The sequence below is a fragment of the Drosophila kikkawai genome, chromosome 4 (genome assembly GCF_030179895.1).
Source record: "Drosophila kikkawai strain 14028-0561.14 chromosome 4, DkikHiC1v2, whole genome shotgun sequence".
NCBI lineage: Eukaryota > Metazoa > Arthropoda > Insecta > Diptera > Drosophilidae > Drosophila > Drosophila kikkawai.
Window position 1 is genome coordinate 899,593 of NC_091732.1, and position 53,385 is coordinate 952,977.

Genomic DNA, 53,385 nt, shown 5'->3' on the forward strand with positions numbered 1-53,385 from the left:
TATACGTGAAAAGCTCGCTGAAAGTGTTAGAAATTTTCCCGAAGAAAATTGTTCTGTTGCTTTAAATAATAATATGAGTTAATTGTATTTATTTTTAATAAAGTAACAAAAAATCGTACAGTGGCTAAATTAATTTGATTGGATTTAGTTTAAAAATTAATTTCAATGAACAATTTTTTATTTAAAACTGCCTTATCGTATTTATCTATATTTATATATGTATTTATTTTACATCCTAGTTTATTGTTCAAAAATCAAGTGAAGTAATATTGGATTTGCAATGTGTTTGAAGTTAGTACGTAAATTCTCTAAAAATAATTATAGCGGTGCTCCAAAAATAGATTTCACTTACTTACCTATTTCATACACAATTAGATAGGCACTTATCTATATATTTTATATTTATATCTACATATATAAAACCATAATATTATTGAATATATTATTATAAATACCTAGTATCATATAATCATATGAAGATTAGCAGCTTATTTTTCAATGAACTAGTGAGAGTGTATTCAATCAAATATAATATTCGTTATTTTTTTAAATTAGTGGATGTGAATAGAAAAATGAGAAAAAAATAATACTTTTACTGTGATTTTGTTGTACATTAAAAACACGAAATTTGCTTAAAAACGTTTAAAAATCAGCAGACATGCATTTACAAGAGAATATCAGGTACGTAAATTCTGGGGATGGTTTATTCAAATAAACCTATATAACCCAAAAATAAGTGTTAAGTCTATCGGTTAAATAAAGTCACTACTTTACGAGCCGGAGCTGGAGAATCGATACTTAGATGCCATCGAATAGGTCCTGCCTTTTGAAGGGCGCATGCGCAGTACTCTGATTGGAAAATTGGAAAAGTAGAAGTTATATTCTATGTCAGCTGCTGGCTTTTCAGTTTAATTGAGAAAAAAATAGCGAAATCAATAATAAGTATTTTAATTTTCGAAAAAACATAATGTATTTGAAATAAATAGTATCCCAGTTTGTGTGTAGTCAACATAACAAGCTGACAGAAGCGGACTCCAGGTTATAGTAAAAATTCTGTCCATTAAAAGGGGTTTATTCTAAATGTTCGACAAAATCGCTAAAAAAAAAGGTAGAGCTGCTGGTATGTAACTGTAAAATTTATAAGAAATTACTTTATTCACATCAATTTCTCTAAAAATGTATCCTTTTGTCTCTATATATTCAACTTTTAAGATCTAAATATGTTAAAGCTATTGACGCTTGTCAGCAATTTCTTATTAGTAAGGTTCAAAGGAGAATAATAACTATGTATGTGGGGTTGTTTTTTTTCTTACCATTAAGGGTAAATAACAAAGATACTTCGTTACTATGGCTAGTGCTGACAGAATCTACGAAACAAGATTTCCGACTCAGATAGACAAAGTTGCTATATATTAGTAAGAATTGTATAAAGAATAAAAAATAAATAAAAAATTAAGTGTAACAAAATAAACAAATAAAACAATGACTAAAAATTTATGATAAATCTTTTTTCCTTATTAATGTTCACAGTTGTCTTTGTGAAACATTCAAAAGTGCAATCAAATGAAAAAATTTTAATTTCTACAAAATATAAAAAAACGAATAGAATTAAAAAAATTAATTTAACATTTTTTCAGTGCCAAAAAAAAAAGTGTTTAACAGCAGTGAATTTTGCAGCGAAATAAATTTATTTTATTATATATTATATTATATTATAATATTTTTATATATTTAGTTGTATAAAATGTTAGAATTACTTAAACACATCGGCGATACATTTAAGCGTATAGGAACGACTCAACCAAAGCAAGACATGCATAAACCTCTGCTATTCTCCTAATATTATATCCTTGAAGGGTATTATTAATTTAGCGGCAAATATAAAAAACACGAAAATATATTAAACACACGCATAAAGATAAATGTTACAAGCGAAAAATTTAAAGCGCTGTAGGATCAAAAAAGTATACAAACTGAACTAAACTGTATTTGCTTTAGTTGAATAGAATTATTTTTAAATGCATTATGAAGGGAAAATTTAAAGGACAAAATATTTTTAGAGAACAAAAAAAATGTCTCCCGCGATTTATAGATTTTGCAATCCTCTACCAGCATGGCGCATTTGCTCTTGGTTAGGGAAAAATCATTAAACAAACTAAAATTCATCGTCATCTAATTTATTTAAATTTAGTGCGGCTAAAATCTGACTTAATCTGTGGTTTTGCTGTTGTTCAATGGGGATGGGGATGTAGGTCTGTGGGAATCGGGGTTTCACATCTGCGAAATATCCTAACTGTTTTACACGAATTTACTGTGTGGGAAGACAGTCAGGTCTGCTCCGGTAATCGAAATCGAACATTTTTTCGTTTTCGTTTTTAAAAACGAGAATTCGGCGCTCCGGTTTTCGAAAACGAGCGATTTTTTCGATTTAAAAAACGGGCACCTTTGTCTGGCCGCAATGAAAAGTAAATGGCTTTTTATACCCTTGCAAGGTATTATAATATCAGTCAGAAGTTTGCAACGCACTGAAAGAGACGTTTCCGACCCTATAAAGTATACAATTATTGATCAGCATCAACAGCCGAGTCGATCTAGCCATGCCCGTCTCTCCGTCTGTCCACCTGTCCGTTTCTACGCAAACTAGTCCCTCAGTTTTAAAGCTATCTAAATGAAACTTTGCATATAGCCTTCTATATACTCTCACTGCTATATATGTCGGAATGGGCCGGATCGGTCGACTATATCATATAGCTGCAATACAAATGTTCGATAAATTTTTGGAAAAAAAATTATAACTTGGCTGTTTATCAACATTTATGCACCATTTTTTAGATAAAATTTTTTCGTAAAAATTTCATGAAAATCGGACGACTATATCTTATAGCTGCCATAAGAACGATCGGGCAATTAATAGGAAAAAAAACTATAACTTCGTTGTTTTTCAACGTTTTTTCATCTACTCCGGGATGTAAGCTTATTTTATTATTCTAAAATTTTGGTATAAATTTCATAAAAATCAGACAACTATATTATATAGCTGCCATATAAACGATCAGTAGATGTAGAGAAAATGTAAAGCTGGGAATGCAAAACTGTAACTGTCAAACTGTAAACATAATAAGTATAGGTAAAATGTAATGAAATAATATCTGCAAGGGTATACAAACTTCGACGTGCCGAAGTTAGCTTCCTTTCTTGTTTTATATGAAATCAGATCTTATTTACAAAAGGAAAAAAATTGTTTACTCAGTGGTCTATTGATGTTTATTCCACACCACCATAAGATCATTCTGGCAGGTAGTTATTTTATAAAAAATGTATTTCTGACCCCACCTCAGATTTGACAACAAAGTTTTTGCCGTGTTCAAAAAAAAAATTTAGAGGGGTCGATAAGTTCATCGCAAAAAGTTATCGCCAAGGCTGCCAAATTGTAAAAATACTTATAAAATATAAAAGAATACATTAAAAACTTTAAAGGAGTGTCAAAAAAGTTATATATAAATAATGTTATTTAATTTGATTTTTTAAATGGTCAAAATTGACCAAATAATAATTAATTGAGACCACCGGAATAAAAATTGTGAAGAATGTGCCAGCATCTTAGATGCCTAGATTTGCTTAACTACAGCATTTATTGCCTTTTCCTGGCTTGGAAATAAGCAATTCTAAATATTTGCATTTGTGAGGAACGGTTGGGATTTTTCACAAATGCGAAACTCGTGTTCCCACAGAGCTGCGTTAAAGTGCATCCGCATCCAATAACAGCTGATCGATCAGCTGTGACTCATAAAAACATAAACAAAGATGGGTGATGCGGCCGATGCGGGAGTAGAATGAATAGTTTAGCAACTATTTCGGCTGTTTAACAACAGCAAAACCACAGATTGCCACAAAGTTGCACCGAAAAACTATTGCCTAATTATCGCCAACAAACGGTGGTTAAATTAAGATACACTAACCGCGGTCCAACATGAGAAAATTCAGAACGGCAAAACCTTATGGACCGTTTGTTCAACGGACGGTGGATGTGCTTTGACGGTGTGTGGGAAGACCCTATAACACCTCCTTTTCTTTTTTATCTGACCCTATTTAAATTTTAAAGTAAACAAAATACTAAACACCAAAAGAGTTTGGCGTTGGACATCGATACTGTGTAGTGCTGGCAAAAAATCGATTTTTTCCATTATCGATTTTTCGATGTTTTTACGGACGAAACATCGATAGTATAGATTTTTTTTTTAAATATATATATATATATATAATCATTTTAATAGTTTATCTCTTTATTTTATGACAACAAATCAACTGTAATATTTAATTATTTTAATATTAACAAGCTCCAGTATCCCGATTTTCCTACTTTTTGCCTTTTTGTCCGAATTTGGGCACACATATAAATTAAATTTGCAGGTTCTAGACAAAAGTAGTTAAATATGATTACCCTTTTGCCATCTCTACAACCGAGTGCCAATCACAAAATAAGAATTTCGCTAATTTATACAAAAAAAATTATTTAGTTTTTCGCTTTAATTTAAACACTTTTACTTACTTTAAACCAGGCAAAAAACATCGATAGTCCAAAAAAAATCGATGTTCTGAGAAAAAAAGTCAAACATCGATAGTATCGATAGTGCTCCGATGTTTTGCCAGCACTAATACTGTGCTTATTATCTGGGGAAGTGGCCAAACTGCAAAAAATAAATAATAAAAAAATTAAAAATATTCGAAATGCTTTTCTTTACGATACTGTGCCGAGAATGGCTTTGGCATCCTATAAAATCAGAAGACATATATATTTATTTGAAAATAAGACCGCCCAGTAATGAAATATCTACATATGTATGTACATACTTCAGTATGTACATATTGTATATACTTTTGATAACTGAAAATCTTACATTTATTTTTCAGAAACGATAAAAATGAATCTGCGCCCGATAATGGTGCATCTCCCTCATTCAACCAGGAGCACCAAATAGACTCTAGGCGGGACTTTCAAAATAATCTATTAAGATTTCACCCACCGCCGTCATCGAAACCACCGCCACCCGCGGCTGTGGGCGCTGCCATCTTGCAGTCTCGTCTCCTAAGGCATATACAACACGCGGGGCCAATTCCAGTGGAGGCAAAGGATATTAATATATATAGAGGAGAGGCAACAATCGAAGAGCATCGGTATCCAAATGCTTTGCAACGATCGGCCACCTTGCCATCGAAGCACAATCGGTTAGGTTTGCGCAGTCGCGTCACCTTTAAAGTGCCATCATCACCGATACCTCCGGTACCTCAAACCCCAATTCCTGATCCCAATCTTAACACTGAAAAGTTCGCCAAGATCGTAGTTGGAGCCAAGGAAAGGGAATCCAGCAAGATGACTTCCGAAGATCTGTTGCAACCGGGCCACGTGGTGAAGGAGCGTTGGAAGGTGAGGATTGTTTATATATATATGTACATATAACTTTCTTAACAGTCGAAACTTTTATATATTTACTACTATTATCATTCTATTCTAAGGCCTCATTTACACTAGGTTGTGTTATTGCATTATGAATAAATATGAATACATAATAAACATTAGTGTAATTGGTCATAAAATTGTGAAAGAAATTCAAAAATTATAAGAAAGGAAGAAAATTTTGGCCAACCGAAGTATATATTCAATTGTAGTTATAATGATAAGCAACAGAATTAATCTAGCTGTACATACTACGTCATATATCTGCCGAGATTTAATAGAACAAGTTATACCTTCGCTGGTTTTCAAAAAATTTTATAATTTCGGTTTTAATTTTATAAAAGTCCAAGGACTGTTACATATTACACGTTCCATGTTTTCATTAAAAAAAAAAACAAGTAAAAATGCCAACTTTGGCACGCCTAAGTTTGTATATCATTAAAAATCGGTTAAATTGGTCAAATGAAGAGAAAAATAGGTTAGGTTAGGTTAAACCGGACGGTCCTCATGGGGCCACGCATGGCCCTTAGTTGTCCGGGAAATTTCTGGATTGACCTAAAGACTATTTATGCGAGTTTCAAGGTCCTTAAAGATTACAGTGTTTTTTCGCAAAGGCAAGGAGATCGCCTGGCTTCCCCTGAATGCATATTCTAGCGATGCCAGAACCGGAGAGCCTAGGTATCTCTTCCTTGCCCTCGTTATGGTCGGACATTTGCAAATGAGATGCTCCAAGGTTTCGGTTGCCTCGGATTCATCACATTTCCGTCATTTAGCGTTTTCGGTAATACCCAGCTTGACTGCATGTGCAGCAGACACGCAGTTACTTGCTAGAATTTCCACTAACATCCTGCAATCCTTCCGTGAAAGATGCAGCACGTATTGAGTGAGTTTGTAGTTGCGCTGTTTGCACGTGGTCTCGTTACCGTCTTGGTGGCTGGGAACCCAGTAGATCCTCACTGACTTAGTCGTGCTCAGGCTATCTAGTGACTCCCTGCTTGCTAGGACATTTTTGGGACTGATCGCTGATGATTGCATGGATCTTATCGCCGCTTGACTGTCTACGAACAAATTGACCGCCTCATGTGGACGGTTTATGCTCTGCTGCTTTCCTAATGGCGTGTTAATCGCTTTTAATGCCACGGATATGTCCACGAACACTCCGAGTGCATATTCCTTATTGTGTAGGGCTCTCTCAATGGTGGCTACTAACGAATGTAGTGCAGTCTAAACTGATTTCCCCTTTGTGTAGGCTTGCTGGTTGGTCGACAGTAGTCTCCCTACATCGTTCCTGTTGTAAAAGTCCAGCAGCTTTTCCAGCGTCCTGGGAAATGCGAATGCATTAGTGCTGTAAGGGCCTCTTCGCTGCCTGTCCGTCGTCGCATTTGAGCTGACTTTGGCTGCTTTGATAACAGCTTCCGGAGTCTATCCGTTTCTGGGGTATATTGGTAGGACTTGGTAGGACTTTGTATTCCTCATTGATGATATCATTTTTCCCCTGCTTGGCGATTTTGAAGAATTTTTTTGTGTTTGTTTCTTCGGAGTGAAGGGTCCTTATTCCACCAGGATGGCCTGGTCCTCTTTTTCGTGTCCGATATTGGTCATGATACGTGGAACGCATTAAGCAGTTCTTTGGAGAGGGTCTCTAGGGACTTTTCTATGTCTTCCGTGGATCCTACTATGCCCGGAGAGGTCGGGAACCGTGTTGCGATAGTCTCCTTAAACTTTTGGAACCGTATGTACTTATGATCTGAGAAGGATGGTCTCTCAAGGACTCTCCATTCTGATACCAAAGTACCTTGTCCCCTTACACGAGTAAGATCTAGCACGTTTGAGGAGGTGGGTCCTACAAAGGTGTCTTCCTCCACCACGTTTGCTATACTTAGGTTGGTTGAAAATATAAAGTCTAAGAGTGACTCACCGAAGTGGTGCGCGTTGGCGTCTGCACCCACGAGCAGTTGCTAGTCCTTTGGGCTAGATTCTACCAGGCTCCTGAGTTATTCTTAGTTCTGAGTTCTTCCGCGCTCTAGCATCACCACGGTCAGGAGGAGTTCCGCCGACGCAACCTTGCTCTTATGGGGGTTGAGCTGCTCCCTGAGTGTCATGGGTACTGGGCTTACCTCCATACGACGGGTTGACTACTACGGTCAGGTTACCGTCCTCTCCTTCGTCGGACATATCCAGCGTCATTCCCTGGGCGGCATCCACGATGTTTTCCAGACCTAGGTCCTTCGGCGGTTTTTGAGGCGCAGATATAAGCCACCCATGCCCCACACCATCTTCTCGTATCTGGGATACATGATGTCTTCTGCTTCCTTGCTTGGAGGACTGCATTTTGGCCCCCCTCCTTCGGTAATGAGGTTGCAACGTGCAGAACATTCCAGTCCGAGTTTGGTATGTCCGGATTCCGGACAGCAGAAGGTCGTGCACAAGAATCTCAAGAACATCGTGACGAACGTCTGCGACAGAATATTACGAGAAGAAGAGCGGCACGAGAACGAAACATAGATACAGCACGAGTACAAGAATGACAAAGGCAGCGGACCAGTCGCTTATTGACACGTATATCATTCGTTCGTCTTGATTTTGAATATGCACCAGATATTACTACTCTGCGCATTCAAAAATTTGCTATCGGTGGAATGGATAAAGTATATCAATACTGTCAGACATTAAAATTTCGGAATGAACCACCCGGCATGTGCTGTGCATCAGGAAAAGTTGTGCTGTCACCTCTATCCACTTCGTCGGAACCTTTATTATACCTTCTTGCTGGCAATTCCAACTTTGCGATCTTGCATCCAATGGACGTAATTTTGAAACTACATTTAAAATACAAGCCAGGTTGTATCATAAAATAAGGTCATTGATGCCAATGCCTGACGATAATCTGAAATTTCTTCAAATTTATTTTATGTGGACGACTCGGTGCCATTATAATTCCATTAAAGAAGCAGTACAGGAAATCAACTAATTCGATTAAAAGAGTTTCGCCACGATTGCGAAAGGACAACTATTAAATCGTCTTAATAGCCGACAAAGTACTATTAGGGGAACATGGTGGTAGATTCAACGTAATGCATTAAACTGCCAGACTATTTTTGCACTGTTCTTCAGGATAAAAATAATTTGATTCAGAGTATTTTTCCGGAGATTCAGAATAATTATTTGAATAATAACTTAGTCATCGGGCGATTTTGGCAGCCAAAAATGTTGATGTTGACGAAATTACTTCCAGATACAACAGTTGGTAACAGGCAATCTTTTTCCTTTTAAATCAATAGATACTACTGTTGATGAAAATGAAATTGTAAAATTTCTAACTAAATTTTTAAGTCACTAGATATACCTGGAATGCCACCACATAATCTTCGAATAAAGATTGGTTCCCCTATTATTATCCTACGTAATTTGAATCCACCTCAATCCAACCTCAAAATTCAATCATCAATCAATTCATCAGTGTATAAGCAGAATAAATTGAGTTGTATATATTTCTAACGGCAAGCATTTTCTTTAATTTCTTGGTTCCCAAACGAAAATATTGTAATTTCGCTCAAAAAAAATTGTAAGCGATTAAGTTAGTACTAGGCAATAGACAACTGTGACCACTCAATTTTAGTACTTTGAAAAATTCGTAAAAGTTCGGCGTTTTAACACTTAAATCTACTGAATACGAAATGGATGGGTAGTCCAATTGAAATCTGCATTTTTATGGCATTTTTTCGCTTATGCTACGTTTTTTTGGCGTGCTATTTTGAGCGCAGTGATAACAGAATTTCAAAAACTATTTAATATTATTATTATGATTTATTATTATTATTATTATTAACTATTTTAACTTTACCTTTGCAGGTCGTTCGGAAAATTGGCGGCGGCGGATTCGGTGAAATATACGAGGGTCAAGACCTTATTACTCGCGAGCAGGTTGCTCTGAAAGTAGAGTCTGCGCGCCAGCCCAAGCAGGTTCTCAAAATGGAAGTGGCCGTTCTTAAGAAACTGCAGGGGAAAGAGCACGTTTGCCGTTTTATCGGCTGCGGCCGCAACGATCGATTTAATTACGTAGTAATGCAGTTGCAAGGCAAGAATCTAGCCGAGCTTCGACGCGCTCAGCCGCGGGGTGCATTTTCCCTTAGTACAACACTTAGGTTAGGCTTACAAATCCTAAAGGCCATTGAATCGATACATTCGGTTGGATTTCTTCATCGTGATATAAAGCCGGTAAGCCCCTTCCCACTCAAAAAAAGTCAACCAGAGCTTAGAGCTGTAAAAACATTGATAGTGGCGCCATCGATTTTTTGACCCATCTCCGTGACTGCAAACTTCTGACTACAATTATAATACCCTTATAAAAGTATACTAAATTTAAATTTTGAAGGTATTTCTTCAAAATTTTATAATATTTTGTTTAAGTATAATTTTATTATATTAATAAATTTTAAATTTAATTTCAATAAACTCATTTATCCTCTTCATTTTTTCTAAGCCGGCTCTATTTTTATTTTCTGTTTTTATTACATGATAAGGCTGAAAGAAGGATTGAAAATAAAATATCAATAGCTTTAATCAATAGCACCAACGATTTATTCTCTCATCAAAATTTTCTCGGTTGTCTTTTTTTGTACCTACTACTTTAAATGTACAATGCATAAAATGAGTTGAATAAATTTGAATGAGAAGTTTTTCGGTCATGAGTGAGTGCGCTCAACGACGTCTGAGTGCAATATGATCAAACCGCCCAAAATTCCCTAATTAAAACACATCAACTTGAAGCTTTACCAATCCTAATTTTATAGTTATAGAAAGATACTGGACAAAAATTATTCGGGTCAGGCAAATATATCCTATAGATTTCATAGAAACGATTGAGCAAATTTAAAGATAAATCCATAAATCTTTTGTTACATAAAGATTACGTAATTTTAAATAAATTTGAATAATTTAATAATAAGAACTATCTGAAAATAGTGCATCTTCGGATACAATTGCATAAAAAGTGGATGTTAAATCACACTTTCACCCTTTACAATTTTTGTATTTCAATTGTTTTTATCTAGATGACATATTCCATTGATTAAATTTGATATTTATTAGTCTGCATGAGTTTAAAGACATTATTAAAGCTATTTAATTGAAAATTGCATACAAGTTGTGCACTTTTATTGTAAATTTAAACATATGTGGTCAAATATGGAATTTATTTTTGTATTACATTCCCTTAAAATCCCAATAGGTCCCAAGGTGGCACTAGATGGGACTTTTATACCTTTGCTGTGTATTATAATTTTGGTCAGAAAAATGCAACGAAGTGAAGGAGTTCATTCCGACTCCATAAAGTATATATCTATATTCTTGATCAGCATCAACAGCTGAGTCAATCTAGCCATGTCCGTCTGTCCTTTTCTACTCAAACTAGTCCCTCAGTTTTGAGAACTGTCTGAATAAAACTTTGCAGATAATGCTTTCACTATTTTAACTACTATATATGCCGGAACGGTCCAGATCGGCGGATCATATCATATAGCTGTCATCTCAAAATTTGTTGAAAACAAAATTATAACCGTTTTTCTTCTATGTCTTCCGCGAATTCTGTGCCCGGAGAGGTCGCGAGCCTTACCGCTATAGTCTCCTTGAACTTTCCCCAGTTAGTATTCCGGGGGTTCCTGAAGCCTGATTGTTTTGGAGAGTGTTCGAATAATAATCTGAGATGGATAGTCTCTCAAGGTCTCTCCAGTCTGATACCAAAGTACCATGTCGCTATACAAGAGTTAGATCTATCACGTTAGAGGAGGTGGGACTTACAAAGGTGTCTTCCTCCACCACGTTTGCTATACTTAGGTTAGTTGAAAATATAAAATCTAAGAGTGACTCACCTCTGTCGGTTATGTCGGGGCTTCGCAGTGGTGCGCGTTGGAGTCTGCACCCACGAGCAGTTGCTGGTCCTTTGGGCTGGATTGTTCAGTATTCCGTCGTGTGCCAAGTAGCAGGAAGCTACCAAAAGGCGCCCTTTTCCGCTCTCTAGCATCACCACAGTTAGTTCAACAGAGCTGTAAGAAGATATTAGATTAGCGTGTAGATCTTCCGTACAAGTACGCCGGTTCTGTTCCTGCTCACCAATGGTCGATGGAGCAAATTGTAGTTTGCGGTCTTCAGTCCGGCGATGGCTCCTGGACCAAAGCTATGTCGGCGGATCCTTTGCTCCATGGCTATGGGGAGTTCCACCGACGCGACCTTATTCTTATGAAGGTTGAGCTGCAGCACCCTGAGTATCATAGGTAGTAGGCTCACCTCCATGCGACGGGTTGACTACTGCGGTCAGGTCACCTTTCCCTCGTCTGAATCGTCCAGCGTCATTCACTGGGCCACATCCACGATGGTTTTCAGTCCTAGGTCCTTGTCCAACTCGGCTGCCTTCAGGGTGTGCCCCTGCCATCTTCTCGTATCTGGGATAGAGGATGCCCTCTGCCTCCTTGGAGGGCTGCATTTTGGCCGCCCTCATTGGGAAATGGAGTCGCAACGTGCAGAACCTTCTGCAGTAGGTCCAGCGAACGGTCCCCTTGGATTGCGATGGGGAAGAGTACCTTCGCCTTAGGAATGGCTGGGATTAGCACCCGGTCCACGACCTCCAGCTTGGCTCCCTCCCACAGCGCCTCCAACTGGCAGACCGCTTACGTCAGCCACTTTCTCGTCAGGTCATCCATGCACTTTAGGATTTTGACCCAATTTAGCCACCCAGCAACATCAAATGTGGGGATTGGAAGCTTCCGAATCTCCTCCGTGCAAATAATGACTCAACGAGCCGGGCATTCACCATCTTCCACCGCGCCTCGGTCATCTTGCCGGCTTCATTGCTTCTGTCAATGAGTGCCATGATCAATTGTCGTTTGGTCACCTCACTGCCTTTTGTGGTATTGTTGGTCTTTTTGGGGAAGGCCTGCTGCCTTAGGCCCACGTTGGCGCTTACTCCCCGGTGCGTAGTTACAGGCGCTCTCGGCTGATCGTTGCCTTTTGTTGACAAGCGTGTCCTCCACCTTGTTGGCAAATCGGCCCGTCGAGTTCATGTGGGGGAGTTTGGCGAAATGAAGCCTGCCCTCAGCGATCCCCTCCTTGTCCCTTCTCCTCTGGGAATAGGGCGGCTTTTTTCTGGAGCCGACTCTGTGCCTTAGGCTTCACCCCCTCGCTTTGACATTTTGGCCCGTCCCTACGCGGGGATCTGGCGAGCGGAGAAGGCTTTCCTCCTCCTCTTTGGATAGCTGCACGCCAAGGTCCGAGTCTGTATCGGCTATGGCACCTGGGCGGCTTAGCTTCCCCTGGGTCGTTTTTGTGCCAGCAGCGTTGTGAGAGACATGACCTGCTCACGTCACATCAGAGATGTAACCGCTGGCCACACGCAGAGAGAATTGTTCTTCCCGTGCCCGGCGGTGGTAGCTGTCACGCCTTTCACAGACGGTTGGGCTGACATCGCCCCGATTTCTTCCGTCATGCCTTCCCGAATGGTGTTTTTTTCGGGGGAACCACCCACGGGCGTTTTATGCCTGCCGTCAGGCACCTGCAGCAATGGTTTATTTCCACCGGCTTTTTGGCCAAAAGGAATTAAACCGTAGCCTTTGCTAGACACTGTATTATCGCGGACGGAGCAAGCAGCGATGCCGGGTTAATACTGTGCCCATTGCCCAGCCAGCGCCCTCGGGAGGGTACCTTTAAAAAAAAAAAATCTTATAATAATGATCAAATTGAAAACTGCAACAGTATGTATACTTTCTTCTTAAAAATTCGTTTTCCATAAGCTATGTTTTTTCTAATTTTCGTATGCTAGGGGTTATTTTTTTTTTTTAAATAAATATCCTTAAGGAACTCTTTGACAAAATATGCTATGCTTTAACCAATTTTGGCCAAAGTATGTTGGTGTCAAGTAGTATGAAGGAGTCTGAAACTAGAAAAAAGAAAAGGTGGCCTGAGGGAATGGAAAATTTTCTGAGGCCAAATTCAAATTCAGCGCATCGGAAAACCTTCGGAAAGTATATTCTGCTTTTGGTTCTTCGATTTTCCCATATTTTTTGTCTACCTGTGTTATTTATTTAAATTGAATTGGTCCCACCTATACATGTGCAATGACATGGCTGATGTTGCTTGTAAAAGAGGCTTTAATGCCTTGCAGATAGCACTTGATTGACTAGGTGGAGTGAGTGAGTTGCTTTGTGACAGCAAATAAGTAATGATTCGGATTGGCGTAAAAACATTTACTGATTTTATCACTGTCACATAACGGTATTTATAGTTAAACATGGTTTAATCAATATGCTTATATTAATAGAAATAGTGTGCAAAAGTAAAGCATAATATGCATATGCTCTTTACCTGGAACTTTATTGTTGTGACATAAATATTGCTGCGACTGAAGAGTTATTATATAACATACGCAATCTGTGTTTTTTTTGTTGTTCAACAGTCTTAATAGCTGTTCACAACAGCTCCACAACAGCCGCTTCAGCCATCTTTGTTTATGTTTTAGATGTGGCACAGCTGATCGATTAGCTATAATCGTGTGCAGATGTAGCTATGTGGAAACATGAGTTTTACATTAGGGAAAAATCTCAACTCTTTGACCTAGAGTGGGAAGACAGTATTAACATTCCCACGGTGCTCTTTCTTTAAGTCGTAATATACTATTATAGTTCATTCTGAGATTGCCACAGCTCTGAGCCTATTCCTGGCTGATTTTCGAAATGGGTCTCAATTATTAGTTGTCTCATTTCTAGTGGAAGAATGAGTTGAACAGATCGGAAACGAAATTTTTTTATTTGTGTTCAATTTCTTCTAAAGGCATTGTTTAATCATTGAAACTGCGTGGACATTTTGTGGCTACCTCTTCCTTTAAATGCGGCGCAAGACAAGTGACTGGTTTTTTTGTATTTTTTTTTTATTTATTTCCAAAAAATTGCAAATTGTTGGCACTTAAAGCCATTTCCTCACCTCTGACTGGGTAGGGAGTATTTTTTAACGATATCCTCCGACTCACATCAGGTGGGTTAGTAAAATTTCTGTATTAACATCTAAGGATAATTCAAGATGCAACAAAAAGCATAATTCATTATAAAACGAACATAAAACGCGGAAAGGGCCATGCATCTTGAAATTTGATTAACACAAATCAAAAAGGTCTGTCAACCATTTACTTCTGCTTAGGAAACTTAATTTAGTGGGGTTTCTGGTTGATCTTCTTAGATGGATCTCAAGTTCTCTAAATGGCATAACGCAAAGGGTAATTTTTTAAAATAATTAGTCTAACGTTCTCCGGGTTATTTTTGGCATCCCATATGGAATTCATTTGGTCCATTTATTGTTTATATTATTTATGAACGATCTGCCCAAAGTTCTGGCTAACTCCAGATCATTTCCAAACGTGCCACGTAAACTTAAACGATTTTCAATTAAAGCTAATGACATTCTCTCGTGTCATTCTTTAGCTTACGACTTATAAACTGAAGTGCTGCTTTTTGGAAAGAATTGCTATAGTTGATGACTTAGGCCTTATTTATTTATTTTTCTTTGTTTTGAATTTTCAAACGGTGGTCAAATGAATTCTATGACCCGTACGTTACAAAATCCTTATATACTTCAATGGTTCGTCATATCTTAGAATATGGATCTTGCGTTTGGAGCCCTCAGTATGACGTCCACAGTAAACGCATCAAATCGGTTCAAACGAATTTATTTTCGCTTTGCAATGCAAACAAGTAGGTTACCTTCTAGTAGACTCCTACTAATTATCTTACCTTCTATATCAAACCGTAAAACCATGCTAGGTAACCTTATCCGCGGTGAAGTGGACTGCTGACTTGTTGGTTCAGCTTAATTTTGACGTCCTGAGTAGAAGTACTAGAACCTTTATAACTTTAGTGTTGTTCTACAGGTCCGATGTGCAGATTATAATAATCTGTACTCAATAACATATATAGCCTTTTTAAACTAAAATCTTGAATCTTAACCCATCTTGCATGCAAGCTAACAATCAGGCATTATTTTCTAAATTCCAAGCACGTGCTTGGTGTGACAAGGCCCACGACAATGTCCTAAACATAGTGCATCAACGTCTAAAAAAAATATAAATCCATATTTATTATTTTCACAAATTAATAATTGTAGAGCAATTTCTCTGTGGGGCGATTGCCTTATAATTGTCGACGCGTCTACATGTTGGACTTTGGGTTGGCGCGTCAATATACCACAGGAACGGGTGAAGTTCGATGTCCCAGAGCTGCAGCTGGTTTTCGTGGCACTGTTCGATATGCTTCCATCAATGCCCATCGCAATAGGGAAATGGGACGACATGATGATCTATGGTCCCTTTTCTATATGCTCGTTGAGTTCGTAAACGGTCAATTGCCTTGGCGTAAAATAAAAGACAAGGAACAAGTGGGATTAACGAAAGAGAAATATGATCACAGAATATTGCTTAAGCATCTGCCGTCAGATCTAAAGCAATTCCTAGAGCATATACAGTCGCTAACCTATGCCGACCGCCCAGACTATGCGGTAAGTTTAATAAGTTTAATAAGTTTAATATTTAACAAAAATTATATATTAATTATTTTAGATGCTCATAGGACTGTTTGAGCGGTGTATGAAACGGCGAGGCGTCAAAGAGTCAGATCCTTATGACTGGGAAAAAGTTGATTCAACTGCTATCCTCGGCAATATCAGTGCAACAACAGCAGGAGGCAACCCCCTGGTTCCCCTTAAAAACGATTATGTCCACGGAAATATAACACAAATGACTGTGGCTGCATCCAATGCAAGTGGAACGGAATATGTGAGTTTATCGCCAAGCCATTTTTTTACCCTTGCAGGGTATTATAATTTTAGTCAGAAGTTTGCAACGTAGTGAAGGAGACATTCCCGACCCTATAAAGTATATATATTCTTGGTCAGCACCAACAGCGGAGTCGATCTAGCCACGTCCGTCAGTCCTTTTCTATGCAAACTAGTATCTCAGTTTTTAAGCTATCTAAATAATACATTGCAAATAGTCTTCTGACTATTCTCACTACTATATACATATGTCGGAAGCGCCGGATAAGACGACAATATCATAGAGCTGTAATAGGAATGAAGGAAAACGTATAGACAATAAATTATAACTTCTTTGTTTTTGACATATTTTCATATTCTTTGAGATATGACATTTTATTATTTTAGAAATTCGGCTATAATTTTATGAAAATCGGACAACTATATCGAATCGCTGCCATAGAAACGATCGGCACATCTAGAGAAAAATGTAAAGCTGCGAATGTAAAACTGTGGATGTGAGACTGCAAATATAAAACTATAAATATAATTACTATAGGCAAATGTAATGAAACTTGATAGTTCTTTGTTTTTTTTCTGCGTATGGATTTATTAATTTTTATTATATTATATATTTCACATCTAAAGTATTGCCAGAATGGATCGATTCTTAATGATCAAATTGCAATTTGCAAGGATATATAACTTCGGCGTGCCGAAGTTAGCTTTCTTTCTTGTTTTATTTCATTTCAATATTGATAGGGAACTCACGTTAATTAATTAATTAGCTTTCTTTCTTGTTTTATTTCATTTCAATATTGATAGGGAACTCACGTTAATTAATTAATTTTAGTTGCCGACGCGACACGTTTTCTTACTTATTTTGCTTTCAATCTCTTGACCAAATATTCTCATTTCGTTACCAGGTCCGGAAGCGATGCGACATCGAAACAGCTCACATTACAGCCACCGAGCCCTTGCATATTAAAGATAGAGTAAGTACGAAAAAAAAATCCCAATATAATACATTTTTGTGACATTTTTTTAAAGGTGGACAGAAACTGCAATGCAACGTCACTAAACCCACAGCCAAAAATTTCCGGTGAAGCTAACCTGCAGCAGCATAGTGCCAATAATCAAAATGTTGTACAAAAGAATTTGCTTGCCACAAACACGACCGTATCCATAAATCCCAACATTCAAAGTATAGCCCTTAAAACACCAGTAATTGGCATGGGAGAAAGTGACAATGTATCACAAGCAGTTTTCCAAACGAAAGGCAACCAGCAACACGGCGCCGGTGTCGGCACTGGATCGTTTTCCATGGCAAATCAAAATAACTCAGCGCCGGTGTATGGAAATTCTGTAAGTCTTTCAAATTAAAGTTTAATAAAATTAGAGGAACTCAAAGCTGTTTATGAGATACTTTTTTTAAATCCAAATAAACAGTCTAATATTTTTTATTGGTTCTGTTTTTTCTTTTGACTCGTGTGTATAACACAACTAGAAAAGTTAGGCATGCTCCAGTAATCGAAAAGGACAAATTTTTTTCGGTTTTGATTTTGAAATCGAAAATTCGTGCGCCGGTTTTCAAATTCGTTCGACTTTTTCGATTTGTAAAACGGGCACCTTTGTCTGGCCGGAATGAAAAGTAAATGGCATTTTTATATGAAATCAGATCTTATTTACTAAAGGAAAAAATAGGTTAGTCAGTGATCTATTCATATTTATTCCAGACCACCACAAGATCATTCTGGCACGCAGTTCTTTTGAAAACAATTTATTTCTGACACCACCTCAGATTTTACAATACAATTTTTTGCGTGTTCAAGAAATTTCCATCGCAAAAAGTTATCGCCAAGGCTGCCATATTGTTGTTATAACAAAACAACCAGGTAGAAATATTTCTAAAATATAAAATAATACACTAATAACTTTAATAGAGGGCCAAATATGTTGGTTATAATTTAATTTTATTTAATTTAATTACTTAAATGGTAAACAAATTACCAAGATAGTAATTGAGACCACTGGAATCGAAAACTGTGAACAATTTTGCAGCATCTTAAATCGCTAGATTTTCTCAACTCCAGCGATTCCTCCCCCCTCCTGGCTTCGAAACAAGCGATTGCAAATATAAAAGGGAGTTCTTCAGGTTTACTTTTTACCAAAAAAAAAAAAAGCAAGTCAGCTGTTTGAGCAGTAAGAAACGATGAGAAAATGAAACATTCCGATAGCAAAAATTTGACGAGAATCGAAATCGAAAAAAAAAATAACGATACCGGAGCCGGCTTGAGTATCACCAGGAGTGCAAGTTAAATAAGAAAGAAAGTCAACTTCGGGAGGCCAAACGTCGTATACGATTAAAGTTTGCAATTGGATATTGAATCAATCTCTGGGAAAATCTATTATCCCGTATTACTAAGTAAAATACATATTTCTGTCCCGTACATATTTTGAACCCTTCTACATACCAGTTTGCAGAATACTGTGCTTTAATCGAACCCATTGCAAGGGCCTTAACTCATTTTAATAATTTGCCTCGAAGCATGCAATTTAACTTAACCTCCCCAAACGGTTTAATAAGAAAAGCATTTTTAATTATTTTGATGCTGTTAACGTTAATTAAATTAGTTAAGTATAGTTAAGTAGCCAAGCAAGAATTTTATCCATTGGCAAAATAAACATATGCAAATGTGTGAATAAAAGTTAAAATACCAAATTCAAATTAGCTATTATGGCACCTACATATGTATATGAGTATCATTCAGATACCTAAGTAACTCAAAGACTAGTTCTAGACAGACATGCTGGCCAAAAATATTTATACTTCACTTTTTCAAACTTTATATTTTTGTTTAGTAATATGTTAAATAATACCAAATAAAGATTGACTACAATGAGAGAAAAAGCTGTGAGGAATGGATAATTATTATTATTATTATTATTAATTATTATTCACTAATATTATTACAGTATCCACAATCCGAGGAAAAAGCGCTATTAAATCTTCTGCCAAAGAATGCAACGAAATGCGACAAAAGCACAGTGGACACCGAAGACAACGGTATTACGAATGAACAGAAAAATATGGAAACAATCGAAGTTCATCAGCAGATTCAGAAATCACAATCACTAAATAAATCGGGAAATGCAGAAAAGAAAGAATCAAATACTAAATCAACCGAAATTCAAAAACGATCAACAGATGAACCAATAAAGTCTGCCACATTTGGTCGGCTTCGTGTCCTTACAGCCCCGCCAATGAGTGTCCACGAACTGACGGTGAATCAACAAGCATCTGGCGATTTGTCATCAATGAAACAGGAGCAGATAGCCCCGTTTACAGCTGGCAACCTTGCTGGCAGTGGAAATAGTTCATCCTCGAAATTCGCCCTCAATTTACACGGTCAAATGTTTAATATAGCCAACATGCCACCAGTCAATCGCCGTTCCGTAACATCCACCAACCTGAGACCATCATCTTCGGGGGGTGGCGGAGCAACCACAGCCACGAACTCAATGCAAAGGATAAACAGTGGATCAACGACAACAGGAGGTGGCATCACCGCCAGAAGCAGCTTAACTGGCGACCGTGATCATTCAGTTACACAGTTCGCATTAATCGATGATGAAAATGTGTCGGCATTGCAACAGGTTACCAAAGGCGGTGCCGTTACACTGGCCTCCCAATGGAAGAGTCAATTTGATGATTCAGAGGATACGACCGATAATGAATGGAATAGAGAGCCGCAGGTATGTACATATACAGTGCTATGGAGTTATAAATGGTTATAAAATGTTCCATTCAGACTAATATTATAAAATGCATAAAATGTCTTCTTTCTTAACTGTTAACCACGATTTGTGTTTTGAATTTTTAACTAATTTAAACAACCATAACAGTTTAAATGAATTAACTTAACTCTTTGAAAATAAACGTTTGCTAAGTATTGCACATTTTGCCTCTCAGTCTCAACCCAATATCGAGCCAGTGAACAAAGCGGATATATCATTACAAATTCAAAATAAGGCCGTGAAAACAGCCGCCGCTGCTGGAACAGTGAAATTAAACAAGACCCAAAACAATGGAAAAGACAGGGCGAAAAGGTAAGCTTAAATAGATAAAAACTTAAAAAACCTAGTACTTAGTATAATTACAATTTTAGCTGTTTCAGGTTTAGTACTAACATAAGATAAATTCGCTTTATAAATTTGGGGAGCAAAATTCCTGTATATTTAATTTAGGAATACGAGTGGCCAAAGAAGAATAAGATGCATGAAAATGGCCACACTAAACTAATTTCCAGCTGTTTTTCGTACACAAATTATATGAATTGGAACGGATTGGATATTGGAATATTATTGATGTATTCCGTCGCCATCCCATAACCAATTAGAAATATCATTAACGTAAGATTTGCCAGGCTTGTTAAGAAAAATTTTTTTTGCGGGCTGAATCACATATTAGGAACCTCGTCATAACTGCACACATAAATTATAATATCAAGACGTGGTTGTTATCAGCGTATAAACCCCTAAAGGGATTCAAAATTTCGCCTGTAGTGATTTATTCCTAAATGGATAAGGGTTCTAGATGTTAGTCGAGGAATGTGGGAATTGAGCTGCTTTATCACAAAAGGGATCTCAACTTCATCGTTTATTATGTTTTTAAGAAAAACATTACCAAACATCGTTCTACGGTTAGCTAGGGAGGGTAAGTTAATTAAGAGAAACCTTTAAGAATAATACAGTAATCTCAAGTCAGCATCCCAGGATAGGCCACGGAGAGCGAAAAGTAAAAAGTTTTTTTGTACAGATTTAATACGGTTAATATGGACTTCAAATTGAGGACCCCAGGGGCAAGAACCATACTCCAACATAGGGCTAACTAACGAAGCAAAAAGAGTCTTCGTTACATAAGGGGAATAGAATTCCTTCCCCCTTTTATTAAAATCGAGCATGCCTCTGGCTTTATTAACCACGCATGAAATATGTTCAGAAATCGAAAGTTTAGGGTCTAGGCGAACACCCAAATCTTCAACAAGAGTTATTCCTTCCAGAGATCAGTCATTAAGTGTATAAGTAGCAAGCTGGTCAATGACACGTGAAATTATCATCAGTTACCATTTGGAGGTGTTAAGATGTAAAAAGTTAGCATGCCACTAAAATCAAATATGTTGAATCTCTTTTGTGGAACTAAAATAAATAGTTTGCCAACAGTTTTGGTTGTTTAACAACAGGAAAACTGCAGATTGCAGCAGATTTAGTGGCATTCAATAAAAATGAATTAGATTACTATGAATTGGAGATTCTCTAATACCTTTTCTCTAACAAAGAGCCTCGAAGAGTGTGCATGGTGGTAGAGACAAAAACAAACAAACAAAAAAGAATCAAATTAAATCGGCTGTCATTTTCAAATCGTCTATCACTTTCATAGTGAACGTTAATTTTTTTATTTTGGACTTCGTATTTTGATTTTTTTTTTTCTTTATATAGATCCGGGGTTTAACTTATCAATAAACTATCAAGAAACTTATACCATTACTGTGCCTTTGTGTGAATTAATTTTGTTCGCTCCAAGAGGACGCTTGTTTTTAAGAGGCAGTGTGATCCTGCTTGTAGCCTCCAAATATCCCGTAAGCTCTCTCTCTATCCCTCTCCCTTCGGACTTCCAGTCCCTTGAGCTTCCAATTCGCTCTGCCTAGATATAGTTAAATTACTTGTAACCAGTTACCTTTTACATACGGTTAAATAAAGACATCCGACACACATCAAGTAAAAATTCGAAAAGTTACCGTGTTCTTATTTCGACTGCAATTTCAGCTTAAAGCTGCACTTCTAAAGACAAATTCTTTTAATTAACACTTTTAATTTTTGTGAACAATATTTGCTTATCGGCTTGCTCCTAGCATAGCAAGATGTACTTGCCTATATACAAGGCAAAACCGAAGCTGTAAAAGAAAGGTGGAACAATTTTTAAAACCTCACCGTGTCACCCAAAAATCTTACCACCTCACTCCAACTTTTCTATAAGAAACTAAGGATTACGTGCAACAAGCTCTCGAAATTATGTTTACTGAAACTGGTAAAAACCGGAGATCCTTATCTCGGAAATTTCTTCCGGGTAAGTACACAATTTATAGATTTTCAAGCGAGGAGGTGGATTTTTAATTGCCTTTGACTCCAGTCTTATCTTTGAACTGATTACACAGGTACACAGCCAAAAATTTCCACGAACCATTTCAAGTTTTCCATGATATTTGGGTGCTCCTGAGTAAAAGTCCCATACAAACTTATTTTCCATCACCTACAGGTTCCGCGGTATACCTAAGAATACAAAAAACCGATGTTTGCCGACATTTTGAATTACGTGGCCTATATAATTGGACTTACCTTTATTATTTTCGGTAGGACCTACTCTCAATACATCACGGCACTATTAAAAAATAATCCCAATCGTGAACCATTGCCCATGTCTTTGGAATTCGACGCCAAAGTTGAAACTCCCAAAATTTTCAACATTTCTGTGATGAAAAAACATTTCTGAGAATTAAATCTTATATGGAACTAATTTTAAATATTCATTGAATCTATTGTTCATTGTATTCTTTAATTTCGGTTTAAAGCGTTTTCATGAGGACATTTTATTGGATTTATTAAACGAATAAAACAGCTTTTTTGATTTTATTATCTACCCCTATTTGCTGTCAAATTTCAAATAAGTAAAGGCAACCTATAGAATGCGAGTAAAAAATCTAAATTTATATCTATATATATAAAAATGGAGACAAAAAATGTTACTAATGGCATCAAAAGAGAACGGCTGGGCCGTTTTGGCTCATATTTTTTTCAGTTGTTTGTAATTGCCAGAAGAAGGTTATTAAATAAGAAAATTTTGGGAAGTCCTTCCGGAAAGGTCGCTAGCGGCTCAACAGGTGGACACACTGTTGTATGTAAAATTCTGAAACACCCTACAAAGATCATAGCTGCGTTGAAATTGTGTATCAATGAACTCGGTAAAAAAATATTTAAACAAAAAAATCGAGCTAACGAAGCATTACCAATTGGAAGTAATGACTGCTGTTAGACGATCAAGACTTGGACGGCGTTCACGCAATGCAATAAGTATTCAGAATTCCCGTAATAGTCGGACGCAAGAGGAACGTACAGAAATAAATGCATCGATACGTGCCCAGATGGCAAAGCTTCGCGCTGCACAAAGACCACCTACAAAGATCATAGCTGCGTTGTTATTGGTTCATTGTCTGTTGTATGTCAGCATTGCAATGAACTGAAGTTTCGGTTGGAAACCCCCGGATTATGCTGTGCAGGCAAAATTAAATTGCCCGTTTTGGCTCATCCACCAGGGCCATTGTATTCGCTACTAAATGGAAATTTAGCCCAATCAAACAGTTTCCTAAAGCTTGCACAAAAATATAACGGATGCTTTCGAATTACGTCATTTGGAGTCGAGGTTTTTCATCAATCAGGCTACAATCCAAGTTATAAGGTAATGGCGTCTCTTTATTATCAAAATGAACAACTCACATTTTTTCGAAATTGCATTCCAACATTCAGATTCAAGGGCAAATTCACCACCGAGCGGGCGCTTTGTTACCACCACAAAACAAAGATAATAAATTCCTTCAGTTCTATTTCAGTGGTGATTCGGCAGTTGAACTAAATCACCGCTGTGCAATTTTTACTGCAACTAAACGTGAAATTATCGAACAATTGCAAAATCTTCTCCATGAGCATGAACTGCATTGAATATAATGCATTATGACGAACACAAAATCATTATCAGCGCTGACAAAAAAGACCCACTGGTAGCCATGCAAGACAATTTAATGCTCCCACCATCAATGAAGTCGCAGTGGTGATTTTTGGCGAGAATGTGGAAGGACGCGATATTGTTTTGAAGCGTCGGGATAATGGCCAATTGCAGCGAGTTTATGAGACTCATCGGTCATATAATGCTCTTCAATACCCGTTGATGTTCTGTCGTGGAGAAGATGGGTATCACTTCAACATAAAGATGGTCAATCCAACATCAGGTTTGTTTACAAGTCATCACTTCTCTTTGATTCTACAACTAAGTTTGAATTCAAATTCTAGGAGAAGAAACGAATAAGAAGGTCAACTCTATGAATTTTTATGCGTATCGATTGATGATTTGACTAGATGTTGACAATCATCTGTTAAGATACCGCCGTTTGTTTCAACAGTACTGCGTCGACATGTACGTCAAAGTAAAAACGGAGCGTCTCAATTTCATTCGTTTTAATTAGTCGAAGTTGCGGTCGGACGAGTACATTCACTTGCGTGACGCCATCGCTACTGAAGGACACGCGGCCAACATAGGTTGTTTGACCAATCTCCCAGCTACTTATGTTGGAAGTCCGTGCCATATGCAAGGGCAAATTTAAAGGAGAGGAAGTTCTTATCCCACGAATTCCGATTATTCCAACAGATCTTCCATTCCAATTCAAGAGGGTTCAGTTCCCAGTTCGATTGGCGATTGCGATGACAATCAATAAACCGCAAGGCCAATTGTTGGAAGTCTGTGGGATAAATCTGGAATATCCATGTTTCTCACATGGCCAGCTATACGTAGCCTGTTCGCGTGTGGGAAAGCCGTCATCATTATTTATTTTTGCACCGGATAACAAAGCAAAAAATATTATTTATCAGATCGCCCTCCACTGATTTCAAGTCAAAACAAGAAAGGAAGCTAACTTCGGCACGCCGAAGTTTGTATACCCTTGCAGATTGGTTTTCATATTTATATTATAAATTATAATGCCGAAAACAGACACTAAACGGAGTTTCATAACATTTTACCTATACTTATTATGTTTACAGTTTGACAGTTACAGTTTACATTCCCAGCTTTTCATTTTCTCTACATCTACGGATCACTTCTATGGCAGCTATATCATATAGTTCTCCGATTTTCATAATATCGTTACCAAAATTCTGAAATAATACTAAATGCTCATGTCTCAAAGTAGATGAAAATACGTTGAAAAACAACGAAGTTATAATTTTTTCTATCGTTTTCCCTATCGTTCCTATGGCAGCTATAAGATATAGTAGTCCGATTTTCATTAAATTTATACCAAAATTTTGAAATAATACCAGAAGCTCATGTTTCAAATAAGATGAAAATACGTTGAAAAACAACGAAGTTATAATTTTTTCTTTTACTTTCCCTATCGTTCCTATGGCAGCTATAAGATATAGTAGTCCGATTTTTATAAAATTTTTACCAAAATTCAGAAATAATATATAATGGCCAAATCTAAAAAATTGTGCAAAAATGTTGAAAATGAGCCAAGTTATAATTTTTTTTCTAAAAATTTATCGAACATTTGTATGGCAGCTATATGATATAGTCGTCCGATCCGGCCCGTTCCGACATATATAGCAGTGAGAGTATATAGAAGACTATATGTAAAGTTTCATTCAGATAGCTTTAAAACTGAGGGACTAGTTTGCGTAGAAACGGACAGACGGACAGACGGACGGACAGACGGACAGACGGACAGACGGACATGGCTAGATCGACTCGGCTGTTGATGCTGATCAAGAATATATATACTTTAGAGGGTCGGAAACGTCTCCTTCACTGCGTTGCAAACTTCTGACTGAAATTATAATACCCTGCAAGGGTATAAAAATTTGTCAATCCAACGACAGGTTTGTTTAAAAGTCATCACTTCTTTTTGGTTCTCAACCAATTTTGAATTCAAATTTTAGCCTAAAAATTTTAGGAAGAATGATAAGCTCTATGAATTTTTATGCGTATCGATTGATGATGTTTCAACAGTACTGTTTCGACATGTACGTCAAAGTAGAAACGGAACGTCTCAATTTAATTTGTTTTAATCAGTCGAAGTTGGGGCGAGATAAAGTTCGCCGGGTCCGCTAGTTATATATAAAAAAATACATATTTACTACCATTTTATAGGTTGCCTTGCTTATTTGAAATTTGACAGCAAATAGGAGTGGATAATAAAACCAAAAAAGCGGTTTTATTCGTTTAATAAATCCAATAAAATGTCCTCATGAAAACGCTTTAAACCGAAATTAAAGAATACAATGAACAATAGATTCAATGAATATTTAAAATTATTTCCATATAAGATTTAATTCTCAGAATTGTTTTTTCATCACAGAAATGTTGAAAATTTTGGGAGTTTCAACTTTGGCGTCGAATTCCAAAGACATGGGCAATGGTTCACGGTTGGGACTATTTTTTAGTAGTGCCGTGATGTATTGAGAGTAAGTCCTACCGAAAATAATAATTATATAGGCCACGTAATTCAAAATGTCGGCAAACATCGGTTTTTTGTATTCTTAGGTATATCGCGGAACCTGTAGGTGATGGAAAATAAGTTTGTATGGGACTTTTACTCAGGAGCACCCAAATATCATGGAAAACTTGAAATGGTTCGTGGAAATTTCACAAAGTTTAATTTTGTGTTCCTGTGTTATTGATGGTTTTACTGATATTGCATTTATTGCATTGCGTATCTGAATCTATCAGCTGAACAGCCAATTTATGGGAAGCACCTTTCGGCAATTCAGATCGTTTTCATTAAGCTTTCATATCGAGACAAACTTGTGACTCCATCCAACATACCTGGATCTCGTTTGTCATCAAATGACTGAGGCACAGCTTGACCCTATTGATGGCTTTCTTGACATATCTTTGTTAGTTAAGTGTCTATAATTGTTTGAACCGCTTGCTGGTTCTCTGCCTCCGATCTTGTAGGTGGAAGCTAACCTAAAGTTTATCCATTGACGCACCTGAACATCCTTAACATCCTTCTTTGAAGGGACTATCGATACGGGGTTTTTGTAAAGTTGAATGTGATCGATTAGTCGATAAAGCTTGTAGTTTTCGTTAAGCTGAATTTCCAAGGCTAAATTAATTAATATCTGTATTTAAATAACGAGCTGATACGCCTAAAAAATTAAAATCAAGGCTTTGTAATAAATACAAACTCACCGGTTCTCAAATTGTTTTCTCCCTCGATTTTAAGGTTCGATTGTTTTTCAAAGATTCATTAGTTTATTATTGTAATTGTTACTGTAGTGTAGTAACTTGAACAACAGCGTAGTGCATCAAGAGAGTTTAGGATAAGCAGTCGGTTTAGTGTAAATAGGTATTAGATCTTCCTTATAGGAAGAAATGTCCCGAAAATGGACCTTGGTTGGATTTAGCATCCATCCCATAGACATGAATATCTCTCATATCTTCCATATCCATATCTCTAAGTAGGGGCCAGGACCGTGGGACACGCACGAATAAAACATTAAATAGTAGAAAGTTTGGATAATTAGGGAAAAGGATATTTCGCCTTTGTCGCCTTCCATATATTATTTGTTCCATGTCACCTTTGCTTACATTATCGTGGTGAGCACTTAAATTTGAATGACACTGCCTTTATGAAGCAATACACAGATTCATTCTATTCTTCCTTCCAAGTCTCTTATCCGGACGAACCTCATGGGGCCACGCATAGGCCAATAAGGCCCTTAGTTATCCGGGGAAATTCCTGGATGGACCTAGAGACTATTTATTTGTGTTATATACTTTGTTAAGAACCATTCCGGGTTTTCTTTAATTTTCTAATTCTGACTAGTAATGTTCCCGTTCACTTGGGCATGCATGCAGCTTTTTGTTTTAAGTGTGTTTTAATAACATTTAAATATCAATTTAGTTGTGCTGCCCTGTTTGTTTGCATATCTTGCATTCCTTTTTGTGCCTCCTTCGTTTAGCCGTTGTTCGCACCGTCGCGAGAGCTAAACGTTTCTAAGCTTGCAATCCAACGCTTTCCCGTGCTATCATTCATTCTGTGCAGCTGCACTTTTAATTTCAGTGTTAAGTTACTAAAATGTCCCCCTGAATCAGCAAAAAGGCTTTTTTTTTAGGCGATTTTACTAATCTGCAATAAAATAAACGTAAAATGAGAATAGGCGCTACTGTCCGACGCCGAAAAGGAGATGTCACTAATGCGGCGCTTGATAGTCAAATAGTAGCCTTAAGCTTTTGAAGCTATTAAAGCTACTACGAAACAGTTTGTTGTTTTGCTGCTCTCCCCTGCACAAACCTTGGGAAGATGTTATAGCCTTTAAAGAGGGCAAAACAACAGTCGATAAAATAAATATAAAGGGGAAAAAATGTTAATTTTCTTATGTCTGGGATGTTAGGATATCGGCTTTGCCGATCTTCTGCTAATTATGTTCATATGTAAATTCGGCATTTTAATAATAGCTATTATGAATTTCTCCGCTTCTCTTAGATACATGCTCAATATAACCGGAATCGAGAATTATGAGTCGTTACGGATTTCGATACCAAACTGTTGGTCAGAGCCAGCCATGGGTAATGTATTGCGAAAAGATTTGGAGCCACCAGCTGTACAGCAAGCAGCGTTCGATGATACAGTAAGCACAGCTTTTAACATTTAAAAAAATTAATACAAATTCAAGTTTCTTTTTTTTTTTTACCATTTTCGAAGACATTTTATGCATCATAAGAACTTAGTTTAAACTACGTCTAACTTTCTTGTATTACTTATATAGGTTTATCGAATGGATATAGCCAGAAATGTTTGCGTTAGAGAAGCCTATTCGGAAATCGCAGTGCAGAGCAATAAAGCAAAACCCTCACATTCTGTTGTGTCAAGGAATACTATTCAACCTTTATCTTACAAAGAGGATTCGGCGTTTCAGTCAAATTTATCGAAGGAGAGTCAGAAAATTAAGTCGAAACACCGAAACAGCCTACCAAATGTTTCGGTAGTCGCCGATATTTTTGACGACCAAAGCTCGAATGCAGCGGAAGAAGAAGCGGCAAAACCGTGGTTTGCACAGGCCACCGCATCGTGCCAGCGAAAAAATTTGAGCACTGCAGCAATTCAGGACAACAATGGATGTATCAGTGGTCGCTTGGAGATTCGTGTCATTCCGAAAGGTAAATAACATTTAGGGAATAAATTGATTGAAATGAAATACACAAATGTGAGGTATATATATCAAGCGAAAATATATGGCTTTCAATAAAAATGTCTGGCATTTTGATAACTTTAATATATCGAAAATTTAAATTTTACAAGTATTGTACACTTTAATATTGAAAACATGCTAAATTAATACAGGTTTTTTTTTTATGTAAACATTGAATAACTTTGTCATTAGTGAACCGTGTGTTGAAAACCTTAGCTCAGTACAATTTTAATCATGAATCGCTTCACCTCGAAAGAACGCGCTGAAATAGTGACGCTTTACATTTAAAATAGTCGTTCAGTTGTGTTGACTTAAGGGGGGGGTAAGGTTAATTCGGTGCAAAAAAGGCCACTTTTCAAAAAGTTATTGTGGCGGAATGGCTAACGTTAGCTTAATGAATTAAATACCATATAATAACACAACATTTGAATAATTTTTAATAAATTTTGTATTGAAAAATATTTAGAGGTAGAGAAGTTATAGGGAATCTCCCGAGTCGCCTCCAAAAAAAGTTGTTTTGCGGTGTACATCCTAACAGTCCACAGGATCATCCGATATAAAAAAATTATACCTCATTCGTTAAAGGATAAGTGTCCCGAGGTATTCACGAAGAGTTTTTATTTTTAAAATTTTTCCCCTATTTTTTATCAAAATTTGAAGTCAAAATCCCGATTTTTGACAAAAAAATTAAGTTAATTTGTTAAATAAAAAATATAAGAAAATTAAAAATTAAAAAAACTCCACGTGAATACCTGTAGAATTATCCAAAGAAGTTATGTTCCAAATTTCAAACCGATTGGTTCAGTAGATTTTGAGTTATCGTGTACACCGATTTTCAAAATGGCATTTTTCAGGAGAGCGCTTTAAACTTTGCGATTCTCATGCATTGAACACCAACCGACCTTCGTTCAACTCCGCATAACTTTGTCAATATTCCTATGATCGATGTAAAACTTGGACATAATATTCTTAAGATGTTGAACTTTCAAAATAAAAAATAAAAAAAAATTTACGAAAAAAAAAATTAAATACCTTACCCCCCCCCTTAAAAAAGGCTAAATTGATCGGCCACCCAGATCTCCAGATTTCACACCTCGGGACTTTACGCCACCAAGCTTGAAACCATTGACGAGCTCATGGCAAATATTCGTGCAATAATCATTGCTATACCACCTAGAATGCTAGAAAAAGTTATGAAAATGCAGCAAAAAGGGCGGCCACTTGATGGAAGTTGTTTTCAAAAATTAGTCTGAAGAAATTGTGCAGAAAAATCTGTTGCTTATTTGAAAGATATTCAATGTTTACATACCGACATAAAGGATGACGCATCCTGTATCACTGAAAAAACTAAAATTTCCTTAATTCTCTTTTTTCTGGTTGTTATGGTCTGGTATATATAGTAGGAGAATATACAATATTGATACGATATCAATACATCTATTATTTCTGTATTCGTACAATAAATACTGATTCGGCTTTACTTTTCAGAAAGATCACATTTAGATGATTCAATTTATTATGATGCCTTGGCGGCGGCCGTTAAAAATAATCCTGCAAACGAAAATCATGGAAGTGAAGACCAACTCTTCGAGAGGCCACCTATTTACTGTGATGAAACAACAAAAACTACAGCTGCTGCAGTTATTATAGCTTCACCCGCGAGTATAGTTCATAATTATGTCACGACAAATCCAATTCATTACAAAGATACAGCCGTTACAAAGGCTCTTACCGAAACTCATTCTGTGAATGGCAACAGTATCGAGATCAATGATCAGACAATGATCAAACAAAATTTGGTTACCGATTCAAACATAGCGCCACTAATGATAGCCCCCAGCAAAATTCCAGTACGTCAATCAAAGTGTGCTTCGTGGGCAGGTGGTGAGTCTGCGGGAGGAGCTGCTACTACACTGGAAACAAACACACCTCATAATACCAATGCAATGGATACTATTATACCTTTTCGCAAAATTATACAATCGAAGTCTATAGAAAATAATCCTAATATGACGGATCTAACTCCAGGTTTGTTGTACTTTAAAGAGTTTTTATAACTGTGTGTGTGTTTTATTTTTGTTTTTTTGTTTATTTGCATTACGGTTATTAAATTAAAGTGGCCTTTGTGAACCAAGCACGTGCTTGTTCGCGTTAAAGTATAGAAAAGGAATACGAGGAAGGTTTACTGGCGTGCTGTCTGATTCTTTGCTTGGATGAGTACATAACAATTATCTAGAATGAGGAAACCGTGCACTGACATTACGGGACAAGGGTACGGTACGGTCGCAAATCCATACTTTGGCCGCTTAGCCTGCCCGGTCTTGCCTCACTCTCTCCAGGGATCTCCAGGGAAAGGCAGATCCAGCGAAGGAACTTGGATGCAGTAGACGTAGAGATCTTTCGAAATTATTTAATTTATGTTTATGTTTTTATGTTGTTAAGTGTAACGGTTTTGTTGTGTTAGTGTATCGGTTTCGGTGTATTAGTTTAGTAGTAAATTAATCAGTGTGTGTGGCAAAGCGAACTTTTAAAAATTTGACATTTTTAAGTTGACCTAATATGTTGGGTTAGGTTAGGTTAATCCGGACGGCCCTCGAGGGGCCACACATGGGCCAATATGGCCCATAGCTATCCAGGAAAACTCCTGGATGGACCAAGAGACTATTTATGCGGGTTTCGAGATCCTTGAATATCAAGGCGTTTTTCGCAAAGTCAAGGAGTTCGCCTGGCTTCCTCTTGGAGAGCCTAGGTATCTCATTCTTGCCCTCGTTAGGGCCGGACATTTGCAAATGAGATGCTCCAAGGTTTCGGTTGCCTCGGATTCATCACATTTCCGGCATTTGGCGTTGGCGGTAATACCCAGCTTGACTGCATGTGCAGCAGACAGGCAGTTGTCTGTTAGAATACCCACTAACATTCTGCAGTCCTTCCGCGGAAGATGCAGCACGTACTGATTGAGTTTCTCATTGTGCTCTTTACACATGATTTTTGATATTTTGCAGGTTGCGGAAATACTCCTCCACCTGCTTTTTGCGCTTGCGTCAGCCCGTCTCTCTAGCTCGCTTTGGAGCGTTCTTAGGGAGATAGGGAGGTTTTCTGCTCTTTCACTCGCCAGTCCAACGCCTTCCTTTTCAAGTTCGTCCGCGGTTTCGTTACCGTCTATGCCTTGGTGGCTGGGAACCCAAAGATCCTCACTGACTTAATCGTGCTCAGGCTAATGACTTCCTGCTTGCTAGTACATTTTGGAACTGACCGCTGATGATTGCATGGATCTTATCGCCGCTAGACTGTCTACGAACAAATTGACCGCCTCATGTGGACGGTTTATGCTCTGCGCAAGCTCTGCTGCTTTCCGGGTACAACCGGGTACGTCATATCTCGACCAATTGAACTGTGCCCGAAACCTTGTAGTGACCAGTTTCCTGATGCAACCAGACGTTGTGCCGCCTTTCCTGCTGTCAGTTGCGCTTGGATATCTAGGGGATATATACCGATTATGGTTTCGAGTGCTTTGGTGGGGGTTGACCTCAGCGCCCCTGATATGCAGAGCAGTGCCTGCCGCTGGGTTCTCTCTATAAGCTTATTATACGTTTTCTTCTCCATGACTTGCCACCACACTAAGACCCCATACAGCAGAGTCGGACGCACCACCGATATGTAGACCCAATGCATTAGAGCGGGTGAGAGGCCCCATGTGCTGCTAAGAATCTTCTTGCATGCATATAGCGCTATGGTGGCCTTTTTTACCCTCTCTACTACATTGGCCTTCATTTCAGCTTGCTGTCAAGTACAATGCCGAGGTATTTGACTTGTGTTTTCGGGGTCAGCCTGGTTTTGTTAATTTTCGGGGGGATCCATTGCGGCACCTTGTATCTCTTGGTGAAGAGAATAAGGTTCGTCTTATCTGCATTGATATTGAGTCCTACCTTCTCCGCCCACTCACATATCTCCCTGAGCGTTGTTTCCATGATCGAGCTGAGGGTCGATGGACAGACTTCCGTGATTATGTCATCCGCATAAGCTGTTATCTTTGGTGCTTTCCTCTCGAATCTCTTGATTAGGTCGTCTACCACCAGATTCCATAGGAAGGGCGACAGAACCCCACCTTGCGGCGTGCCTCTGTGCGCTCCTCTCACCATGGAAGCGGTGCCCCAATCTGATTGTACCCGCCAGCAACTTAGAAGATTTTTTATCCACAAGTTGATAGCCGGGGACGAGTTGGTCACTTCTAGGCGATCCATTATTGTGTCCGTGCTAACGTTGTCAAATGCCCCGGATATGTCCACGAACACTCCAAGTGCATACTCCTTATTGTTTAGGGCTCTCTCAATGGTGGCAACCAACGAATGCAGTGCCGTCTCCACTGATTTCCCCTTCGTGTAGGCGTGCTGGTTGGTCGACAGTTGTCTCCCTACATCGTTCCTGATGTATAGGTCCAGCAGCTTTTCCAGAGTTTTAAGAAGGAATGAGGTGAGGCTTATCGGTCTGTAATTTTTGGGGCTCACGTGGCTGCACTTTCCTGCTTTGGGCAGGAAGACAATCCGAGAGGTCCTCCATTGGATAGGGATATACCCCGTGCTTAAACCAGCTGTATATATTGCGTATAGCCATGGGCGACCACTTCCTTGGTCACCTGCAGCATGGCTGGGAATATTCCATCTAGTCCTGATGCTTTTATCCTCGCAAAGGAGTCTATAGCCCAGTGGATTCTACTAGAGGATATTTGATCTTTTGGGAGATGCTCTTCTCCAGTTGCTAGGTCCTGGTGCTTATTCACATCGGGTACCTCAGTGCATCCTGGGAAATGCGTATGAATTAGTGATGTTAGGGCCTCTTCGCTGCCCTCAGTCCACTGTCCGTTTGAGCTGACTCTGTATGGTTGGCTGCTTCGATAGAAGCTTCCGTAGTCTACCCGTTTCTGGGGCAGTCTCTATATTGGAGCAGAAGTTTCTCCATGAGTTTCTCTGCGCCTTGCGTATTTCCTTCTTGTAGTCCCTTGGTAGAACTTTGTATTCCTCATTGATGATATCATCTTTCGCCTGCTTGGCGATTTTGAAGAATTCTTTGAGTTTGTTGCGTCGGAGTGAAAGGTCCTTATTCAACTAGGGTGGCCTGGTCCTCTTTCTTGTGTCCGATATAGGTCATGATGCGTGGTTCGCATCTAGCAGCTCTTTGGAGAGGGTCTCTAGGGACTACTATGCCCGGAGAAATCGCAAGCCGTGTCGCGATAGTCTCCTTGAACATTCCCCATTCCCCAACTGATTGTTTTGGAGAGTGTTCGAATGCGTATGGGAACCGTATGTACTTATGATCTGAGAAGGATGGTCTCTCAAGGACTCTCCATTCTGATACCAAAGTACCTAATATATTCTGTTCGATTTGTAGAAGAGTTAACCAAATCGTGTTCTTACACTCGAATCGCTTTTTATACCTGTTACATTGTCTCCATCTTGTCCAAAGAATTTTTCAAAGAAAATTTAATTTGCTAAGTATAGAATTCAAGTCCGTCTCAGGACATTTCGATTTGTCAATAACTTTCTCAACAAGAAAGAAAGCAAGCTTCGGCACTAAGAATTCGGTATTAGAAATTGATCCATTCTGGTCAATTTTATAGAACAAATCAAGGAAATAAAATAATAAATAAATATTATAATTTAGTTTGGTTGAAACGGAAATTCTGAAATAATTAAAACTGGCCTTATTTCAAAAATGGTAAAAATATGTCGAAAAAACAACTAAGTTATAATTTTTTTCTAAAAATGTGTCGATCATTTCTATGGCATTTATATAAAATAGTCGTTTGATCCGGCTGATTCTGGCTTATACATAATTGAGACTAGTCAAAAGACTATCTGCAAAGTTTCATTCAGATAGCTTCAAAACTGAGAAACTAGTTTGCGTAGACACGGACAGACGGACATGGCTAGATCTACTTGGCTGTTGATGCTGATCAAGAATATATATACTTTATAGGGTTTGTATCAAATAGAGATGGCAGCCGTATGATTTGTATGATAATAAGATGTAAAAATACTAAGTCGTAATGAGCTGTTATTTCTTAATGCAATTTCTTACTTACGGTTACTTTAGGACTACGTCGACGCCGAGAATCAACGGAAGGAAAATATGTTACCGATCCAACTCAGCTGCAACTGAGATTTCAAAGACCCCGATCCAGGACATCCAGTCGGTATGTTTAATAGATTATTATTTTCAACAGTACCCTTTATTTTGTTGTTGTAACATCTCTTTAAAGAACTCGTGGCATTCCCAACTCAATGTTGGGAGACGGAGACTTTGATGATAATGGAACACTGGTAAACGAAGCTGATTTCGGATCTATGTTGGAGCAAAATGAACAAAAATCCAACAATATGCGAACGAGTGATAAATATTCCTCGGAGTGCAACATTTCACCACCGCCAGGAGATCCAAAAATGGAAAATAGCGCCCGACTACGACGGTATAGACATAATAACCTAGAATAATCGCCATAACCATTAATAGTTAGAACAATAATTGGAATTTCCAGCCGTGCTTCGGTTATCGCTAAAAGGGTTGTGATATTTATCAATATAAATCAGCTTAGTGAAGAAATCCTGTTGTCAACCTCATACTTCACTTCTACTGTTTTATAAAGGGTAAAATACAACGGTTTCTCGACATAGCCAGCTGACCCATCAGCATTGCTGAGAAATCATGCGTTAAATTTCTGAACAAAATGCTATCTATATTAAACAGAGTTTAACGATAATCGAAGCAGGGATAATAATCCTATTAACGGAGAAATACCAGGATTACGCCATAATAATTAGCTCTATTTAACGGGGGAAAAAAGATAACTTTTTTAAAAAAATCGTTTTTTCTATTTGACATTGTTATTTTATATTTTTTTTATTTTATTTAACGTCATTTCTAAAATTATATCACAAAGTATTTAATACTTCGCTTAATTCAGTGGAAGAAAAATCGGTAGAAAAAAGTGTTTATATGAAGACTATGAGTTTAAAGTCGGTTATTCCTCGATAATTCGACATTTTAGACATTTTTTCGGGATAAAATCTACCACAAATTGGTAAACCATTTTTTTTAAAGTAAACTATTTATAGTCGCGATCTGTTAAACCATTTTTTACCTCTATTTAATTCCAAACAAAACACATCCTATTATGAGTTATTTTTAGTAATCCTTTTCTAATGGTTTAAAGGTTTAAAGGTTTGATCTAAATATTTATTATTTATATTCTCTTTAATATTATTTGATTGTTGCTACTGAGACTTTTGATAGATGTATTTATGACCAAAGCTATAGAAATATTCGTTCTGCTCTGCTCGTAGTTTTGTGGCTTCATATAAGGTACCGTTATCTTACGCATGTTGCGCATTTGTTGGTCAGCAAAGTTTTTCTACAAGTATAATTGTAGCAAAAAAAAAAACACCAACAAATTTAATTTCGTATCTATCTTCCTTTGTTGTTATCTACATGTGTAAGATAAGGGTACCCAATAGATATTGTAGCCGGGTATGAACAGAAATAACATGTAGGAAACGTGCAGTGTGAGACTGACTGTGAGATACTGATACCATATAGGGTGAAATTAAACGTAACGTGGACATAGCTAATTTACATATGTTGTCTTATTATGTTCGAATTTATGAAAAACTTTATTCGGAAGACAAAAGAAAATGTGTACAAATTAAGCAAATGTTGACTAATGCTAGGCTCGTTCTGCACAACCCCGAATAAAACGAATTTTGCTTGGGAGATGTTCAACAACAAGATGATGCAGAAGTTACATATACACAATAAGTTTTTTGTATAATACCTCGAATGTTTGTTATCTGATTTTACTTATGTTTTAAGAAATCGATCGCAAACGGACCTATTATTGGATATCAATTTGCTTTAAACCGAATAAAATGAATAGAAAAACCAACCGTGGATGTATAAAAGTTGTATATTTATACACAGCATATAAATATTTATTTTTAATACATTTAAAAAACAATTTTCAGAATCGTTTGAAAAATCAATTATTTTATAACAATATGTTAAAAATAGGGAAGTTATAATTTTCTTTTTTGTTTGTTAATGGTATATGGTTAGTAGTCCGATCCTGCCCCTTTCGACTTTGCAAAGTTCTCACACAACTCAAAAACTGAAAGACAAGTTTTCCTAGAAACAGACAGACGGACATGGTTAGATCGGCTGCTTATCGGAACCGTCTCCTTCACTGCGTTGTAGACTTCTGACTATGATTAGAATACCCTGCAAGGATACTAAAATCATTTACTACGCGTTGACAAATTGTTTTACGATCTGATATTGAGCTGCTATAAAAAAGGGCTAAAACTTCGAGCAATGTACATCGAATGCGGTAGCTAGAGAAAAACAACTTAATTTCATGTACAATAAATCTCAGATTATCGTTTAATTTTAATGAAAATTTTATTTAAAATTATGAACAACATTTTTTATTATTATTTAATTATATAAAACGTATGTTGAAATGATGAAAATGATTTTAAACGACAAGAAATGAACACAAATAACCATATTATGAAAATATAAATACGGCGAGATCAAGAACATTTTTGTAGCTAAATATTATAATGTAGTTTTATTTAGTTTTGCAATCATAGGTATTTAGAAGACATTGTTGTAATCTCAAGTTGAAAATAATAGTAATCTTAGAGGTAGCGAAATATCAGTTACGGATAAATAATAAAATGTACCCCAAAAAATAATTTAATTTATACTTTGTTATATAGTTTATATCTGCAGTTGTAATTTTAATTTGTTCGGGTATGCGTGTGTGCTGTTCTTGTTTATATGTGACGATTCGACAAGTGCTTTCTATAAACTAAGTTTTTAAGATTTAATTTAATTTATCAAACAACATAATATGATATATTATAATAACGTTGATTGATTTATATTGTATATATTATATGCTATCGTATCGCAAACAATATGTAATAGATGCAAATTAACGTCAATAAAATTTAATATTAATTCTGATACAACAGAAGTGTATTATTTATTTCATTGAAAATGTCTAAATCACAATTAAACATGTTTTTTCTCTCGGAAATTACCAAAAAATATATGGTTTTTTTCTGGTTCTGGTTTTTATATGCATTTAAATATGATAACAATTTGATTGGGGCTCTTTTTTACATAGGTATTTAAAAGTACTAACACAAATTCACAATTATTTGCACTAGAGGTTTACGCCGATGGTTAAAGGCATCGGCGGCGGCGTAGAGGTCAAAATGACTCGGCGGCGGCGGCGTAGTAGTCAGAAAGAACCGGCGGCGGCGGCGCGTCAAATAAGGCAAAAAGGCCATTTTAATGAGTTATTTTTTTTTTTTTAAGTTTTATAAAGAACAATGACACTGAAGGCCGCGCTGAAGCTGCGCCGATGCCGCACCAGCGGCGCGCCGCGGCGCGCCGTTATTTTCATAATTTGGCGGCGGCGCGTCAAATAAGGCAAAAATCGGCGGCGGCGGCGGCGTGGCGCGGCGGCGTATATGTCTAATTTGCACATCCCAACTCGCGGAGTTCTTTTTATGTAGAAAGAAGAATTCGAAAGATAACGGTTCATGGGACAACGCGTATGGCAGGAGAAAATATGCCATTTTACATTGACTATAGCTTAAAAAACTCCATTCCAGCCAGATTTTTTCTAAAAACATTATTAAAGGCAAATAGAATTTAATTTAGTATGAAATTAATTTATGTGTATATACGAAACTTCATATGCACTGCAATGTCCGCTCAGCAATTATTATTATTGTTTTAGGATAAGCAATGAATTGTGAACTATTTTCATAAGTAAACATTAGCTAGCTAAGGAGAAGGATGCGGGTAATTTAAATAAGACAAAGGCGTGAGAAGTCGAAAGAGAAAGCAGCGTTTGAAAAACTACGCTTCTCCCGTAGTATTTCGTTTTGCTATTGCTACCGCTCTTACTTTGACGAGAGCCGTAGCAGAAGTACGGCGAAGCCTATGCTTTGCTCTGCTCGTAGTTTTGTCGCTTCAAAAAATGAAAAGCAGTGCTCTGCGTAGCCGTAGCCTTAGCAAAAAAATGAGAGCGAGAGCAGAGCAGAATTTCGTCATATGCTACGGCTTTATAGGGTATGCCGAAAATCTCCAACGGATCTGGTGCCCTCCTGCGCGTCCATGTCGCTTGCCCGTCGACCGCCTGGACATATCTGGGTACAGCTCCGCAAGCGTCTTGGATGGAGGCAGGACATCGATCGCCTCATGGGTTGTGGCTGCTGCAATCGCCTTGCTGGGAGTGACTGCTGTTGCTGAACCGCTGGAAGTGACTGCTGCTGCTAATGTGGTTCCCTTCAGGAACTTTTCGCTGATAGGTGGCCACTCTCAGCACCTTATTCATATATATCGATTACACACAATCGTTTGTTCTTAACTCTGTACAATTACCGATATTAGTGTAGTTAGTATTAGTATCTTATATTAATACTGTGCTTACATTCGGCCAACCTGATAAAAGATCGACCTCGATCTACAGTAGTAATGCTACAGTATCATTGTTGCTACAGTACGTTGTTCAATGTCTCAGTCTTGCTGGATCTAATACACTTTTAAAATATAATTGTGTTAATTGGCAATCATCTTCAACATCATTTTCATATCGATCATTATCGAATACTCTATTCACTTTATAAGGTCTGCGATACTTAGGTGCAAATTGATTCCAGGTGTTGTACCAACATTCTATATACTCCAAAGGGGCTTTATTTTTGCATGATAGAGTTGTTCTACTTTATTTAACATTTACCAATCTGCTGACTCCATTGACTCGGATATTTTACCTATAGGTGGTGATATTCCATTCACCCTTTCTACTGAGATCACCTTGATGTGCTCTATGTCACGTTCCTGAAGGAAAGTCGAAAACTATAGAGAGGTAAAACAAAATCTTTGATCGGAAATAATTAGTTAGCGCGGCTATAGAACTCAAAATACTATACTCATACTAAATGCGTAGTTTGCCTCATAAGTACTACTGTACTGTCCACGGAAAAGTTTGACAAATTTTTAAATGAGGTGTTTTCTTTTTGATTGTTCGATTGTACATTACAGCAGATAGGTGACCTAGTTTTTCATGTGATAATCTAAATATTATATTATAATATATATATTATTTTTGTAAATAACACCAACTAGTAATTCAAATGAAGTGAAACTTTCTTCCCCTACGGCTGTCTTTATATTAATTATTTCAGGGTCACGAATTTGTTCAGTTTACAATATTAAGTCAATATCTCTAGGTGTTGATTCGACTACTTTAATTTACCCTTGATCTAACTCTAAACCCCATCTGTCTTTACTATCCTTTATACAAAAATTATATTTCCTATTCCTATTTCCTATTTTGCCTATTTAAAAGTTTTGGAAAATCATGAATTTAGATTTCTTTTATTTTTTATTTACAGCTTATGCAGCTCAATGTATATCTATCTATATTTTATTTAAAAATAATATTAATATTTATAATATATAAATAATAATTTTAAAGACATAATAACTATCGATAATTATTGATAGCGACTTTCCCCTTCCCCTTCTTTTTTGATCGAAAATGGACGTGTCTGTGCCTTCTTCTTCTGAAGCTTCTGCTTCTGCTGAAAAAGATTGTAGTAAGGATTTAATACCTATTATTAAAAACCTACCCTCTCTCACAGAGAATTATTCGCCTGAAATGCTTGAGCAGCACGCAAAAGTGCTTACGAATCTTGCTAAGAAATCTACAGATCTTCCACGTGAATATAGTCAACACATTGCACAGTGGTTGCGTCCATAGGCCAAAAATAAAAAAATCCATCTAAAAATATTAAGTCAATATGTAAGCAATCAGCAAGGTATTTACTTTAATAAGTTCTTTTACTGAAATTAATTTGATTTATTTAGTATATGTTATTATTTCTTTAAATTAATTCCAATTTTCAGTGTATTGTGATCGTCATTTTGTCTGTTTAAGTAGATTTTTAGATATGTTGCCCCTTAATCCCCCCTTTATAAGTGTTATCAGGGTATTTGTCAATGTTTTAAGGTAATAAAAATGTTAAGTGTAGCTGCATATATTTGCATATTTCCCTATAATCTTAAAAATACTAACATAGGTCAGGGTAAGGTTTATAATACATATATATATATATATATATATATATATATTTTTTTTTTAATAAATGTTTGATATCTTAAAATTATTGTGTGAAATTATTACAAAATTAACGAAGTTATGGGTAGTTGAACGGAAGTCGTTTCGTGTTCGATGTATGAGTATCACAAAGTTTAAGCGCTCTCCTGAAAAATGCCATTTTGAAAATCGGTGTACACGATAATTCAAAAACTACATAACCAATCGATTTGAAATTTAGAACATAGGTTCTTTAACTAATTCTACAGGAATTCACGTCAAGCTTTTTTTAATTTATATTTTTATTCTAATTTTTTTTTTTAACAAATTAACTTAATTTTTTAGTCAAAAATCGGGGTTGGGGACTCAGGAGATTCGCTTTTTCTCGTAAGCCTGTAAATATTTTTTAATACAAAAATTAAAAAAAAAGTCCAAACGTTGTGTCATTATATGGTATTTAATTCGTTAAGCTAACTCTAGCCGTTTCGCCAAACCATTTTTTTTTAAGTGGACAGTTTTACACCGAATTAATATTAACCTACCTTTTTGTGGACATACTTATAACATTTTTCTTGATTTTTGTTGTAGTTTGTATTTTTATATAGAATTCGTATATTTTTATACCCTTGCGGGGTATTATAATTTCAGTCAGAAGTTTGCAGCGCATTGAAGGAGACCTTTCCGACCCTATAAAGTATATTCTTGATCAGCATCAACAGCCGAGTCGATCTTGCCATGTCCTCTCCGTCCGTCTGTCCGTTTCTACGCAAACTAGTCCCTCAGTTTTAAAGCTATCTGAATGAAACTTTGCATATAGTCTTCTATATACTATATACTATATATGTCGGAACGGGCCGGATCGAACGACTATATCATATAGCTGCCATACAAATGTTGGATACATTTTTAGAAAAGTAGCTGCCATAGGAACGATCGGGAAATTAATAGGAAAAAATTACAACTTGGCTGTTTTTCAACGAATTTTCATCTACTCTGAGATATGAGCTATTGTTATTATTTCAGATTATAAGGTAAATAGGTAAAATGTAATAAAATAATATTTGCAAGGGTATACAAACTGATAGCTTCCTTTCTTGTTTCATTTCCTTTAGCTTTAGAATTATAATTAGAAATTGGAATTATTATAATTATTATTTTTCTATTATTCTGTTGATATTTAGAATTTTCTAAGGAGTCACATTAAACACATTGCTATTGCACATTTATATTATATTTATACTAGTCATTACAGTCTTAAATTAAAATTGTTTTTCTTTTTATTAATTAAAACTGTATTTATTTATTTTATTTTCTTTTTATTTTTTTTCAGATTGGCATACAAAAATTCATAGCTTTCAATATTGCCCTGCAGTCCTATGATGGATTGAAGTTTCAAGTATGTCTTGCCGAAATATCTTCTCCTCATTATTCCCATTCGAAGCAATTAATAGCTGTGAAATACGTATTAGATTAGAATTGAAATCGCACAGCTCCGTTGATCTTCAACTCACACACACTCGCACTTGGTACTTGATTTTAAGTATTGGCAGAGCCGCGGCTTCGTTGTTTTTGTTTTATAAAATAAAAATCGTTTTATATTTTGATAATTTTTAAATTATATTATTGAGTGCAATACTTTTGTCGATGTATATCGGGATTTCTCTCTCAATATTATGCACATCATTTCTTCAATTTCCTTTAGACGTAAGAATAATTTCTATTTCTGTCCTATATTTTCCAAAATATAATAAATAAATTTAAAATATATATAAAAACCTAATTTGAATACCACTATTACTAGTCTTTCTTAAAAAACAACTTAAACATTTTAAATTAATTTAATTAATTAATTTAATTTTAATTTTAAAAGCATATTGATAAAATTTAATAAGACTCAAAAAAATAAACTTAACTTCTAGCTCAATAATCTTAATTGAAAGTGAAAGTGAGACTGAAAATTAAATTAAAATTGAATGAAATTAAAACTGAAACTGAAATTGAAATCAAAATTGAAACATAAAATTGAAATCGAAAATAAAATTGAAATCGCACAGCTCTTCAACTCAACGAATTACCGAAAACAAAAATAAAAGCAAAAAACAAAACAAATAATAAAAAAAAAGACTAGTCTCGTCTAGTCGAAATAGTTTTTCAATGAGCTCGAGCTAATTAATTAATTTAAAAATGCAAAAATAAACTACAAACAAATGTATACAAACTTTGACCTTGCCAGACTTTTCATTGCCTAGCTATATAGCTAACCCGTCTAGCTATATAGCTAGGCAGTGAAAAGTCTGGCAACGCTGCTGCATCCACTAACCACAACTAGGTGGAGCCACTACTGTTCAAATTATGTGGTGACCAGATAAAGCGCCACCAAGCGGAATAAATGGAAAACACGTTCGAAACCGTCTTAGCTATATAGCTAAAAATCTCAGCTATATAGCCAAATATAGCTACTAAACGTACACGATTTAAAAAAATGACGATTACGATTACTACACTTAGCGAAATGAGCCTTTTGGACTTAAAATTAAAATTATAAATTAGCTGTTTCTTCAATATTTTTGCATCATTTTTGAGATATGGCAATTTCATGTTATTTCAGAATTTCGCTGCCATAGGAACGATCAAGAAATTAAGAGAAAAAAATAATAACTTCGTTGTTTACAACGTATTTTCATCTACTCTGAGATATGAGCATTTGTTATTATTTCAGACATTTTGTATAAATTTAATGAAAATCGGACAACTATATCATATAGCTGCCATTGAAACGATCGGTAAATCTAGAGAAAATGTAAGGCTGGGAATGCAAAACTGTAACTGCCAAACACATAATAAGTATAGGCAAAATGTAATAAAACTCTGTTTTGTGTGTTTTTAGCATTTCAATTTATAATATAAATGTACAATTTTTATATATTTCCTTTTATTTTTTCATCATTTAGCCAGTATGGCTCGATTTTTAGTTATCCATATGCAATCTGCAAGGGTATACAAACTTCGGCTTGCCAAAGTTAGCTTCCTTTCTTGTTAAATTAAATTTCTGTCAATCGATTTTATTTCAACGTATAAAAAGTAATTAAATTTCTCGTATTTCATTTTTCCTCTATGTTTTTTTCAGAAATATATATTCTTTACATTTTTGCAGCTTTTAGAATTTTTGATTTTTTAAATGCATTTTATAAGCGCTTCATGAAGTTTGTTGTTTAATTGAATTAATGCTAATTTCAACTATGGATTTTTGTTTTAATATACCTTTGTGTTTTTTTATTATTTAAACCGGTAAAGGAGCCTGATTTTTTTTTAATAAAATCAATCTGTCAAAATAAATAGCTTAAATGAATACATTTTCATATGTTTTAATATTCAGCTTACAGTTAATGTTTAGTATTTTATAATAGTAGTAGGTATTATTTAAAAATAGAATGGTGCTGTAAATGGGATTCGCCTGGGTTTGGCAAGCGGTGATATTCAGGTGAACGTCTTTATTATAATAATTAAAAGCCAACAACAACTTGCTGGAAAGAGCAGGCAAGTGCCTCCTATGCTTGTTGAAACAATTGGACACCGACCCTTCTGGGTAAGAGTACATACATACCACCTTCTACATACATACTCTAATGGGAATTTTTTTGCAGGCTCCAAGTTTAATTTTAATTAATTTTAATTTTGTAATAATTGTTTAATAATAATAAAAAATAATTCTAAAATAAAATTTATTGATTTTTTTATCGATTGGCCTTGGGCCGTTTTTTGTCGTTCACCGGCACTGTAAACGATTTTCGACACTAATTTGTGGCATCGGTATTAAAATGGAAATTGCCAAAAGGCTCTGTACGTATTTCAAGGATATTCTGCAACGCCAGAATCGCACAACCAGAAGGATACACATAACGCGATGGTGGAGGCCGACAAGGCCTATTACGAACTATTAGACCGGTTGGATGAACTGGCCAAGTCCAAAGTAGTGTCGGAAGACGTAAAGAAGTTGATCCCCTCGCTCAGGATCAAAGCGTACGGCTTAATACAAAAAAGTATTGGCCACGACGCTCCTGAGCGAGGGGTTGGATAAAGATACCAGCAAGATATTGGACGATGATGACATTCTCGCCAAAAATCCTGAAGAATTGAATCAAAGGAGATGCCCCTATAAAGACAAGCAAATTTAATTTTAATTAAAGTTTAAATAATGAAGTTTTCATTTTTATTTGCAATTGCCATATTGCGCTACCCGCTCGCCCTGCCACAGCCAACAAGAGAGGTGAGGTCCTTAGTGAATACTTTAATAATAATATTTTAATACTTTACTACTTTTGATGTTCTATAGAAAATCTTCGACCGAGCTGCTGAAGCTGATTCTCCCACTAGGCGACAAGGGTTATAAGCTTCTTCCAAAATTACTGAATTTAACATATAGACATCTGAAGACATGTGAATATGATATCCTTGATATTGGCAATTTTAATTTGTTTTGTTTGCATACATGAACAAAAAAATGGTGAAAATATAAACCATTTTGCAAGGGTATACAAACTTCGGCTTGCCAAAGTTAACTTCCTTTCTTGTTTATAAATAAAATCTCTCTTTCAGATTTACTATTTGCTTAGCAATAATAATTCAATTATGAGAAATAACATCAAGGGAATAATGTACATACATATACATATATGTATGTATGTTCATATAAAAACTGAACTGCATCGTTATTAACGCTATTAATCTTATATCTTTGGCACGCACGAACTACAAAAAAGGAAGGACGTGGACTAACCGTGTGTCCACGTGCTTGCAACACACCGCCAAAACATCCCCAAGACCTCTCGGCGACCAGCTGTTAACCAATGCTACGTAGTACGTACAAATGAAGTTCCTGCCAATTTCCGGTATGCATCAAGGTAAATTAAACAAAGGCAATTAACACGATTTGTAATTCTGATACGGACACAACAGGATTAGCCGCTCCACTCTCTCGCACGAATTGTTTTGCGCACCTTGATGAAAAGTTATGTACATACCACTCCACAAATCTGGAGCCCAGTCACTTGGGTAAATGTGAGCTACAGCTCAAAAAAAAGTTACGACCTAAAACTGAAAACCCCTAAAAAATACATACATATAATGTCTTGAATTTTAAAGACATATACATATATACATATGTAACTTGTAAGATGCAAAATATCCAGCCTTGAAATGTACGATTTTGACCAATTATAAACTTTTTATATGTACATTAGTAAATTTAGTTTCGGTTCCCTCTGTCCGTGTCGATCACATTTAATAATTCTTAAGAAAAAACGACAAAGTCGTAGCAGCAATTAATTGTATCCATTTGAAAGATTGCGAATATTACATTTGCGATACATACATACATATGTACATATATGTATGTATGTATGTATATTATATATATGTATATTATTTTCTTTTATGAAGGGCAAATATTTATTTTGGTTAATTTTTTATTTTTAAGAAAACAAAAAACGGAAGTGGTGCGGATCCAGCGAAAAGAAAGGGACAGAAAAGAAACAATGCAATCAACATTTTACCGTTATTGGTATGGCATATTTCCTTTTGCGTTTATTTTCGAGTCTTTGCATTCTCTGAAAAGCTTAAGTCCAAGTATGTACATACATACATATGTATAATGCCTCTAGCTTAGAAGTTATTATCAAAACAAAACATTCGCTTTTTTATGATGTTTTTCATCAAGTTTGCGCTGCGTTGCATTTGAGTATTTCGATATCTTTATACCCTCGCAGGATATTATAATTTTAGTCAGAAGTTTGCAGTGAAGAAGTCATTTCCGACGCTACAAAGTATATATGTACATATGTACATACATACATACATAGGAAAGCTCCAATGTCAACCGATCCCGTGCTCTTAATACTGCGATTTATTTTATTTTACTTTCTCTGCAAACTAAACAAGATTCTTATATCTTGAACGGTATTATTTTAATAGATAATCATCAGTATAAGAGAAATATTTTAAATTGTTTTGTTCGTTGCTGCCGTTAAGGGGTAAAAAGCCTATTTTACAAGGATATATGATATAAATGATTTCAATAATTTGTTGTAACTAACGAAATGCAGACTCGCTTTAGATTTCCTGTAATGACTGTGATTTCCAGAGTCTAGTCATAACTTTTAATTTGGTATAAAAATCCAACAACTATAAAGTAGCCCATATTACTGCCATTTATCATTAAAGCCACCGCAAAACATATGTATGTACATATTTGATATCACATGTATTTGGACACAACGTCGTTCCTAAATATTAATGCCATTATGCCTCTACCTCTTACTGCAGTGCAGTGCGAGCTCACTAATGATAGCTATCCCTATTCACCAATCCGCCCTTCCTACTGCCCCGATTAAGAAGTAAAAGTTTCATTAGTGGTAAGATCTAAGGCAAATCAAGGATTTCCTTTGCATGTTTAAGTAAATATAGTATTTATAGTACTCCTGGATATACATACAAGTATATACATGTATAACGAGGGTGGAAGATGTCATTTTTTTGCCAAAAGAATCGATTTTCCATAATTCAATGTTGGCAAGAAAATTTCAGATGCTAAAACTGCCAAGAATTTTTTATCCAATTTTTCACAGACCGAATGAAAAGAAAAAAATTCGGGGGTGCACATTTATAGGTAGGGCTTCATCGAGGTCGCCCGCACAACACCCTTCTCGTCTTATAAGGGCACCGTGAGTAGCGTATTTACTGAGTCCGTAAGGCCGCCGCACACACATCACAAATGATAAAAAAAACTACCCCGACGAAAATTATAATGAAGAGTCGGTGGTGGTGGAACAGCAAAGTGTGTGTGCGTCGGGAAAAGCAAGCAACGACGACTGGGAGGACGCACAGGAAGGGAACGCGGAACGGTAACGGGTGTTTTTTGCCACCTTCTACAGTCACAGTGCACCACCAACGTTGCCACCCTCAGTAAAAATTAAAAAAAAAGTAGGTATACATAAAAACGAGATCATCCACGGTGAGGAAACAGGAATGCACGGAAGGGGAAGCCCCAGACTCCCGGCCATGTAAGTGTATGCATATAGGGATGCACCTTTTTGTTTTCCAAGGCCTGAACCTTGATTGGAATAGTTACAGTCCGGGTTAGCCGAATTATTTTCGAAGTACACTAAGTGCTCCTGCAATGTTTTAAATTTTGACAAAATGTAAATTTTGACTACATCTAGGCATTATCTGGATTCACTAGAGGAGGTCCTCGGACAAAAGATGAATCAGGATAACAGCTGCGGGTACCCTGAATATATTATTCATCGTTCTTGAATATACGGTTGATAACATGTCAAAATTTCGTTCTTTTATTTACATTCCATTAAACAAATTAATAATAAATAAACAAATAAGAAGAAACTCCTTACATATGTTGTATATTATAAGCGATCTTTTATACACAGCCCCATGAAGAAAACCACTTTACCACTAGGCCCTTTTCCCAAATATTTATTTATTTAGGTTTTTAAGTGATATGCTTATAATATTTAAATGTTTTACTAGATTGGTATCATTTGCACTCTAAAAAGGACATCGTAAAGAGATGTATTCTGCCTTATTAGCTTTTGCTGAGCTTGATGGTCCCCGCCCATAAATGTATGAACATATATCTAATTTTCAATTCAACCTTTATTCTATATAGTACTAAGAACACATATGCACCAAAATCTTTAGTATGTGCATATACATACGTCACCATTTCCACATATACATATTTATATTCGATTTTGGGGGGTGCTCTTTTTTAGCGATTTCAGTGAGGGTGACAACTGCTCCTGTCCGCCGAGTACAGTTTTTATATTGATTTCAATATTGATTTTGCTGCAGCAATAAGCCTTCACACCACCGAAAATCATTTAAGCTACGGCAAGCAGGAATTTTAACAATTTTAACCCCTTGCCATTGAAGCGGAAAACTACTATATGTTGCTAACCCTTGCCTATTCTCATGAGTTTTTGATTTTACTTTTAAATCTTGGTGTACTCAATGGAGGGGGGTATTTTGCATTCCTTTGATTGAAAATAGGAAAGCGAATTTATTTTGAACCAGCCATGGAAGAGCTAGTAATTGAGTTCTTTCATATAATTTAAGAATTAGAGAAAAACCAATAAGATAAACTAGCGTGGTGGCTTTAGTTAGCTTTCTGGTTTCGAAATAACAACAAGACCGGCAACAGTGCCGTCTACTGCTCTAAATTAAGTGACAACCACTCCAAGAAAATACACGTGTGTACGATATTTGTGTTGTGAGTGACTTCCTTTATCCCGCATAAAAGCGGGGATGAATGCGGCAGCGGGATTCATATTCATAAAAATAACATTATTAAGCAAAAAGGAAGAATCATTTCTGAAGGAGCGATTGGATACAATCGTATGTGGCATTAACTACACTGCACACCAAGATGAACTAATGCATTTTATATATATTTTTATATTTATTTCTTTACTTTATTAATGCAACTTATAGGTCTTTTTTGGAATATCTCAGAAAACCACTATATTTTCTTACTTATTATTATAGTTGAATCAATTATGTCTCCTTCACTGCGTTTCAAATTTCTGACTATACTCATAATATTCTTTTATAATACATACCCACAACTATCATCTAAAGGTCATTACGAAGAATTTTGTAGGTAACCTATTATATATATATATAAATTACATTATATTACGTGTGTGTGTTGTTCATTTTTTTTAAGTGTATAATTATGCAGTTTGTCACAAATCAATAGTTGGCTTTGTGTCTCTAATGACCACTTTGCGTCGGAAACCAAATCGAAATCAAAACTACCAAACCATATCGAAATTAATTATGTTTCAGTGACACTGCGTAAATGTATAAGTTAATGCAGAATACCTCTTAGATATGATGAATAGAAATTGCAAATTTCACGAAAATCGATATTTATTTGTTTCTAACGTAGCCATAGTTCTTGTGTCCAATCGATTCGTGGACAGAATCGAACCAATCTAGATTAAAACCCCATAGGGGCTCCAAAGCAGAATTCTCTTAATTCAATTCGTCAAGTATCAAGTACTTAACACAAAACATGATGGTGAAAATGCTAATGGCTTATGCGCCTCCTTATCCCCTAATTAAAAGTCTAATCAAATCTGTGCGGGCACTGCTTTATTTGTTATGCTTTTGCTTGCCGTTTTCTGATTTTCTCAGCAGCCCTCCCCTATTTTTGTTAATTTAAAACTGCCGCTAAAAACAATTATAATTGAAACGTTTGTCGCGGTGTTGGCTTGACCGCAGAGATTAAGCGCAGCATCCCCTACTGTTGTTTTTTTGGCCTCTGGAATTGCCGGCATAATTATCCATTTAACATTTTGCGCCACTATTACCAGCACGACAAGATAATTAATTAGACTTCTATTAAATCTTTTAGCATCGTTCACTCTCCCTCATTTCTTTCGTTGATTTTTCCTTAGCTATGTCTTTGTTGCATAGCTTGAGGGGTAAACTTGTATACTTTTGGCACTCGGCAATTGTTATTAGTGTTGAAACAAATATTAATATAACATACATTTATTTGTTTCTCTGCTAACTTAAGCTAACCTAAACACAGAATTAACAAACCATGATAAATATAAATTATTTTTATACCCTTGCAGGGTATTATAATTTCAGTCAGAAGTTTGCAACGCAGTGAAGGAGACGTTTCCGACCCTATAAAGTGTATATATTCTTGATCAGCATCAACAGCCGAGTCGATCTAAATGAAACTTTGCATATAGTCTTCTATATGCTCTCACTGCTATATATGTCGGAACGGGCCGGATCGGACGACTATATTATATAGCTGCCATACAAGTGTTCGATAAATTTTTAGAAAAACAAGAAAGGAAGCTAACTTCGGCACGCCGAAGTTTGTATATCCTTGCAGATTGGTTTTCATATTTATATCATAAATTATAATGCCGAAAACAGGCACTAAACAGAGTTTCATAACATTTTACCTATACTTATTATGTTTACAGTTTGACAGTTACAGTTATACATTCCCAGCTTTACATTTTCTCTACATCTGCGGATCGCTTCTATTGCAGCTATATGATATAGTTGTCCGATTTTCATAATATTGTTACCAGAATTCTGAAATAATACTAAAAGCTCATGCCTCAAAGTAGATGAAAATACGTTGAAAAACAACGAAGTTATAATTTTCTCTACTACTTTCCCTATCGTTTCTATGGCAGCTATAAGATATAGTCGTCCGATTTTCATAAAACCTATACCAAAATTCTAAAATAATACCAGAAGCTCATGTACCAAAGTAGATTAAAATACGTTGAAAAACAACGAAGTTATAATTTTTTTTCGATTAATTTCCCGATCGTTCCTATGGCAGCTATAAGATATAGCTGTCCGATTTTGATAAAATTTTTACCAAAATTCTATAAAATGGCTATATCTCTAAAATGATGCAAAAATGTTGAAAAACAGCCAAGTTATAATTTTTTTTCTAAAAATATATCGATCATTTGTATGGGAGCTATATGATATAGTCGTCCGATCCGGCCCGTTCCGACATATATAGCAGTGAGAGTATATAGAAGACTATATGCAAAGTTTCATTGAGATAGCTTTAAAACTGAGGGACTAGTTTGCGTAGAAACGGACAGACGGACGGACAGACGGACGGACAGACGGACGGACAGACGGACATGGCTAGATTGACTCGGCTGTTGATGCTGATCAAGAATATATATACTTTATAGGGTCGGAAACGTCTCCTTCACTGCGTTGCAAACTTCTGACTGAAATTATAATACCCTGCAAGGGTATAAAAATTATAACTTAGCTGTTTTTCAACATATGTGCACTATTTTTTACATATGACCATTTTATATTATTTCTGAATTTTGGTAAAAATTTTATGAAAATCGGACGACTATATCATATAGCTGCCATAGGAACGATTAGGAAATTAATAGAAAAAAATGATAACTTCGTTGTTTTTCAAACTATTTTCATCTACTCTGAGATATAAGCTTATTTTATTAGTTCAGAATTTTGGTATAAATTTTATGAAAATCGGACAACTATATCTCTATAATTCTCAGAATTATACCCGCTAATGATGTCGTAAGAGGTCCGCAATTGAAATCTTATTCGGGTTCCGAAAAAGATAGCTTTTGCTCCCACAAAAACCATGATTAACTTTTTATCGTTTATGAGTATGAATCGGACGTTTTGTACGAACGATTTTTTTTTTTTTTTGGGTAGGGGTTTTTATATCTTTGCTGTTTAAAAATGTATCATTAAGAATCTATCATTTTGGTTTGATTAGTATTATTTCTTACAATTCGACATAGATTTTTGCATTTGTTCAGGGGTTTCCCCGGGCCTGCCTAGTTCAGAAGGATGGATATTTTAATCAAACCAAATCAAAAACTTTAAATGCCTATAAAACATAAACCAGCGGGTTTTTAAAAAATTTAAACGCACAATCCTTGTCTTAGGTTGAAAGTTAATATTTATTAACTTCCCGAAGCCCCAAAAACCACTTAATGTTGGTGAATCCATAAAATTGTTGTGGACAATAAAAGTAATCATACTATATACTAACTAAATTATTTGTAGTTAATGAAGTTGAAATCACATCGGTATAATTGTATGTAAAGCTAGAGGGTTTTTTTGCCTTTGTAAAACGACGGTCTAAGGAATTTGATGGCCCCTACACCACAACACTTCTCTATATATCTCTCGTCTCCCTTCTTATGCCGATAGACTACCCGTTTTGGACCTGCCACGGCGTGATGTTCCTTCATAAACTAATAAATGGACATATTTTTTCCAGTCAGCTTCTAAGTTAAATACGTTTCTCAGTTCCTTCAAGGCCATCCCGTTACTTTCGGCCTATAGTTTTGGATATTTGTAAAACAAATTTTGAGGCACA

General features: G+C 36.2%; 1 protein-coding gene across 5 annotated transcripts; it reads left to right on the plus strand.

Moving 5' to 3' along the window:
* The first annotated feature begins 556 nt into the window (after positions 1 to 556).
* On the plus strand, positions 557 to 42,909 carry Asator (tau-tubulin kinase asator). Of its 5 annotated transcripts, XM_070287598.1 has the most exons (15): positions 4,658 to 4,819; positions 4,912 to 5,425; positions 9,308 to 9,673; positions 15,599 to 15,988; positions 16,050 to 16,265; positions 17,170 to 17,238; positions 17,294 to 17,608; positions 19,220 to 19,999; positions 20,217 to 20,353; positions 28,561 to 28,705; positions 28,844 to 29,234; positions 30,755 to 31,294; positions 35,357 to 35,456; positions 35,523 to 35,729; positions 42,769 to 42,909. In XM_070287598.1, exons 1-15 carry the CDS (start codon positions 4,758 to 4,760, stop codon positions 42,788 to 42,790), a joined length of 4,254 nt encoding a protein of 1,417 aa, XP_070143699.1. In that variant the 5' UTR covers positions 4,658 to 4,757; the 3' UTR covers positions 42,791 to 42,909. The 5 variants fall into 5 exon arrangements, with proteins under 5 accessions (XP_017033621.1, XP_070143699.1, XP_017033620.1 ...); XM_017178132.3 differs by lacking the exons at positions 4,658 to 4,819; positions 42,769 to 42,909 and adding an exon at positions 557 to 681 and having other exon boundaries at positions 35,523 to 38,939; XM_017178131.3 differs by lacking the exon at positions 42,769 to 42,909 and having other exon boundaries at positions 35,523 to 38,939.
* Positions 42,910 to 53,385: the final 10,476 nt, after the last annotated feature.

Coding starts and splice junctions, on each gene's coding strand:
- Asator (XM_017178131.3), top strand. CDS start 4,758: ATGGCTTTGGCATCCTATAAAATCAGAAGACATATATATTTATTTGAA. Junction 4,820..4,911: donor TTTGAAAATAAGACCGCCCA/GTAATGAAATAT, acceptor TTTATTTTTCAG/AAACGATAAAAATGAATCTG. Junction 5,426..9,307: donor TGGTGAAGGAGCGTTGGAAG/GTGAGGATTGTT, acceptor TTACCTTTGCAG/GTCGTTCGGAAAATTGGCGG.